The following is a 71,391-nucleotide window of genomic DNA, read 5'->3' as shown; positions in this document are numbered from 1 at the left end:
TTCAGAACTCTGTGTCGTGAACTTGTTTAATAATGTACAATAAGCCTGTAAGTTTTTTGAATGTGATAGATGTTTAAGAGTGAAAGAAAAGGTACTATCAGAAAATAATAACCATGTCAAATTTTTGACTTTGTATTTGTAGATGGAATGACTAATGGAAAAAAATGCATATCCATGCAAGGGATGATGTCTTAAATAGTTGATTTTACCTGTAAGTTATTCTTCAGGTTAAAATATTTTATTTTCAGAAGATACAAGTTTATATTTAACACTGATTAAAAGAAGGAAAGTCTAATTTGACTCAAGGTGTTGGTTCATCCTTTGTTCTGTCATCTTGGGCAGCATTTAACACACTTCATTGCCATTACCATGACATAACACACAGAGAAAAAATTTGAACTGCATGTCTCCTGTCATGCTTTGTGCAGTGCCCTGACTGCAGATTTCCTGCTTGTAGGATTGTGTCCCAAGGAGCGGAGTAAGCATTGTAGGACCAGTGCTGTTTGAAGGCACACCATGAGCCTGAAGCCTTATCATTCCCCATGGTAAAACCAGGTTTAGGCATTTGTTTTCTGTTAAGTTCTCCTGAATTGCCTCATCTGAAGTGGATTCAGTGTTACCTTCCTAACTACCTTCATTTTGAAAGTGCTCTGGAAAGGAAGCAATATCTAAATTCCCTTTAATGGTGTGTGTTTAAGGTCTTAAGCAACAATGTGCAAAGTACCTGGACTTTCGTGTAGCTAACAAAGATGTTACATATGTGTAACTGTTAAAGGTAGCAGAGCTTATCCAAGGAATGCCCATGGGCAAGATGTTCAAAGCTCTGGAATAACTGCAAGGAAAGATTAAAGAGTTAGGATTGCCTGAAGAGAAGGGACCATAAAGAGGCATTTTTGAAAGCCACAAGAGATGGTAAAAAAAGGAAGGGATGTATGTACTCCCTTTCCATGATTGGTAGGAAATAGAAGTAAATGGGAGGAATGCAGACTGAGGTTGCCTGTGTAGAATAACTGAGTAATTTACATGTGGAAATGTGTGAAGCCTCTGACTTTGGCTGTCTCTGAGAACACATCAGACAAATGTCAGCTAAGACTGACTGTAGTTAAGGATTGACTGTGGTTAATCTTGTCTTCCAGCTGGAGGGAGTTCCTATTTTCCATGACTCCATAGCAGTTTTCAGTAACTTTCTGCTTTTACAAAACGGAAACTGGAATTTTCATTTGTATGTGAGCTTAAGAAAGGTTATATTTCTAGAATCAGATAGTAAAGCTCATACTGGAAGTGATGGTGAATCGCCACCCCACTATGGAAATGATGGGAAGCCACAGCATCTTGAACACTTGAAAAATGTGATCCTTTACAACAAAAGTGCAATGCAGCTCTTCTGAAGGGTACATCCAAGCTGAACTGAGGCTGTAGAACAATCTTGTAATTCCCACACAGAACAGACAATGTGTGGCCATGGAAGACAGTGAGTGTCTGAGGGAGATGATGATGCTTTTGATATGTCTGGAAGGGATCTTCTGGTAGAAGGGCCTGTGTATCTTCTTTTAAAGTTGGAAATAGAAGGTAGACAAAACTGTAATGATACAGACAGGAGTCCTGAAAATATGGTCAAGTCTTTCTCTGCTGTCCAAATGAAAAAGTTGCAGCTGATTTTGTGATGCTCTTTGCCTTAAAACAGAGTCTTGAAGATGCCAGTTCCTGGTGTTAAAAACAGTTTCCCTCCTTGGCTACTTTAGAATTCTCTCCCCTCATCATAAGTCTTCAAGTCTGTCAACTCAAGAGAAAAACAGTTTTTGCATTGCTCTGTCATTTGGAATTGTTTGTTTTGCACAGATGAATGAGAAAGGAGTAACATCTGTGTAATAATACAGATACCTTCCTTCCTTCCAAGGATTGGCTTGTCAGGGTGCAATGACCTTCAGGAACTTAGTTCTGTCCTTTATTATTCATTGGCAGAATTATCTGAGTTCATACAGCAGTTCAAGAAATTCAGGGGCAGCTACCTCACTGTTTAGGCTTGTTTGCTTTCTCTTCGCGTAATTCTATGACACTATGTATTGCAGAAAAAAATGCGGGAACTTTGGAAACTGCATGCAAGCACACAAAAGACTATCTAGCATTTGTATTTAATGATCTACGTCCTCTGTTTCGGTAAATAGGCACCAGCAGCCAATTTACATCAGCTGATAATCTTGCTTAATAGTGTTAGATTGCCTGATGGTGAGTTCTCTACTGAGGCTAGTTTTATACATAAATGTCCAATTGATTCAGACTGCAGCAGAGCACAAGAGTTATGAGCTGAATGATTCTTGTCAAATCCAAGTCAGTGCTGTAATTAAGAGGTGTGGGTGAGAGCTTTCCCCTTGAAAAAAAGGAAGGGACAATGGAAGTTTTGTTTTTAAAAGAGGGAGTAACACTGTTGTGGTTGTGCCTGTTTTCCTGAAATAAATCTTTCCTGCAGCTCAGAAGACAGGTCACATATTTTATCCAGAATTTACTAGGTGGAATGTCATGCCTGGTGCTTTGCAGGTCATATTACTTGCTCATAACATTCCTCTCCTGGCCCTGAGACTTCTGAATACTTTCTTTTATCATCACAGTAATTAGCTTGAATGTTAGTGGGTGTGAACACCTGTATTTCAGACTGCAGGGGCACAGGACATCGGCAGCCGTCAGGGCAGTAACATTCTGACCCAGCACCATACTGTGCAAAGATACTCAGGTTAGTTCTGAAACAGAAAGCAATTTAGAGCTATGGTTGATAACAAGCTGAATACATAGTAACATAGGATGATGTTGTCACTAGAGGAAATCAAGTGAGATGTAGAAAGAATGAAATAAAACTTTATGTTCAGCATTTCACCTTCACTTGTTAAGGTGGTGGATCAGTTGGGGGATGTCGAGAGGCAAATAGTAGGCTGTAGGAAACCACCTTGTCTTGGTTTGAAAAGACAGGTGTCTGGGGAGGAAGGCAGGAGCCTCCCTTGAAATGGAGAGTGCAACCCTCTTCCCTCCAAACTATTATAATTTTGAAATTAACGGGCCTTCAGGCAAAGATATGGGGAATAGGAATAACAGTTCTTTACTAATATATATATATATATATATATAACACAAGGCAGGGAAAAACAAACAACCCACTGGTTTACACTGACAGAGTCAGGAATACAACCTGACACCCTGTTAGGGTGGCAGTAGCAGTCCGATAAGATGCTGGCTGCAGTCCTCCTGAAGCGATGGATGTAGTTCTGTGGAAGCAGCAATCAGGTAAAAGAGTCTGGTCTTCCTCCGAAGGTCCAGTGGTCGGCAGGTAGCTCTCGTCCTCTGGAACTCCAGTGGGGGGAAAAGCTCCTCTGGGAATCCAGTGGAAGAAAAGCGGCTAGGGTGTTCAAAATCTCCGTTTTTATTTGGCATGGACTGCTTGGCTCCTTCCCCCCCCCCCTCCCCGGGCGGAGCATCTCACAATGGGATGGGGAGTCGTGAGGCAGTTCCTTGATGGGCCATTAACAGGAGATAGCCCAGGAGCGAGTTATCGATGGGTCAGGCGATAAGGCATTGTTGTGCCCAGTAACAGGAGATAGTCCAGAGGGGGGGGAGGCAGGGAGCACCGCCTCACCTGGTCTCAACAGCTCCTGAAGATGGTAATAGAATATTTTTTTTTTCCTTTCGGCACATTTTACACTGTAACCCAGGATACACCTACAATGAAATGTTGAAATAACTGGGGTTGTTTAGGCTGAGAAGGATGTGGCAGGTACTCCATCCTGCTGAGTTGGTTGATAATACAAGAATGAAGAAGCTTGAATTTCATCAGGAAGATCAGACTGGACTGTAGAGAAAATTTTTGAATTTTAAGGAGAGGGTAATAGTTTGGTGAAGGGCATAGTATCTCTACCTCTGGAGGCCTTCAAGAATGCGGTTGGTCAGTAAGTGTCTGGAAGAAACGATGTGATTGCATGTCTTGTTGCCTTTACCTGGAAGAAGCCCTGACTGAGTTTAGGAAATTATTTTCTTATTTCTTTGTTTTCTTTTGAGTTGTTTATTTTTTATGGTGGCTTCTTGTTGTTGTTGTTTTGTTGGGGTTTTTTTGGTGGCATCTAAACAATACTTGACATGCACAATTCAGCCTCTGCTAAGAACCTGGTGGAAGATCTTTATCTCATGGGATATGGATAATGTTAGCAGGCCAGGGATGCTATTCTCAGAAGTTTAGTTTACTGTCCTAAGAGTGATTAATAGTGCCTATTTCAGGAAGGTAAGATTTGCCTGGTAGCACTGGGGCAAACAGTTACTGGTAGGTATGAATCTCTAACTTGAGATAAAATCCCGGAATCAGAGTGGTGTAGGTTGGATGGGACCTCTGGAGGCCGTCGGGTCCAACCCCCTTGCTCCAGCAGGGCCGCATACAGCTGGTAGTGCAGGACTGTGTCCAGATAGCTTTTAAGTATTTCCAGGGATGGAGACTCTACAGCATCTCTGGGAAACCTGTGCTAGTGTTTTGTCACCCTCACAATGAAAATGTGTTTTGTGATGTTCAGGAAGAACCTTCTGTGTTTCAGTTTTTGCCCATTGCCTCTTGTCCTGCCAATGGGCACAACTGAAAAGAACTTGGCTCCTTCCTCTTTGCACCCTCCCTTCAACATTGATGAGATCTCCCCTGAGCTATTGGTCAGAAAAGGAAGGTCAAAGAAAGTGTACCCTGCAATAAATCATAGAATCATAGAATGGTTTGGGTTGGAAGGGACCTTGAAGATCATCTAGTTCCACCCCCCCTGCCATGGGCAGGGACACCTTCCACTAGATCAGGATGCTCAAAGCCCTATCCAACCTGGCCTTGAACACTGCCAGGGAGGGGGCAGCCACATCTTCTGTGGGCAACCTGTTCCAGCGCCTCACCACCCTCACAGGAAAGAACTTCTTCCTTGTATCTAATCTCAATCTACCCTCTTTCACTTTGAAACCGTTACCCCTGGTCTTATCACTACCCTCCTTGATAAAAAGTCCCTCCCCACCCTTCATGTAGGCCCTCTTTAAGTACTGGAAGGTCGCTATAAGGTTTCCCTGGAGCCTCCTCCAGGCTGAACAACCCCAACTCTCTCAGCCTGTCCTCACAGGGGAGGTACTCCAGCCCCTGATCATTTTTGTGGCTCTTCTCTGGCAGGTCCATGTCTGTCTTGTGCTGGGGGTCCCAGAGCTGGACACAGTACTCCAGGTGGGGTCTCATGAGAGCAGAGTAGCGGGGCAGAACCACCTCTCTCGACCTGCTGCCCACGCTTCTCTTGATGCAGCCCAGAATGCGATTGGCTTTCTGGGCTGCGAGTGCACATTGCTGGCTCATATTCAGTTTTTCATTGACCAGCACCGGCAAGGCCTTCTCCACAGGGCTGCTCTTGATCCACTCATTGGTATCATATTGATACCAGGGGTTGCCCTGACCCAGATGCAGGACCTTGCCCTTGGCCTTGTTGAATTTCATGAAGTTGGCCTGGTGTTACAGTCTGAGTGGACATCCTACTTCTGACACCACTTAATGTAACAGTCTGGAAGAGGTGAACTCCTACCGGGGCTGCTGATTTGAAAACCCGTAGAGAGATTAAGGCGCAAACGAGGCCATATATTGTCAATACCACTATAAACTTTAATTTATTTATTTATTTATTGAGAGAGACAGAGAGAGAGAGAAGAAAAAGAGAGGAAGAAGAAGAGCACGCTGCAATAGTCACCATTGGGGATCTGTTGCATCCGGTTGTTCCACTCTGGGGGGTTTCTCCAATGATAGTCCAGTCCCGGCAGGCAGGCAGGTTCTCAGCTCTGCTCTGCTCCCCTTGGTCCTTCTTCCTGCTCGCCTCCGTCCTCCTTCGTGCTCCCCTCCCATGCTTCTTCTTGCTGTCCTCCATCGAGAGGCTGCCAAGGGTCCTTTTTGTACCATAGTCCCAGGCCAATCCAATGGTGATGTGTTGCGGTCAAGTGGTGAGATCCAATCCAGCAGCGGCATGTTGCTTCCACGCGCTGAACACAAGCTGGCAGTCCACGCAACCTCCATCACACAGCTTGCAAGCTGCAGCACATAAGCCGAACAAATTCATGCCTTTAGCTGTTACTGCGAAGCGACAAACAAAATGTTTCCAAGAAGCCGTGTTGTCTGGCCCAAAGTCCTAACCGCATCCGTACAAACAGGTGGTCTTCTAAGAAGTTGCTTCAGGCCTTCAGACAGTGCGCTGTCATTCTACTGAGTCTCTACTTCCTCTCAAAACCACAAGGTACAAAGTTTAAGACAAACATGTCCTAATTCTTACACCTGGGCCCACCTCTCCAGCCCATCCAGGTCTCTCTGGATGGCAACCCTTCCCTCCAGTGTGTCAACCACATCACACAACTTGGTGTTGTCAGCAAACTTGCTGAGGGTGCACTCAATCCCACCCTTCATGGCCCCAGCAAAGATGTTAAATAATGCTGGTCCCAATACAGACCCCTGAGGGACACCAGTCATCACTGGACTCTACCCAGACACTGAGCCATTGACCACAACTCTTTGAGTGTGACCATCCAACCAATTCCTTATCTACTGAGTGGTCCACCAATCAAATCCATGTCTCTAGTTTAGAGACAAGGATGTTTTGTGGGACAGTATCAAATGGTTTGCACAAATCCAGGTAGGTGACATCAGTCACTCTTTCCTCATCCAGCAACGCTGTAACCCCATCACAGAAGGCCACCAAACTTGTCAGGCATGATTTGCCCTTAGTGAAGTCATGTTGTCTGTCACCAATCACCTCTCTGTTTTCCATGTGCCCTAGAACAGTTTCCAGTAGGATCCACTCCATGATCATCCTGGGCACAGAGGTGAAACTGACTGGCTTATAGTACCCTAGGTGTTCCTTTTTTCCCTTTTTAAAAATGGGGGTGCTGTTTCCCCTTTTCCAGTCACTGGAAATTTCACCAGTCTTCCATGACTTTTCAAATATGATGGATAGTGACTTAGCAACTTCATCTGGCAGTTCCCTCAGGATGCATCTCATCAGGTCCCATGGACTTCTGCACCTTCAGGTTCCTTAGATGACCTCAAACCTATCTCATGCTGTAGGCAGTTCTCCATTTTGCCAGTCCCTGCCTTTGCCTTCTGCAGCTTGGGCAGTGTGGCTGGAGCACTTTCCAGTGAAGACTGAGGCAAAAAAGTTGTTGAGTACCTCAGTCTTTTCCATGTCAGTTGTAGCCAGGTCTCCCATTTCACTCATTGAGGTCGAGTATAGATTCTTTCATTTTCCTTTGTTGTCCTATGTACCTAAAGAAACCCTTCTTGTTACTTTTTACATCCCCAGCCAAGTTCTGCTCCAGCTGTGCTTTGGCTTTCCTGATCCCTTCTTTGCACTCCTAGCCACATGCCTATAATGTCCCCAGGTTGTGTATCCCTTCCTCCACTGCCTATGCATTTTGGTTTTGTGTTTTAGTTTGGCTAAGACGACTTGACTTAGCTGAGCTGGCCTCCTGCCTCCCCTGCCTGACTTCTTGCATGTTGGGATTGAGACCTCTTGCGTCCTAAGAAAAACGTCTTCAATCTCCCAGCTCTCATTCAATCCTTTATCTCTGAGGGCAGTGTCCCAAAGGATCCTAAACAGGTGAGTTTGCCTTTCTGAGGTTTCGAGTCCTGAACCTCCTTTTCACCCATCCTGTTCCCCTGAAGACTGAAGATTTTACCAGGGCATGATTGCTGCAGCCCAGGCTACCTCCAGTCTTCACCTCTCTGATAAGATCTTCCACACTGGTGAGCAACAGGTCTAGCAGTGTTTTTTGTCTGGTCAGGCTCTCCATCACTTATGCTAGAAAGTTGTCCTTAGCACACTCCAGTAGTTTCCTGGACTGCTTGTAGTTTGCTGTGTCACTTTTCCAGCCCATGTCTGGGTGGTCAAAGCCCCCTATCAGGATCAGAGCCTACAAGCATGATGCTTCCTGTAGTTGAGCAAAGAGCTCTTCATTGACCTCCTCTCCTTGATCACATGGCCTGTAGTGGACACCAACCACAAAGTTTCCTTTCAACTCAACCTGGACATTACTCTTCTCCAAAGATAGCTGTTTCAAATCAGTCCTGTTTTTGGCATAGAAGGCAACTCCCCCAGCTCTCCTTTGCCTATCCCTTCTTAGTAGTTTATAGCCATCAATCACAGCTCTCCAATCACGTGATTCATCCCACCAAGTTTCTGTGATAGTAATCTAGGACTGGCTATCAGCTCTTTCTGTTTGCTTCCCATGCTGTGTGCATTGGTATAGAGGCACCTCAGCTGGGCTATTGGCCACATCTTTTTAGAGGAGTTTGCCCTTGTTCTCTTGAGGCAATTCACAGGTGTTTCCCTGTTGCTTCCTAATACTTTAGTAGCCCCTGGCTCTTCTCTAGTGCATAGGGCTCCATCCCCTTCTCCTGCTCGGTCTAGTTTAAAGTTCTTTTTCGAAGTCCAGCCAGCCTGTTGCCCAGAACACTCTTGCCTCACCTGGTCAGCTGAGCCCCGTCAGCTGTCAACAGGCCTGGTTTCTCAAAGGTATGCCCAAGACTGTAGAAGCCGAGACCTTGAGCATGGCACCAGCTAAGCAGCCAGTCATTCATCTGTTCAATTTGTCTGCTTTTTCTTGAACGTCCTTCTACAAAGGGGTGGATAGAGAAGAACACCGCTTGTGCTCCAGATCCCTTGAACATTGTTCTGAGTAACATAAGGTCTCTTGATTTTGAATTGCTTTGTTGCAACATCATTTGACCCTACTTGGAATAGCAGGAATGGGTGATAGTCCACAGGCTTTACCAGACTTGGCAGCCACTCCATGACATCATGGGTGTGAGCTCCCAGCAGGCAGAATCTTCTCTAATGACAAATGCGTGCTTTGGTGCCTCTCAGCATGGAGTCTCCAATTACTAACACCCTAAATACTTCTCTGGTGGCACTGGTTCTAACGCGAGTGGGTGGTTGGACCAACTTTGCATGGTTGGCCTTTCCTGGGTCTTACATGCTACTCATGCTCTCCTCATTCTCCAGGCCCAGGGTGTGATTTCTGTTACGGAGGGGCAATTCAAGAGGAAGAGAAAGATTCCTCCTCCTGCCTCAAGCAGAGACAAAAGTCCAGTCTCCTTTGTCTTGTGAGTTATTTGAATCAGTCAGCTGAAGGTTGGAAGCAAGCTTACCTTTGCAAAGACTCAAGACAAAGCTGTTGCTCAGCTTGTGACAGTGCATAATACCATGCATCAATCTCCCGCTCAGTTTCCTCGATACCGTGCTGCCTGTTAATCTCCCCTTGTAACAAGGCTAATTGCCTGAAAAATTCATTGAGCTGGGCAGACTTGTAACAATGACATCCACCTCTGTCTTTGGACCCTAAGAGGACTTCCAGGTTCTGGAGCTGCATGGGCAGCTCTTTCATTTTTTGAGAGGTTGGTCTGAGTGTAGGTGTCCACATAAGGGAGGTTTTGTCACTTCCATCTGAGTTTCAGCCACAGCCACGTAGTCGTGGCTAGTGGACAACAGTTTGTTTCAGCAGGAGGCTGTCTCTCTTTGGCTGTCAGAATAATAAATAAAACAGGAGATGGTGATAATGGACATGGAGAAGGCTGAGGTACTCAACAATTTTTTTTTGCCTCAATTTTCAACAGTAATCTCTCTTCCCACATCACTTGAATCCCTGGAACTCAAGACAGGGGCTGGGCAAACAGTTCCTCCCATTGTAGGAAAATATCAGGTCTGAGACCATCTGAGGAACATGAACATATACAAGTCCATGGGACCTGATGAGATATATACCAGGGTCCTGACAGAACTGACAGATGTAAAAGTCAGAGTCCAGCAGCAGCCTCTAATTGCCATGCTTAGCCTACAGCTGCCTTTTCTTGCAATCCTCCCACCTTTTACAGGGAAGTTGGCTACCTCCTGTTGGTCACTGTCAGTGTGAGCTGCCAGGGAGCAACTGGAAAAAACAAAATTCTTCCTGAAGTTGCTGCCCCCTGTCTTGTGTAAATGAACCTACCCGTGACGTGTCTAGGGCACAGGCATTTGTTGAAAGACCTCTGAAGATGGACTAAGCAATTGGTCTGTTTGGAGCAAGACGAAAAGGCAGAGGTTTCAAGGAAAGCTGAAGCCTTGTTACGGTAAATCAGAAGCAATAGGTTTAAAGTGCAGTGAAGAAGAGCCGTGTTGCATTGGGGAAAACTTGAACAGGCTGTTTACAGCAGTAGCCTGCAAACTAATTTTCATGCCTTGGAAGAGCAGATCCTACCTAGCAGGCAGTAAGCTTCTCAGTAAGCATTGCAAAGGGGCAGACGATGTCTCCACGCTGCCTTTTAGGCAGCAGCCCTCTGTGCCCAGTAGCTGGGATGCCAGAACCGAAATGATGCCCTGCAAAGCTGCACTGAAAGGGCCTGAAGCATACATCAGCAACGCCATACTGCTGAACTCAGGTGAGAGGTATGAGCTCGTCACTGTGCACTATCACCTTGCACAAGCAGAGATGGTAGAGTGCAGCAAAGAGAGCCCAGGCTCCTGAGGCATGCAGCGCGCTGGGGAACATGCAAAAAAGTCACAGAACAGAAGCAGCGCAAATGCTAATCAAATTTAATCTCAAGCCTGAAGAAAAAAGATGATGAAGAGAAAAGGGTAAGAACTGAATGCATGTTAGCAAATCATAACAAGATGCCAAGGAAATCCTCATGCAAGCAAGTAGAAACCACCACCACCCTTAACATCTAACCCTTTAATATTGTTATTAAAGCTGAGGACTTTTCTCTGTAGTCTTCAATCCTTTCTTTTCTTGTACTGCCTGGGAAGTAGACCTACACTGCCTCCGAGAATGTACTAGTCTCCTTGCTGGCTGAGAACTGTATAGCTCTTCCCCTGCCAGGTCAGCCCAAGCCTCTCAGCAAGTCCTTTATGGGCTCCAGGCATTGGTTTTCAAAACCAAAGACAAAATAAACTGTAGATTTCTTCCCAGGAAAGCCCAGCCACACATCTGGAAAGACTCGGAGGAGATGAGAAGACAGAGCGGCCTGATGGCATCGCAATTTCTGTGGACTGACATGCACCAGGAAACCCTTACTCCGTCCCTGACCCACAATGCTCTCTGTGCCCTGCAGAGGGCACGCATGCCGGAGCTCCGCACAGACGTCCCCGAAGCACTTATTACACCCCCAGATCATACTGGGATGTCAGTGTTTCCAAAGAACAGCAGCTCCACTTAAGCCAGAGCACCCCTGAGGAAATGGCTGGTGCAAGGTATTGCCACCTTTAGGCAGGGGAATGGAAGCAAAGAGGCTTGTGCATCCACTCCTCCGTGGAGGACTCCTGAACACCAGACCCAGCTCCTGTCGCAGCCAGGGCAGCAGGAGCTGGAGCAGATCTGGATGCTGTTGGAAGAGCAACACCCAGATGTTGGGATGGAGGCTGCTCACAGGAGTCCTGGGCACCAGCCCCACAGCTGATGGCTGGGGTGCTGCAGGGTGGTGGACACTGTGGGTGGCTGGGTGTCCAGGAGCTTCTCCTGCCTGGTGGATGGCATGCTGCAGTGGCTGGGAGGAGCTGGGGATTTTGAATCGCTCCTTCTTTTTGCTGCTGCAGCAGCTGGTGTCACCCTAGAAAGGGAGAGGCCATGGTCATTGTCTGGCCTGGGGAGGGGTGGCAGAAATGCCCAGGCCTCTCAAGAAGGACACCCTCCCAGCTCCCCAGGGTGAGGTGTCCCTGCCCAGCTCACCTCTGCTGCTGCAAGCACACCTCCTGGGTGCCCCGGCTGCCTGAAGCTGGCAGGGCCAGGGATGATCCTCCGATGGCTCTAGCGTTGGGCACGGAGAGCTGCAAGGAGCAACTTCCCAAACACCAGCACTAAGGCTTCGCTCAGCACTCCAAACCTCATGAACTTGCTTGGCTGGAGCCTGGCCACGAGCCAGCTGGGTGAGAGTTGGCACTTCCCCTTGTTGAACTTCATTAGGTTCCTGTCAGCTCATTTCTCCAGTCTGCTGAGGTCCCTCTGGATGGCAGCATAAATCAACCAGTCTTCATAGTTTGGTGTCATGTGGAAACTTGAAATTCCAGCAGGGACTCCCACATGGCAGGGCATGTTCTGTGGGTTTTCATTCTGTTCCAAAATTAGCTCATGAAGTTTTACGATGACTTTATTGAGATGTGGTTCGGGCCTTCAGAGTGGACTCGTAACCCTTCGAACAGTAGTGCTGCTCCAGTCTCTTTGCTTTTTACCAGCTCAGCCATTTCTATTTCTACCACTTCACAAGCAGGATTAACCATGTGTCCCTCCTTGACATAAAGCAGCTAATTACAGCACCTTTTGCTGAGTCACCTTTTGTCAGAAAAGTCAAAACTCTTGAGTATAGTGGCTTCCACATAGAGCTACTGTTGAATTCCGTGGTCTTTCCTCTTGAGTTAACGCTGGCCCTTGTTTATCACTGCCGCTCTCTGAAGTAGTATCTCAGAAGCCTGTCAGGGCAGCAGGAGCATCTTCTGTTGAAAAATCTGTGTGTTTGCTCTTTGGGCACTTGTAATCATCTCACATTGTCAGCATTCAGGTTTGGTTGCCTGTTAGTAACAAACTTTCCAGCTGCACTGAGAGAGAGGGATTTCTGAACAAACACGGGAGGAGAGAGAAGATTAAATAGGTGACAGCTGGTAAAGACAGGATCCAGGACAGAGCAGGGTTTTTTTAACTAATTATTTTATTTTGGGAAGCCAAGGTATGTTTGTGACATGGTGGAGTGGGCCCTCCATGACTGACCAGACATACGGTGCTTTATCCCCTGTGGAAACTGTTTTTCTTTATCTATACACATGGATGCCTTGCAAACTTATTTTTACATGTACATTTCCAGCCATATTCATAGATGAAATGCTTAGAAATCCCAAGGTCTTGTCTCTGCATGAAAAGACATAAGCAATAGTATTCCCAAGCACACCCATTATGATGGTAGTTATACTGGCATGCAGGCATTTATTCCAGAGCAGATATGCTTTAGCAGGAGGGGGAGTAAACCAAGCACACACCTGCAATCTGAACTCACATTCTGGTCCACAAAGGAGGAATTATGCCAGTACAAATTATACTCCTGTATCCTTCCAGGTAAGGGGATGCAGTGGGTTCTGGAAGAAAAGGAGACATTTTTCTTGACGCAAGCCTTCTCAGCCCCAGCAGTTGACTTCTGCAGCAGCGTAATGTAGCCTCTACCCCTCTTCAGGCAAAGGACATGGTGCCCTTTTCCGCACTTGGAAAGATAAGGCGTATTTCTGTGAGTTGTGGTCCTAGCACAGACAGGGAAAAGGATGTCAGTAGGGCGTTTGGCTGGGAGTCGGAGGAGATTTTGCGGCCTTCTTGGGTGTTGGCATTTTGCTCTGTGAGCCTAATAAAGACATGCAACGTGCCTGGGAACACAAGAACCCCACCAGTGAAGGTGCTTGGGGCCCACCTCCAGCAGAGACCTTGGCATGTGCTGCCTATAGCCACCTGTGATGACTTTCTTGCATTGCTGATGCCTTTAGCACCCTGTGGCTGCTTGCTGTAGCAACTTCTCTGCATTAACAATGCCTCTGCAATGCATTCATTGTTTATTTAGAAAAAGTACCTTTTTTTCCTGCTGAGATAAAACTGTTGCTAACTGCTAGCCTCTTCATTACTGGTCTTTTACAGCCACTTCATTACAAGCAGCTAATGAAGTCAGCCAATCAATCTGCTGTTCCTCAGCCCTCCTCAGACAGCCTTTCCCTGTTGTTGTCTCTGTTTCAGACCTAGGTGTAATGGTCCACAATATCTTCTGTGAGCAAGCCAAGGAAGGACCCAGAAAATAGCATTACCTGTTTTTGTTTTGGCTGTCTTCTACTCCAAGCCCACCCCAGTGTCATTTCTGAGCCTCTTTGTATGTTAACCAGTCCTATTTTATTTGTCAAACTGACATGAAGCTGGTTGAAACCTAGAGCTGGATGATTTTGCTTTTGTTCAGAGTGGTGACTAGACTCCTATTTCGCTTCTTGAAATAAGGGGGTTCAGCAGACCTTGCGCTGGAGATGGAAGCTTTGTCACTGGGGACACACAAGCCCAAATCTCACTTGCATGCAGGCCTAAAATGGAGGAGCCTGTGTTTGAAATGGGGCTAATGCAACTTTTCTGCATGGCCACTGGTGCTCATGCAGAGGGCTGGAAGTCCTTAAACAAAAGGAGTGAGTAAAACAGAGTTGTCCCTACTCATAGTACTAATTGGTATGTTACTCCATGATGTTAGCAAGTACCAAGGGAGAAATGCTAAGCCCTACCAGAGTATTTTCTGTCTTGCTAAAGTCTTTCTGCCAACAAACCCTAATAAAATTGTGTGCAGCAATGGCAAATTACACAGGTTAAGTGGCTTTGTAACTGGGCTGGCTGTCAAAACATAGAAAATCTTGTGTTGTTAATAGTTTGTGTAGCTGCCTTTCCCCTGGAGTCATGATCCAGGGTGGATTGGAGAGGGACTTAATCTGAATTGCTGTGTGACACCTGAGTAATTCCCAGGGTCTGGGCAGAAATGGGCATCTACCTCTCAGAAAGGCAGCACTGTCCAAATAGAACAGTCCTATGTTTGGTATGTTCCCAGCTAATGCTGAAGGTATTGAGAAGAAAAGTGGAAAGGGGGAGCTCAGGGGACTGTTCTAATAGTTTTCCATTATTCAGTAAAGCTGGTTTACAGCAAAACACCTGACTAAGGCCAGTTTGTAGAGAGAAGAAAAAAGACTGGCAGGGGCTTAGTACTTTGCATGTTAGGGGCCATTTTTTTAATATGTGAGGAAAGGGGAAAACATGAAATAGAGGGAAACATATATAAACTCCTCCTTCCTGATCTGATCCTTAGCTGGTACAAAGAGGGAAGGGTGCTGATGCTAGCCCAGCTGCTCTGGTTTACACCAGAAGGGGCAAATCCAAACCACCCACCAGGTGGGCATTGCTGCCCTCCCACAGAGTGTGGATCAGGACCATGGCTCTAACAGCGACCAGTTGCAGCTAGGAGGTTTCAGGCTATTCTCCCCTGTCCTCCCCAGCCCTCCTCCACTGTTTCTCATACTTAGTTTGTGCTCCATCCCAGAGAGATGGGACACAAGCAGGGAGCTTCATTTATGGGGAAAAAAAAAAATGCCAGCAGGGCTGGGCAGAGGGATGTGAGTGAAAATGAGTTGTTCTGATAAGCCTTCTGACTGTATTTTATTTTACTGAGATTCTTAACAAATAATCTTTATGAAACGCAAACTTGGCTTATCAGGCTAATGCAGATTGTCTGAAATCCTTATCTCCATGGGCCAGTTAGCTGGAGTGATCCCCTTTTCACAATGAATGAGAATGAAGAGCTGCACACAAGCCTACCCCTCCCTCCTTCCAATCATTGCCATTTACTGGCAGTGAACCGAATGGCTCTGATTTCCAAACTCATAAATAACGCAGGGGCTTCAGAGCTGAGCTGTCCTGTGTTTTGAAACAGTTGTTCAGCTGTGCTGGGAGGGGCACGGGGGCAGGGCTGGAAAAAGAAAAAAAGGGAAATGTCCCTGGTTTGTGCACCTTTCTGAGAAGAACAGTCTATGTTTAAACCAGCTTCTAATCCTAGAGATTGAGCGATCTCTTCACATGCACAGATGCAATCCTTCCTCTAACTGTTGTCAGTTGACCCAGACCCTGACATTGAATATGTTTCCTTGGCATGCTTTTTGCTTGATAGCTTTGCCTGCTGTGTGCTGGGGAGAAGTTGCTGCTATTTGTAGGTTGAAGATTTATCATGAGAAAAGTGCCCTCTGCTCAGAAGTTTTTCTTCTTCATTCTATTAATGCTGTATATGTATTTTCCGCACCTCCTGTGGGTCAAGTTTGTGTACCTGGGGAACGGATGGCAGCTAAACGCTGCCTTTTCCGGGGACAGAAGTGTGGAAAAAAGTAAGGGCAGCTGTGAGGAAGTTTTATTGTTCTGGCTGCTAGGCTCTAGGGAATATATATATATATATAAGTCCATCTCTGGGAACGCACAAGATGCTGCTCTTGTCTCTGTGTGTCTGTGATCTGTGGCAAACTTCTCCCTTCCTGGGACACCATGAGATGCCAGATGATCTGCACCAGATCCTAGCCCTTTAATTCCAAAATACAGAACAGGCCTGCACTAAAATGACAAGACCTCATGAAGAAGAGGCCTGACTTTTATCCGCCAACACGTGCAAGTTCCTTCACCTCTATTTTGCCTCTTTCCCTTTTGAATATTTTTCTGCTCAGGAGGCAAGGGTCTAGATTCAGCATTCAGTGCAAGGGAACCTCACTAAGCTACACCTGTACGAAGAAATAAGGTTCTGTAGGAAACAAGTTTCCCACAGCAAGTGACACAGAAAATGCTAGTGGAATTGCTGTCAGTTTATTATTCCTCTTGGCGTCTGGGCAGATGCCAGTACGAAGGATTAGTTTAGCAGCAGAGATGGACTTCCTCAAAGCAGGACAGCTTTTGTACCCCAGGATGCAGTTTATCCCTTTGTATTGATACTAGTTAACTGCTAAATACAGGAACATGAATTATACCAAAGCATGGAAATATCTTGGAGCATGGAGATACGGGTACCATATGGTACATTTGGCACCTTGCACGACATGCTACATCCCACAGGTGCAATTGCTGTCCAGCTTTGCACATTATGCAAGCCAAATCACATCAGCCAGCAGCTGGGAGGAGTTATTGTTTCCAGGTGGCACTAAGGTTTGAGCCCTGGTCTCTGTGCAACATACAGCAAAAGGGCAGCTCTCTGTTTTGCAACTCCTAGAAAAAAAAGCTCAGCAGTGATGACTGTGCATGTGCTGTCAGCACACACAAAGTCTCATGTGGTGGCTGCTTCCCAGCTTTTGTTCTTGTGCTTTTTCCCCAAAAGTCAGAAGTCGTTCCCTCTTCTTGCTTCAGAAGAGGAGGAGAAATTGGAGAAACAAACGGGCAGGATGACTTCATGATACTCTGCACTTGGCCTATTTAACTAGACCGCTATGCAGCATTATTTATTCACACTGCTGTTGGTGGGAGTAAGAAAAACACATTGCACTGCAAATCTGTTTAGGTGGTATCTGAGAATGGCAGCCGTCATGCAGGTCTTCAGAGAGGCCCAGACAAGTACATCAGGCATTAGTGAGTATGTAAAGCAACACCAGAGTCTCCAGACCTAACTGTGAGGATGGAGTGTGCTCCTGGAAACAAAGACTCACAATTATATTGTGGGTGATTATATTGCAGCGTATCTACTTGAGGATTAAATTTAATCGTGTCTCTTTTCTTCTAGAAACTCCAGTCCTTGGAAGGCTCACAAAAACCTCTTATAGTTGCCTGGCCTTACAGATTTCCCTCTGTACAATGGAAAAACGTCCACATTCTTCCTCTTTCCCTGCGGGAGGGTCCAGCACATGTTACCTGTTATTTTTCCTAATCCGGAGGTCTGTGTCCCCAGCTCTTTCCATTCTACAGTTAACATGTTTCTCAGCTTGGAGTTTCACCCCTTCATCATGAGTGGACATTTGGGGTGCAGACCTGGTTCCATTGAAACCAGCAGCTGAACTCTTCTTGTCCTGCCATGACATGAAATGCATCCATCTCCCCCTCTTTCTGGAAGAGCTTGACTGAGCCTCAGTTGATGCCTGTATGTACTGCTGAGTTTTGTAGTATGTCCAAGGAGCTATAGGGTTCTCCTCTCCCTCTCCTCTCCCTCTCCTCTCCCTCTCCTCTCCCTCTCCTCTCCCTCTCCTCTCCCTCTCCTCTCCCTCTCCTCTCCCTCTCCTCTCCCTCTCCTCTCCCTCTCCTCTCCCTCTCCTCTCCCTCTCCTCTCCCTCTCCTCTCCCTCTCCTCTCCCTCTCCTCTCCCTCTCCTCTCCCTCTCCTCTCCCTCTCCTCTCCCTCTCCTCTCCCTCTCCTCTCCCTCTCCTCTCCCTCTCCTCTCCCTCTCCTCTCCCTCTCCTCTCCCTCTCCTCTCCCTCTCCTCTCCCTCTCCTCTCCCTCTCCTCTCCCTCTCCTCTCCCTCTCCTCTCCCTCTCCTCTCCTCTCCTCTCCTCTCCTCTCCTCTCCTCTCCTCTCCTCTCCTCTCCTCTCCTCTCCTCTCCTCTCCTCTCCTCTCCTCTCCTCTCCTCTCCTCTCCTCTCCTCTCCTCTCCTCTCCTTTTTTTTTTGCCTCCTTGCTGAGTTACTACAGGACAGATAGCTGCTCTCCTGTACAGGAGGTCTTGGACCATGCTTGTCAGAGACAGGTTTTGCAGGCTTATTCCTTCTCCCCTGAGTGTACAGCTGGGTTGCTCTGGTGGGTCCTGCTGGCCTTCCCACAGTTGCCACCTCAGCCAAGTCCCTGGATGACTGGACCATACGGCAGCTTGTGGGCAATGAAAAGACACCATGTTGGGTGTGAAGCTCCACAAGCCCTGAGCATAGCCATCCCCGTGTCACTACATTGTTCCTGCAGGGGAGAGGTGTGGGCTACAGCCTGAGAAGCTCTCTGGCAATTTTAGAGCAAGGGTCATGTCTGGTTTGCTCCCAGCTGAGCAGGGTACCGGCAGGCACAGGGGAAACTGTGCTTTTGGTTCTTGCATGTCCAGGATCCTTCTACCCAGCTCCTTTCTGCAGCGGGTCTGGATGGGCCCCACTGAACAACCCACAGTGAAACTGGGAGGAGCCACACAAGCTGGCCCTTTTCAAAGGTGATGGCTGTTCCTGATAATGCCAACTGGCTCAGCTTTCATTTCAGCTTCCTGAAGACTAGGGCAGACAGATCAATTAGGGACTGCACACAAGAAGCTGCAGCTCCTCAACCCTCCCCTGGATAATAATAAAAATATGCCCCTCCTTTTCTCCTTCCTTGAAGTCCCCAGGAGAGAATTAGCTGCTGCTGCAGGTGCAGCCGTCCTGCAGGGTGGTGAGAGCAATGAATAGTGAGGTTTTTAGCTCAAGCACACTAAGGCTGTTCAGCAGCCATTGGATAATCCTCTGTTAATCAGATTATGTAAATTACTACTTCAGCATCCCTATCCCATCTCTCGCCCCCCCCTGCTCTCCACGCTGGAAATAAAAGGCACTCTAAAAGCAAACATTTAAACTGTAGAAAGGCAGAGCTGCTGAAAGGGGTGGGCAGAGGGTGCCGAGACAAGGAGCAGCAGAGCAGGGCTTTGTTTCTGTGCAGACGGGCGTTCCTGCTTGGCAAAGCAGAGGGAGACACCAGCAAATCAGAGGTCAGGAGTGGGTGTTGCCTGTGTATTAACGGTTTCTCAGTATCGCGTTGAGGAGGGCAATGCCAGTGCTTTCCTGGAGGCCAGCACTTTGCCCCAGGATGTTACTTTTGGTGCACTGAAAGAGCATCCCTGACCTCTGCGGAGTGAAGTGACTTTCTGTCCTTTCTTTTGCTTTCATGGTGTGTTATGAGTTCATTCATTCATAGTGTAAAGCCCAGCACGCCAAAAAAGGTTTGGGTTGAGAGGTGCTGTCAGCAGCCTGGACTTAGTCACTGAACACAGTGACTGAATGAAGCGACAGATTATCAAAAATGGCCATTGAAGGCTGTGTCTGCAAAGCCTGACCTGCAGGCACTGCTTCACCTAAAACCTGCACTTGTGCTTTAGTGCATGCACAGTAATCTCATCCTCTGGCCCTGGGTTTTGTACAGGATTATGTCTTCCTGAAACACTTGTCGACCCTGGGCAATCACTACAGCATCTTACTTTAGTTTCACCAGTACTTAAAATGTGGCTTATGGCATTTACTTGTTTTTGAGGCTGTCACATTTTCATCCAGGTAGAAGTGCTGGTGATTTTTTTACAAGCTAGAGTAGAAGGGTGAGGAAGGCAAGAGAGGTCAGTTACAACTGAAACAGAGGGGCTGAGAGCTTATTTATTCTGGCGGCCACTGAAAACGACCCAGAAAGCCAAGCTGACCTACATTTGCTGTATAATACTCTTGGCTGAAAGCAATTCCTTTTGTTTGTGGCAAAGATGAGGGTGCTTCTCTCAGGGCAGATGTAACACACTGGAGACAAGGTTTTCCACCCGAGACAGGGTTTTCCACTGGGATTTTGGTACTCATGGGTGATCAAGAGAATTTGTTCCCCAGTCCTTCTCCACACCGTTGAACACACATCCTGATACTTAAAGCTTGTTCACAGTGGGTAGGCAAAGCTGTCTGAAGGGCTGTTAAAAAATTGCACGTACAGGGTTTGGACTCTGCTGGTTTGATGGGTCAAACTAATCACGGGGCTTGTCTTGGTTTCATGGGCTCAGGTGACACAGCTGTGGTGAAACATGCCAATGTGTACATGAAGGACTGTATTGGTGTAAATGGAGCTGCTTCCCTGTGCTGTGACGTGAGAGGCTGGGATGCCAGCTATGCAGGAGTGATACTCATGGTCAGGTGGGGAATGGACAGCCTGGTCTAAACTATTAGGAGCTTCTGGCGGACCTTGCAAAATAATTTTGAAAATAGAGGTGGTCAGATATGCAGATTGCACAATTCTCACCTTGACAAATTTTGCCAAAAATCTGTCTTCCTTCCTCTGGCTGCTGTTGGCTTTTCAGAGCCAGTGGAAAGTAAAGAGACATAGCCTGTATCAGAAATAGTGTGACCAGCAGGAGTAGGGAAGTGATTGTGCCCCTGTACTCGGCACTGGTGAGACCACACCTCTAATACTGTGTGCAGTTTTGGGCGCCACAGTATAAGAAAGACATTGAGGTGCTGGAGCCGAGAAGGGCAACGAAGCTGGTGAAGGATCTGGAAAACATGTCTTACAAGGAGTGCCTGAGGGAACTGGGATTGTTTAGCCCGGAGAAGAGGAGGCTGAGGGGAGACCTTATCGCTCTCTACAACTGCCTAAAAGGAAGATGTAGTGAGGCCGGTGTCGGTCTCTTCTCCCAAGTAACTAATGACAGGACAAGAGGTAATAGCCTCAAGCTGCTCCAGGGGAGATTTAGATTGGAAAAATTTCTTTACCGAAGGAGTGGCTGGGCATTGGAACAGGCTGCCCAGGGAGGTGGTGGAGTCACCATCCCTGGAGGTGTTCAAAAGATGTATAGATGTGGTGCTTAGGGACATGGTTTAGTGGTGGCTTGGTAGAGTTAGGTTAATGGTTGGACCTGATGATCTTAAAGGTCTTTTCCAACCAAAATGATTCTGTGATTCTATGATACAGCACAATCATATGATGGAATACAGGTGACTTGAAAGAGTAACGGTGTGATTTTTGTGTGCTGTGGATCAGCGCTGTTCTATAGTAACCAATGAAAGTACATCAGTTTGCGTCAGCTGAGCAATGGAAATACAAAGATGTATCTAAAAACAGTGGAAACAAAGCAATTGAAAATGAAATTTGAAATTAATTGCACCATCTTTCCATCATCAAGGCAGCAGTAAGGGCATATCTTCCTAACTAAGGAAAAATAGGGTGGCAAAACTATAAAAGCAAAGGAAGAAAGCTAACTTTCAGAGTCAGAATAGCAAGCAGGTCTGGTTTTTCTATGTGAAATCGACTGCGTAATCATAATGAACTCCTGACAGGCCAGGTTTCTTGGAGCTTCCCTTTGCACACACATACAGTGCTGGTCCTGCAAGAGGAGCAGTTTCAATCACCAAATATGGGGCCTCTCGTTCTAGGATTTAAACCTCAGCCATTCTCAAGCAGCAACCTGCACTTAGAAGAGAGGTTAGGGAGATTCACAGCAAATTCCCTTGTTCCTTGCAAGAGCTCAGCTCAAAGAGCAAGACACATAGTTTCAAAGACTTGCACATGAAGAAAGAGAACTTGCCAGACTGTGAAAATCTGGTGACTCCCAATGTACCAAACACACATGGCTGGAGGTTGAGTGTTTCTCTTGAAGTCATACTGAAAATTAAATCACTTCGTCCTTACTTTTCCTCATTAGTTAAAAGATTGTTGTAGAAGGCGCAAACACAGCTATGGCAAAGACCCTTCAGGGCTTATAATCAGGCCAGGAAAATTTTCTTATACTCAACTCCACATTTCCTTTAATCCCTGCTTTGAGTGATGCTTATGTGGTGACTTTATTGCTGCATGCAACCTTGCTGAACTCAGCATTGTGTACTAGTGAAAATGGCAGCTGGTGCTTCCCTGAGATGACTGCCTTGTTTTTCTCTATTTTAGGTCATTTCCAAAGAACTTTTAATGTCTAGGTACATCTGTGTCAAAGCGAAAATGAGCTGCTTGTCTCTTCTCTCTCACTCCCAATTGAAGGTTTAGGGAAACATTAGGTTCCCAGTCTCTTTCTTCTGTGGATAAACATTTTCTTCAAGGCTATCAGCAAGTTTCAGCATTAAAAAGGAGAAGATTTTTGGCTTCTGGAATTAAGCCAGAAAGTGTGGCCAGAATTTAAAGCACCCCCTAATGTGACTGTTTTGTTAACACTAATAAGAGATTCAAAACATTACAAAAAGCTTCAGATGATGGAAGTTTAATATTTCAGCAGTCTGCATGCAGCTGCTATTCTGAACCTCAAGCAGCCTCCTCCAGCTCCTATATTCAAAATCTATTGATCTAAACTCTGATTTTAAAGGGTAGGAGCCCAGATGTGTATAATTGCTTCTTATTGTTTCCATCTGTAGAGCGTGGCTCTAAACTTACAGCAATAATGTGGCTGTGTGTTTGCAGCCTCTTGCTGTCCTTTTTCTGTCCATCACTTTCTGTGTGCTGCTTTCATCAGCCTGAAAGGGTTCACCCCCCAAAGGGGGAAAAATAATTTGAACCTAGGCCCATCTTCTGAAATCTCTGCCCACATTTAGGCAGGATTCTCTTTGATTTCCTGCTCATCTGCAGTAAGAGTTCTGCTGGAGAAAGATGGTATGAGGTCTGGCCCAGAGTGAAACACAAACATTACTCTATCTTGGAGAGGCTTCTGTTGGCCCTGGAAACTGTGTAGGAGCAGGATACAGCCTTTTGCTCCTACTTGCGTGCTGCACAGGCACATATGCCAGCAACAGCTTTTCTTCCTTTCAGGAAGCAGAATAACTAGGGTTACTCCCCTAGGATGTTTCAGGGGCTGGAATTTAAATACTAGCATGCCAAATTTCAAAAAGGGACATGAGAAATCCAGTTTTGAGGGACTTTGCAACCACCCACATACTCGTGAATTCTTCGAAGTAGCCAACACCCACATTTTCTACTTTGCAGAGCCACACCTGTAGATGCTGTTGCATAAATGGCTGACAATGCAGGCAATCTGTGGTGTCATCCAGGTCTGTTAGCAGTATCTGCAGTGCCAAGGCAAGCTGATGAGCTGACTGAAGTGTGGCACTAAATGTGAGTTCAGCACTGCCTCTGCTGGGAGGAGGTGCTGGGCATGATAGCCAAAATGGAGAAAGACAGCATCCTCCAAAGGGGCTGTTCTCCTCTTCAGCCTGTTTTCATCCATGAGAGGACATTGCCTTTTCTCTCTTTGCTTTTGTTTCATCAGTCTTACTGAGGAAAGTTTCTCTACTAGGAAGAATATGTCTGCCTGGCAGAGCAGGTTTGGATTTCAGCAAGGGCCCACCAGCACTGCTGCAATAAAACAGAGGTTTCTGCCATCTGCAGACACAACAGTTGCATGTCCCTAGTTACCCCATTTTCACATGCAGTGTTCCCTACTCTCCTCTCCTTAGCAGTGCTGTAAGGGCACTGGGACCCTGCTCTCTGAGAAGTATCTGAGGAGTGAAAATGTGGCCATTACACCAGCGAAAATGCTAATATCAACTACAGTCAGCAGAATGCAAGTTACAAAACATAGTCTGTTTCCCCTTGGCTTTCCATGAACTGGTAATGGGTGGTTGCTAAAAACCAGACCTGTTCTAGGTTAGGAATTGCTCCAGACTCCAAGGAAACTGTCAGGATGTATTCCAGCAGAAATTTTTGTGAGGAAGAGCATGCCCAAGGTGCAATATTGCTTTCACTGCTTTTGTTCTCCTCTCCCTGCCCCTGGCTGAGCTAAACTACCCTGTCAACTATGGATTGCTCTAGGGAAAAATAATCCCAGGACTGCAGAGATGTATTGATAATGTATTACCCCCCTGCTGCCATGTTACTGCCAAGTATGGAGAGGAAGCTGAATGAGACTGGTATGGTTCACTGGTGCCAAGTAATCACAGTTCAATAGGAAGCTTAAGAGTGAAGAAGATCCTCATGTATGACATGGTGGAAAAGACCTGTGGCATCAAAGTCAGCATCCCTGTGCCATCTCATCAGCATTCCCAATGACTTGAGACCAATGCTGGCTTGGCACCTGGGACTTCCTGCCCAGGGCCTGACAGTGGCTCATGGCGTGTCCCAGCAGCACAGCAGAAAGTGCCACTGTGCTTGCAGCAGATGCAGAGCTTTGCTGCCATAGCCTCTCAGAGGAGCAAAGAAGTTGCGGCTGCAGGGTGCCAGGTGACAGGGGAAAGCAGGAGAGCAAGAGGAAGGTGAGGACCTCCCAGGCACTGCAGATTGCACAGCCTCAGCTGGGCTGCCACAGAGGTGTTCAGGAGGAGTAATTCCCTCATACAACATGAACGAGATGAGGAGACCTTGAGATGTGGCTGAAAAACTAAACAGATGCGGTGGTGGCTTTTCTGAAGTACACAGCAGGGAGCTAGGATGTCCCTTTTTCTCCTCAAATTTCCCCAGTGAGGCAGGTTTCTTGCCATGAGCCTGCCTCTGGAGAGGGCATGTATCTGACAGTAATAGGAGCAGGATTCAGCTCTCTTGCATAGATACACAACTGAGAATTAATAGCAGCCCATCCAGCCCCTCTCCCTGCAAGGGCAGACACTTTCTTGGCTGGGTATTTTATAGGGCTTCATCTGGCCAGGTTTTGAAAGCCCTAGTCAGCGAAGTATCCAAGCAGTTAGGGATAAAGAGCTTCAGCTCCCACCCCTTTCTGGACTGGCAAGACCCCTTCCCTATCATTGCATGCTGGCTGGAGCATCTCAAGGCAGCTTTTGGGTAAATAATGGGTTGGAGGAAGTAACAGAGAGGAGGGGCTCTCCACAACTTTCCAATGTAAATTACATGGAAATCAGGCTTCTGTGAGGCCAAAGACCCCTCTGGAATAGGGCCTTTAGTTAACATAACACTTGTGCTAAATGAAGCGGTTGACACAGCTTTCAGGCTGTAGTGCCGCTGTTAATTTACCGTGTGAAAGGGCTGGACCTGCAGTTTTGCTCTGTGGGGAATGACTTGCGCCGGCGGGGACCTGGGCTTTGTTCTCTCTGGAGAGCAACCACATCATTCCACTGCTGGGTTGTTAATATTTATGGAGGCAATCCCATTAACTGAAACATTCACAGTGCTTTTAAAAAGCCGATAGGTAAGCCCTACTTAGCCAGCTTGCTGTTTCGGGTAAGGTCTGCGTAAGAACTGAGTTTTCTTGGGGCTTGGTAGAGGAAAGCAGTGGAGTGTGCATAAAGCTGCCTTACTATGGATTGAGGCATTTTCCTGCCCCATGACTGTAGTGAGGTGATTAGCTGGGGCTTCTCCTTCCCCATCCCATGTGCACCTTTAGTATCCTGTTGTTACCAGTGCGTAAGTAGGTTTCTTGTTCTTGTTCTCCCTACTTGCTCTTATCTCTACCCAAAGCAAAATCATAGCACCTAATGGAGAAGCTGATGGAGGCGCAGATGAGGCCATTTGGGTCCCAAGGGCTTTGAATCTTTGTAACAAGGCTATGCCCTTGTTGGCTTGTGCCTGGGGCAATTTTGTAACCATTTTCATAGAATCAATGAATCATAGAACAGTTTGGGTTGGAAGGTACATTTAAAGGTCATCTAGTCCAACCCCCCTGCAGTGAGCAGGGACATTTTCAACTATATCAGGTTGCTCAGAGCCCTGTCCAACCTGCCCTTAAATGTTTCCAGGGATGGGTCATCCATAATGTCCTTGGGCCATCCATTCCAGTATTTCACCTAAGAGACTTGTTACCCAGGGGGAGGGTGAGGCTGCATGGACCAATCTCTGTCACGAATGTAGATGTGTGTGCTCCCATGATGGAGATGGTGTTAGCCTGCAATTTTTGTGTTTTGCAGTCAGATGTCAGCTTGCTTGCCTGTTGTCCCTGAGCTGAGAGGTAGTTTTGGGGCCACCCCAGGGGAGAAAGAAGTATCTGTTTCATCAACCCTGCATCCTAGCCACAAGGGTGTGAGGCTGGCTCATCTTTGCTGTAAAACCATGAATTAAATCTACCCTTAGGGCACCGCATAGACCCTGAAGTGAAGGGCAAGCTGCTAGATGTGTGAATTCACATCTGCAGCCTCCTTCCCTCACACAGACCTAGACAGAGGGCCAGCACAGGGCTTGGGTAGCACTGAGACTGCAGCATTCGTAGCTGTCCTCCAGGCTGCAGAAGGTGCCAGCTGTGACTCTAAGTGAAAGGGAGGTTTCACCAAAAAAGATATAGTGCAGGACCAATTTGGCTGCATGTGATCACTCCCACAACCTCACCGCAGTAACTGTCAGAGTAGAGAGGGAATGTCCTACTTAGGAATATAATAAATAGAGCAGCCTGTTCCTCAGTACCAAGTCACATTAGAGCTGGCTTTTGAATGAGCCCTGAGACTCTGTCTCTGAAAACATTTACAAGCTCAGAGCTGACTACATAAATCTAAAAAAACCCCCAAACCCTCCCAGAAAATAAGAAAAAAAAAAGAGAGAAAAATTAGACGCTTGCCACAAGCAGCTTCCATCCTTTCCTGAAAAGTGCACCTGACCTAGCTGGAGTCACTTTAAGGCTAGTAAGCACAGTCTCAGCTACTGCCCCATATCAGCCCTAGAAAAGGGCAGAGGGCATGTAGTGAAAAGAGAAAAGGCAGCATAGAGGGAATCTCCTGGGAGATGCAAAACAAGCTCCCTGGATTGCTTGGACTAGTGGTGACACGCGCCAGACAAAGGACCTGCAACTCTATAAATGAGGCAGCCAGGACCAGTGGCAGGCTGAGACTCCAGCGAGACCAAGCTCTGCGGCCAGGCACGGCAAAAACGGTCGGGAAAGAAAAATAAGAAGTGTCCAATTTTGCTGTCCATTACCTCGCTGACCAGGTTTCAGGAGCCACAAACACTTGTGACGAGAAAAGTAAGTGACAACGGCCTCTTCTCTTTACAGCATTGCCTCCTCTCTTTTGGGTTTATCTTGCGACTTTCTTAGGAATGCTAAAGTTTCCTCTCAGAGCAGGGAATATCCTTAAAGGAAGGAACTTTTGCAATAGCCTTTTACAATCCACTAGATTTTTATTTCTTATCGTGGCACCTCTGTGTCTAGTCATCAAAAAGTTAAGAGTAAAGCACCTGATCTGACAAACAGAATAGTTACAGAAACGGCTCCTTACAGATGGCTCCATTTAATCAGGGTAACTCTGCTGCCCTATTTTTGTTCCTGGACTTTTTTAAATTATTAGTATCTGCAGAGACTCAGTGAATCAGATGTCATGCCAGTAGAAATTATTAATTGGTTTTACTACATTTGAAAGAAATGTTGATGCTCAGATATGTAGCAAACTAATGTGATTTTAAAATCACTGTTCCTACTATTCCTAGATTTTCTTACATCATAACTGTGTTATTACACACTAGGCAAACTCTTTTATACCACTGCAAAGTGCTGTAAATCACAGTTATTGCACTGGTGCAAAAATATTACACAAAGCATCATAGACTCTCTGTGTTTAGAACTAAAACTTACAGAATTCTCCAATGGTGTTTGACACTTAAACCAAATTATCTGCAAAAGCACAGACAATCACGCACTTGTTAGATTTTACTGTATGCTTATGCACTAGACTATGTGGAAATCCTCTGACAGTGTCAACAAGTAAAGATGTAAAGAAATAGTTTTAAATTCCAGTCCTCACATACTTAAAAACATCCCCACTACTTTATTGGTTGTCTATCTTACAGCTGATGCCTATGTAAAACACACAGACATTTGACTTTTTCTTAGTTCAATAGTTCATTTAGGAGGAAAAACTTTGCAATTTTATTAATTGCATTTCTGCATGCAAATATTAATAACACAGGTTTGTAAAAAAGCCTTTGAAACTGCCAATCTAGAGCATCTTTATATTTCCAGGGTAGGCTTCTGCATAAAGCTGTATTTGCCTGAGAAAGTTAATCAACAATAAAACAAGCATTTTTCTGAAGGAGCCTTCTCTATCCTTCCTGATTTCCATATAACAGTATAGGACGATATTTGGTATTTAGAACCCTTTTCCACCATATGTTTCTATATAATTTCACAAAAAAACCCTAAAATAAATGCAGCTTGTTTTTACTGCCTGTTCATTAAATCATTAAAGTAGCTGTGATATGAGCAGCTGATCCAAGAAATTAAGTGCTCACAGAGTCAGTGTGTCAGGTAGGAAGCTTGGTGACTAAATGCAGGTACCCACAAGAGTGTGGCTGAGGCAAGGTGACCTTCATGCCCTTGTCTTACAGTGGTTTGTACGACACTTTTGGAAATTACAATTGGCCACGGTTGATACTTTTTTCTCTGTGCTTATGGTGACCTCTAGTCTTACGCACAGCAGACCAAATTAATTCCTGGAGTGATGCCATGATGGTCAGTAGACTGCTTTTAACTTGTGTTCGGTAAGAAGACAGAGCACTGCATGCCTCTGTCAGGATGCTGTCAAACTTTCAGTCTTGCTTTTGCTGAAGTCACAGAGAGATTTGCTATCACAGCCTCAGAGCAGACCTGGATAAAATGCAGAAGTAAATACTCTCTGGGGGTCATATCCAAACACAATACAAGATCTAACTTTCCCCTGATGCAAATGTCTCTTACATCACTGGATTTTCCCTTCTCTGCTCCCAACAACCCCTATAACAGCATGAGTTGCTGCAGACCGGTCTTCGCTGAGTTGTAAGACATGTAGCATCCCGTCTCCCCTCCTTCCTTAGGTAACAGACTTTCAGTAAGGAGGATGTGGACTTTCCTACGTATGCAGGCAAGGCAAGGACGTTAAAGCAAATGGACGTGTTTCTGCTCTTAACAGTTACCTTACTGCCTCACAGTGGCAGGTGCAGAGAGAGGCATTCAGGAATGAGTGTTATAACTAGGTGGGAGAAAATAATCTGTGTGGAACAGGGTTTTCCATACCGGGTCTGGAAAAAATGAAACCCTGAAGAACTCCCGGAAGACCACCAAGCTGTTTTTCTTCTCTGCATTAACCTTGAAGCACAGGGATAGAGTCTGTATGTAGTATTTGGGAACTTAATTTGGCAGAGGCTTTTTTTAAAGGAAACCCGCTGGAACTGTACTTCAGACTTTGACACAAGAGGGCCTTACTGGAGAAGGGACCAGGAGGACAGAGGAGCACTTTTCCAAGAAAGACTCTCAGACCTTCTCGAACAGAAAATAACACAAGGGCAAATTTAACAAATAAAGACTAAACCTCCTGGCAGAGTGTTTCTTTCTCAGCTTTGCAAGCTGTCATGTCTGTGCCAGTACAGTAGACCTGCATTTAGCAAAAGCTGTTGCAGCCCATGCATGGGTTCTTTGTTTTGTTCAGAGCTGTGGTATAATTCAACTTTACTGCAAAGGAACATAAAAAGCATTGACAAGAGGGGAGCCACAGGAAAATAAAACAAACCAAACCGAAATTACTCCCATGTTCAGAGTAAACCTCTCCTTGAGTAAATCTCTTCATCACTATTGGCAAGTTCTCAACCACATATTCTGCGTTCTCCCAAGTGCTTGCTGGGTGGCAGACTACTGCTTTACAGACCTACCTTTCCCGAGGCAGCCTTAGGGGACATGACGCCAGGGTTATGAATTCTGCAGGCTAGGCTGATTTCTCAGAAAGCAGCGAGCTCTCTCCCCTGCTGAAGATCTGCACTCCCTAGGAGGGCAACTGGATTACAAAGCTAAGCAAGCCGGGTCGGGCAAAAACCTTGCCTTTCAAACTGTGATCACATATAGGTTAATATCCCCAAACATGAAGGCTGACTTAAGCTTGAGACCTTTACACGGTTGCTTTTGAAGACTCCAGCAATTTCATTTTTTCTAAAGGTTCAACGGGAGCACAGTGTAGCTGTGAGAGTTTCTGTAAATGCTGCCCTTAAGTCTAAGGGGGCTCCCAGAAGCAGAGATTCCACTATGTGCGTTTTGTCCCAGATTTAAAGAGCCTAAAAAAAGGTAAATCACTCTGTCAAGGCTGATTGGTTTTTATAGCGCTTTAGCTACTCTGCTGTACTTTGTACTGTGGTATGATTGTCAGGTAACGCTCCCAACAAAGCCATGAGGCAGTGAAAGAGCCCTTGTTTACTCCTGAAGTAGCTTCTCTTCCCACATCTTACATAAAATAAAATGAAATTCACTGCTGGTGTTAGGAATCACCCTGCAAGATCTGGGAGAGGGTCTTCTCTTTCGTTGCACAAACACAGCAGCTACCAATGCCTAGGAAGGCTGGGCCACCATGTGCTGGTGTCTACTCTCACACAGTCACCAAACGCTTTCCTTTCCACAAACCTTGCAGCTGAGACAAACTAATTACAAGTAGGAGGGACACGGAGGTGCAGCAAAAAAACAATCAACCAAACAAATAAAAAAATTGCCTGAGGGAAAGAAACAGCAGAAACGAGGACAAAAGTTCAATTCCCTGATTGCCAGCCCACTGTTTGTCTCACTGCATTGTGCTCGCTCTCTGTGTCCTTGTCCATCAGCGCACCTGTGGGAGTTCAGGTGGGGGGCACTTGAGGAGAAGTATAGTGCCGAGATACAGGGAGGCGGTGATGGAGAGAGGGGGCTGCGGAAAGTTGGGAGGGAAGAGCCTCTACCTAGAGGTGCACTGCTCCTTTTGCAAGTTGAGCTAGGATGCTTTGTCTCCTCTCCTCTTCCTTCCCCTCCCAACCCAAAGGAAGTCCTTGCAATCCAAGCAGCTGTGTAGCAAACAGAGCATGGTTCAGCTGCAAAGAGTTTGCTTTTACTCCTCCTAGGGGGTGGGGAAAAAAGAAGTCACACATAATGGATAGGCAGTACAATGTCTTGTGACACCCATGCTCAATCTTTGCCTCTGCGCGGAGCTGAGTCCCATGTTCTGAGGCTCGCATGAAACTGAAGAGGGAAACAATAAGATCCCTCTTTCTCCTCCAGATCACACTGATGTAAAGTGAACAAAGCACATCAGTGAGGAGCGATAGCTAGGGAATCTTTGCTCCCTGTAGTAGATCAGGCTTACAAGCACCTGCCCGATATCAGAAACAGGCACCATCTGCTCTTCTGTTGCCATTTACTTAAGGGCTGAGGGGACTTCACAAAATCCAATGCAATGTGTTAAATAACCAATTTAGCAGGCCATGGGTTTCCCCTGTGGAGTAACGGTGTGGCACTGCAGGTTTACTAGAAGCACTCCTACCCTACTGGCAGAAGGCATCTGCTGTCTGATTAAGATTTGTTGGAGTAGGTCTCCAGTGGCCAGTTTCAATATGGATTTAACTTTACCAAGGTCAAAGATATAACTTGAGGGAGGAACTTTCTCATCCAAGATCTTTATTTAATAGCAGCCTGCTAATTATGACTGAGTGCTAGGCTCCCGGTGAGTCTCCTACTAGCCCTCAGACATTAACCACTGGCTCGGGGTCCATTTACTGGGGAATGTCCTGGCAGAGATGGTGCTTTGTACCTATGCTGCTCTGCTGCTTCTGCCTGAATGGCTTTTGTGTAGAGAGGCTGTGAGAACTGCAGCTACCGAGAGAGAGATCTTCATCTTTTCTATTGTTTAGTCTTCTGTCTGCTGACACTTGTGACTATACTAACCACAGCCACTACTGTTTTCTCCCTTACTTTTATATTTTTCAAAGGGGTAGGCAGGGGGGTGGAAAAAGCTTCAGTTGTCTGTTTGGTGGGTGGTAGTGTTTTGGTTTTTTCTCTTTCTGGCTGTTGGAGCAGATTCACTGCTGGGCTGGGGTGATTTCTTTGCACAATTCTATTTACACACTGCAGATGTGGATCTTAGCTCATTAAACTGCACCGACCTACTACTTCCGGATGTATCTTCTTGATCTGAGTTAATTCCTGTCCTCAATGGCAACATTTTGAGCTTCAGAGTAATTCCTCCAGTGAAAATGGTTTAACCTTCCAGATTTACATTCCTAAGAGCAGAATTAATCCTCTTGAACTTAAGCTGCTGTCTTCCTGGGTTTCTTTATTGTCAGCTAAATGTGGGGCTGTTAACCTGTCGTTGGGGAAGGTGACCAGAAAGCACAGATTTCATGCCATTTATCTGCCCATGATATGTACAAATGGGTGAATTCTGCACAGATTTAAAATGAACCAGATACAAGCTGCACACAGCCACTAGACAATTCATATTTTATATAGTACACCAGAGAAAGCTAAAGAATATATTCCTCAGACGTTGGCAAAGACCTGAAGCTGCAAGTAATATCATACTGAAAGCCAAGATTGGCGGGGAGGGTTGGAGAGAAGGAGGGAAGAGAAGGAAGGGAATGAGACAAAAGGAATGGAAATCAGATCCCTTGTCAGTCAACCAGCTGCATTTTAACTGGAAGGTGCTGTGGTTACAGAGAATGCAAGGGATGTGTAGTTGACAAGAAAAGAAGCTGTGCTGAAACATTACAATTACCATAAATTGGACCATATTAATTTTTGTCTTATGTTCCTAGTCAAAACATAAGCAACAGCACAACAGAAAACCCACACCAGCAAACGGAAAAAGGAATTTAAACTTTTCTAAATGGAAAAAGGAATTTAAGGTGGAGAAATGTACAGAGGTGGATTACACCTGAAATGAAGCTCCCCATAGAGCTATCAGTGCAATAGGAGGCACTGAGAGAGTGAAGGAGCTGTTGTTTGCTGATCTTGAATAAATGTCAGAAATACAAACACACGTTTTTGAAGTGTAAAGCAGGAGCTGGTCTCACAAAGGCATCTGTTTGCTGACAAGACTTGTGACCACAAACATAGTATTGTCCTTCCCAAAGGCAAGAGAAGAGAGACAAAGAAAGCATGGCGTGAAGGAGTAGGCTAGGGTTATTTTTCTGCCAATAATACCGCTAATAGGACAAGATGACATGTTCACAGCGCCAGGGCTGGGTGCTAACCTGCTTTCCTGGAGTGCTGCTCTCAGGAATGTGTGCAGCAGGAGAAAGAGAAAGAGCAGACCCTCTGTTGGTATTTGTAGCCAAGATGTAAACAGGCATCCAGCAAACCCAGACCCACATACCAGAATTGCAGTGCAGAGACTGAAAGGCCTGGCAAAACACAATCTGTCCAACTCATTAGAAGAAAGAAGAAAGCCCAAATAACTTTCCTCATGTTATAAAAAATAACTGCCTTTGTACACGGGTAAATTTGTTTTTTAAAACACCCCCCACACCCCCCCCCCACCCCTCAAAAACCAGAAGAGAGAGAGAGAGACAGATAAGCAGGTGGCACTCTGAATTTCACACGGATCCAAACAGCTCCTTGGAACAATAAAACTGTAAAGGCAAAAGTTCTGCCTTGCAGAGTGAAAGTGCGGCAGTAGAGAAGAGCACTGGAAGACAACGTTTAAAATCTGTACCACTGATGCGGCAGTGTTCTTGTCAAAAAGGTACATGCTAGCTGCTGCAGGAAGGTGCAAAGTACCAAGTAGATTTGTTCCTGTTGCACAAACCAAAAGTAATACACGGAGTAGCAGAATAATAAAAAAAAAGAGATACAATCCTCATTTGGATCAAGCAATGGGCCTCAATCTAAGTCTACAAAAAATATGAAAAACTCTCAGCAATCTGAAATATGAGGGTTTGTTTTTTAAATGAGCTTTTCATGAAGCAAGGACATTTTGATGAGACAATGTTCTCATGCCCTAAAGGCAGAGCAGACAACTAGGCCTGACCGTAATTCAGACTTCTACCAAAATAGAAATGTGTTAGCTCTGTAAAGGCGATGGCTGAGAGGAGCCTGCAAGGTATGGGTGGCATGAGCGTAGCCATATATAGTATACATGGGTGTATCTGTATTAGCTGCATCTCTGACCGAGGTTTCCAAACACAGCTCTGACATAATTTATGACGCTGTAACTGTGTTTCCCTGGTGATTTGTAATCAGTGCTGGACTGGGACTTGAAAGAGCTGGGAGGGAACTTCCCTGTCTGCCATGCATGTCTTGTATCCCTGCCAGGGCACCCCAATTAACCTTTGAGTCACAATGGGATTTCTTTATTCACCCAGACTATTACCACACACTTTGGTGAACCCTGAATGTCTTGCATAGTATGAGGCTGCTTCACATGGACATAGGATCACAGCTGGGCTGTCACCCCAAAGTTTCTTCTTTCTGGGGGTGAAGGGTGCCATCCTCCCTGTTCCCTAGTCCCCTGTGGTACTGCTGTAAGGATGGGTTTGCCAGTGAGTATAAAAAGCTGACGTTCTCACATGCATAAGGGGGTAAGTGGAAACATTTGTCCTTTGGTCTCTTGGCTAATAGTTCTTCCCTGCTCCAACTGTCTGTGTGTCATTGTCATAAAAAGCAAGTTCAGAAATGGAGAAGTGAGTCTCTCCTGTAGGCAGTGGGAGAGAAGGGAAGACTTTCCAATGGCAGTGGGAGCAGGATTAGGGCAACCCCAAGCTTTTGACAACCTTCCTTGTAAAAGACATTTTAAATTTCTGTGCACCCTTCTGTTGCCAGGTCTGCTCTGGGCACTGGATTCCCTTTGCTGATCAGCTCTGTGAGGCAGAGTGGACACATAACACCTGCGTAGACATTCCGGCTGGGAAAACTGCATGTTTTGCAGGAATTGCACTTTCTCTCTGCAGCCTGCAGTCATGGCACTTAGAGCTTAGTCTTGGCAGCTCTCGGATGCTAAAGCAGAAGCCTGAATGGATCAGACTGAAGAATCCCTGCCACCAGCAGGGAGCAGCCAGTGTGCCTGGGCAGGGAACCAGACTGTTGCTTCCCTGGCAAAGACTCCTGAAATAACCATGATCACGTGTGTTTGTAGTGCTGGTTCTCTGCTCACTGAAGGCTCATGATGAAGGTACACCTGGCTTAGCTCCAACCATGAGTCATCAAGCTTGGACTAGCTGGGAGCAGCTGCCAAGAAGGTGTGAGCTGGAGCTAGGAAAGCATGGATGTGTTCTGCCCTGGGCCTGCTTCCTTCCACCATATAAAGTGCCCGTGTGTCCCTCACACAGTCTGGTGGGACAACTAATGTATTGGCTGTTGGGAATTCTGCTGCAGGGGAATTCTCAGGATCCTGGAGAAGCTAGGCTCATAGCAGCACCAAATGGTTCTATAAGGAAATTAAACTCTGTTTACTCCTTTGTGAAGTCCTTAATGCATTGTGGCATCTAGTTGCAGCTGCAATGCTTATGATCATGGCTGTGAATGGGGACACGACTTTAGGGATTAGGGTAAATCTGTGCAGGACATGCAGGACAAGAGCATCAGCCACAGAGGGCAAAAATTAGAAATGCCTAGCATCACCACTGTGTGCCACTGGCACAGAGGATACAGTGCCCTCAAAGCAGCAGCCTGCATGAAAAACAGGAGTATCTAGCACTCACTCACCATCTCCTTTGCTTTGCAGTACTTTGAGAATGACAAGGAAGATCTTCACCAACACCAGGGAGCGATGGAGGCAGCAAAATGTCAACAGTGCCTTTGCCAAGCTGAGGAAACTCATTCCCACTCACCCACCAGACAAAAAACTGAGCAAGAATGAGACACTTCGGTTAGCTATGAGGTACATCAACTTCCTCGTCAAGGTCCTGGGAGAGCCAGGCCTGCAGCAGACGGCCGCAGCAGCACGGGGCAGCATCCTGGGGTTCTTTCAGCAAACCCCACACTTACAAGGCATGGAGGAGCTGACATTGATTGAAAACTGTGGTGTCTCCTCTCCCAGCACGAGCAGCAATATAGTAGAGTGCTGGTCAGAGATATCATCTACTTAGCAGCCAATAAGACATGCAGTCTTGGTGTTAGTCTGATAGTCCCCCTTTTTTTACAGAATCTGTGGGTTGCTCCTCTATGTATTGTGATTATTTATTTATATTTATTACTGTTTCATTCGGTATACATTTTTATTTAATAGGAAAGGAAATCCTTGGTCAGCCAACAACCTGGATGATCAAACAGAGAACTTGTAGCCCCTGGGAATTGGGAAGGAATCACTACTGTCATAGCAGAGTCTGAGCCAGAAGGGCCTCCTGCCCTAATCTCCATCATAAATAAGGCCACAGAAATTAATCCACTGTTTCTGGCAAGGAAAGAGATTAGTCTCCTATGGTATTTCAAGGAAGCACTACCGAGCTCAAGAATAATGATTGCACCACAAAATTTGTCCAAGACAGACATCTGGCCTTGGTAGTGAAAGGTTTTGAGAGATGTGATATTTGCTACAGTCTTCCAACAGTGTTTCCAGGGGCTAATTGCACTCACTTCAGCCTGTGAATCTTATTTCCAGCTTGATTCTTTTTTTCGAAAATACAAGTCCTAGCCCTTGAACCTGGATACATCTTTCTCCATCAGACTGGAGGGATACCTAGTGTCAGAGCAAAATTCTATTAAACAAAATTAAACATTACGTTAAAGCAAAAATGACAATTTGAAATAAAAGAAGACATAGTCATAGATGAGTTTCAGTGGGTTCAATAGGTAGAGCAAACTTCCTCTGTAACAGTGACAGTGTGCGTGTGACGGAAGCTGGCCAGCTATGCTGCAGCTTAAAAGCCCATCCATCAAACACGTTGGTGGCTAAACACCTTTGCTCTTCAACAGCTGTGTCAATGGGGGATTTACTCTTTCAGGAAGGAGGTCCCAGGAGAAAGGGCTCAATGATGCACTGTGAAAACCTTCATGGAAATGCCATTAAGCAGTGCCCCTTCCCATGACTGGGTACAAAAGCAGCTGGAGCATATCTGGGCCTGGCAGAAGGTGCTGGGCATGCACCACCGGTGCACTGCAGTGCCTCTTTGGCACAGGGCTGTGCCACAGGTCTTGGGCATCGAGTTCCCAAACCAGTCCTGCTTTTGCTGCTGTGGGAGGCAGAACCTAGCTGTACACATCCTTGCTGTCATCTGTAAGACCCTAGCGCTGTGATGCTGGGCTGTGTGAGTTGGACTGATGTCTGCCTCAGGTGGGGCACTAAGATCCTGGAGAAGACTAGAGGCATGCTGCTTGTGTAGCCTGCTGGCTGCCTTTAAACTAACTCACTGCTTTTGCCTGCTGTAGTTGAGGTTCCTCCATCTGGACACTATCCCAAATGGGCTGATGGAGCAAGGACAAAGAAAATCGTGTAAATGGCTTCCACTTGATTCAGTGGGTCAGTTCCCTGTAGAGAACACCAGCCACCATGATGCAGATGTTTAGATGATAAGCAGGATGAAAAGAGGTTTCACAAAGGTGACCATTGTGTGCTGTTGCTCACAAATCAATTTAATTTCTTGATTGAATTATAACTTGTGCCAGCAATGGTCTGGACTGCTCATGCAAGTTATAAAGCTGCCCAGAACAACAGAAAAAAATGGCACTAGGTCTAAGCAGAACTCGTTCCTGGTCAGATCCTGCTCCCACTGACACAGGTCCTTTTGATTTCCATGTGGACCAAGCTACATGTCAATGCTTAGAAAAGACAACTATTCACCACTGGTGAAGAAATGGAAGTCCCATGTGCCAATGCATGTCCCTGGGCTGCTTCTGTTTATTCGTGAGACAATGAGCTGCCATCAGGAAGCAGAGATAGGTTTGTGCATGTAAAACATTGTGCCTTTCTGCATGAGGAGATTTGGCACCCAAAGCCAAGCTGCCTTTCAAAGCCTCACCAGCCACCAGGTGCACCAAAAAATGCAGGGCTGGCTCCTGCTACATGTGTATTGGGCTGTCCTGTGCATTGACAAAGACCACGGTCTGACAGGAACACAGCTCACCCCATCCAGGGCTGGTGCCATAAGGTACAGGCGTGCCAGTGGACAGATGACCAAAAGAACAAAAAGAAAATTTGCAAGGGTTCAGGGTGATTTCATTTTGTTTCTGAACACTGCTAATCTTCAGTTTGCTTATCCCTGTATTTCTGAGCTGTCAGGGCTGGGGACTGCACTGGGGAGCGGCTGAGTGGAAACACACTAAGCCTTTCGCACGGTTTGTGAAATCAGTACTGCTTTCTCCCTGCCTCTGCCCACTTCAATGTTACTGAATGGAGTCACAGCCTCTTCTGCACGGCACCTCAAAGGTAATGAGCCAAGTCCTCCTCCTAGCTTTCTGTTGACTTGCTGGGAGTTACCGCAGGATAAATTAGTCCAAGTAAATCAGAGCACTTATTGGTGAGGTGATGGTGCTATTTGGTTCATTACCACTTGCTATCCTAGGAAACAGAAGTCACCAAGGCAAGCCAAAACATCTTGTGAGCAGAGTTATTGTCCAGAGAAAGGGAAAGAAAACTTAGCAATTCTGTACTGTAACATGCTTGTTACATTTTCTGTCCTGAAAAGCTGCCCGTCCTGTTATTGCTTTGGTTCATATCAGTACTTTCTTTGTTCTCCTTTTCATTTTGGAGCTCACCACTCTCACGTTCAGCATGTTTTTTGCTAGATCTATCTACCAAAGATTTTTTTTTTCTTCTTCATGTTTTGTGGATTTCTTATCTGTATGATCATGAACAAAGACAGTGTAACTGAGCACATTTTGTGCTATATGATGTTATTTAACATCTAATATATTAAAAATAAATTATCTAAGAAATTAATCTTTGTCTTTTTAAACTTTCTAAAATTTCATTTTACATTTATATACCACTTCGTAGAGGATACCAGAACAATTACAGTTATTTCCAGTAGAGGATCATTCTTCTGTTCAGCACCTTTGCAAGAGTCTTGATGTTAGAAACGATACTATCAACTGATGAAGAATGACAGGAATTCTTTGTTTATTATGTTTTCTTACTGGTTTTGATTGAATTTCTATTTCAACCTACATGCTAAGAAGATTTTGACTAGCTCTTGAAAAAGACAGATAAATGAAATTTAATTGTACAACACTGTCGTGTTTGTCTTCCAAATATTCACAATTCAAGAGATTTTAACCAACTCCATTTTAAAAAGCAGACGTCACCCTAAAGAATTAATTTGAGTCTGTCATTATGTGGAGGTCTTCAGATAGGCACAACCTACAGATTCGGACTGGAGTCCAGGTTCAGTATAAAAACTCATCCAAAGTTGAGGGGAGCTTAGGATGTAAAGCTGCTCTTTCTGGCTAACACCTGGCGGGAACAACCTAATCCTCAATTGAGTATGAGGATGGAAGAGGGAGAGGAAGTAGAGTGGATGACAGACACCGAGTTGTGAGGAAAAGCTATGGGAAATCACTGGGACATGGGGCCAGTTTCAGTTTCATGCTTAACTGGGTGTCTCACAGCCCTGACACTGCCCTGTGATACAGCAGGAAAGGGATTTCTGCACGGTATGTGCCTGAGCAAGGTGCCATCTCAAGAGATTATACATAAAAGTCATAAAATCAGCAAACGTAGATTCAAAATATGTATTTATACTGATCAAGGCAATGCCACCTTAGAAAGGATTACAGCAGGTAATGACAAATTAGTTAGTATGTTCAGGATCATGTGGCAATGCATCCTCGGAAGTGGGCATAGTATAGCCAAGTTAACATGGTGGTGTGTTGTGAGATAACGGGACCCATGGCATGGGGATGTATCAAGTCATTTGGAGCTGGCTGAAAAATGTCTCACATATGTTGCAGCAGTAGCAAAACCTTAGCATAAATGACAAAAATGTCCCTAGTCTTAAGGCCACTATGGAGTCTCCTAGTTGTAACTAGCAGTGTTAAATAGAGTTGTGTGAATAGCACTTCTTTTCCTGTTATAAATTTTTTGCTGAGGATATGGCTGTCAATATTGCAAGGAAGATCAGCTAAGGTGGTATCTTCTAGAGGTATCTTTGGTATCTCCTGAACCAGAAAGGCATGATGTAAAGTTAAAAGAGTCATGGCTTCCTCCAACCCATGGTACTCCTAGCCTGTACAGAGGGTGTGAAATGTCCTCCCATGCCTTTGTGATGCAGAAATCTCAGTAAGAAATTCCTTTATTTGGAATTTCCAACAGGATCAATGGAAGAATATAGCTCCACATTTTAGGTCAATTGAGGATTACTTTCTTCAGAGGCTCGGTGCTAGGAGACAATTGCCACTCTTCAGCTATCACAGAACCTAAAAGCACTGATGCCAGGAGAGGTGCAATGTACACTGTCCATAAAAGGAACCCACGCATCACCAGGAACAAGCCTGCTGTGCAGACTGCTGTTTGTCATGTCCACTTTCTCACTATCTACTTTGTGGCTATGGAGTGTAGCTGAAGTTGGATATTTGGACTGGGTAAAGAAAGAAGGAAATATGTTGCAACTGTGTCTTGCAAGGACACTGTAGTCTTGTTCATGAACCCTAGTGATGGTCAGCCTCTGGTTAGAGGAAGGGCATGTCTGCAATCAGGGTTTTGGCCTGAGAGTCAGTGGATTAAAATCCTGCCTGTAGAGAACACATTGCTCCTGGCTCTGGACATGGCACAACGAAATCCTGGATCTGCATGGTGTGTTGTTTTTTCTGGGGTGTTTCCCATGCCGAGGAAGACTTTGTGGTGAGGCATGTACTCAGCAGCCCTGTGAGTTGTACTGAGTTTAAATCAGAGAGGAAGAGGGTATAATGACCATAGCATTTGAGGGAGGGAGACTCACAGGATTCCTGAGCCAGCCAAACTAAATGGCAAAACAGAATTGTTTGAGGACACTAAGATCCATCCTAGCATCTAGGTCTGAGCAAGAAGTGGAAGCTGCAGGACCGATGTGTTTCAGAGTAATTTATCTTTCAGTATCTAACTGGCTTCCACAAATTTCTTTGCTGTTAGGCAATGATATGCAGTGACCATGGCTAAAGTAGTGTGAGCAAGGCAGATCTGACTTTTGTTCTTTGAAGGCTGTGTGATGAAAGAAGGTGGAGAGAATGGGCGACTTAACTACTGACCTGTAGGGCAGGGGTCACTCGGGAGCCAGTCTTAAATCTAAAGATCATTGACAAAGTGACAGAGCTTAAATCTGTCACTTCTCAGGGGTGTAATTGCATTTTTAATACAGCAGGTGCTGAGAGAATCAGAGGGGAGAAGATAGGTGGATGAAGCAGCTCAAACAAGTATTTGGGTTACAGAAGTTAGAGATTGCCCTGTATCTGGCCGATTACATGTATCCAGTTGAATTTATTCATTATTCTGTCCATAAGCCACGGGTAGCATTTTCACTGCACTCTGAGTTGGTCCAGTTCTTCTCTATAAGGAAAAGACTTAGTTTCATCCCATTGTATTCTCCCTGCCCCACCCCCCCTCCATATGTGCAAACAAATGCACTACCCATCTCCCCATGGTTTGTTTCACTGCCACAGATTGCAAATCCTACAGTGCACAACTGAGGACCCTGTGATAAGCCTCCTTTGGGAGTATCTTTTGGAAAAGGGTTCCCCCCCAGGCATTGAGAGCCAAAAAGAGAGGCAAAATGCAACCAGCATTTCTGTGGGTACATCTCCTCTGCTGAGCTTCAATGCCACAAAATAGCACAGAAGTGGCTCAGGATGAAGGGCACAAAGAAGTCAGTGAGACTCCTGTATAGACTGCATTGGGCCTCAGACGAAGTCTCCAACATTTATGCTGGCCAGTCGTGCAAACCGATATTCACAAGCATAGGGAAGGAGAGGTTTCCCATGCACCCACCTTTCTGTCCTGCTGCAGCTGGCCAGGGGCACAGTGAACAACACTGAATATCTCAGACCTGGGGAAGATCCCTCACTTTCCTTGAAATTACCTACTCTGCACCTTGAAAGACAGACTCTTTCTTAGGTAGCCTAAAACCTTAATGGAAAACTAAAGGATGATGGCCCACCATCAGCAAGCTTCCAGGGATGTGTTCTGCCTCCAACCCTGGGTGTAGAAACCGTTTAGCAGTGATTTTGTCTTGGTGACTGTATTTGGCAAACCCTGGTAGACAGCAGTCCTCAGACCTGAAGTTGAGAAAGGCTAAGAGCAGCCAGTATTAAATCTCCCTTCAAATCACAGCAGAATTACTGTGCTCTGATACATATATGTACAACCAACAAAAACATAACCTATAGATTCCCCCAACTCAAGACTATACAGTTTTAAATTCAAGCTTTAAAAAGCTTTACACTTACTGGAAAGACCCGAAGACTCTCAAGAGGAAACTACAATGCCTAAAAGCACCTTGAGTGGAGGCTATTAGACCTAGATAACCACAGAAGCTCAGGTCAGTTGTCTGTTACCTAAGTGTTTTACTGCCTGTAGATTAAAAAGTGTTTCAGAAGGAAGTATCTGGCTCTGCTAAGAGGCTCTGGAGTGATCTCTACGGGACTGAATGGCAAAAAGTTGGTTGCATGTTGAGAGTTCCTGACAGAGCGAGTGAGCCTGACATGTTGGACTTGCCGAAAGCGCTCAGTGCTTGCATAGCCTGCTTGGATGGAAAACGTTCCCACCACCTGAATGGGAACTGAAATAACTCAATGCTGAAGGGAACTGCCCACTCTGGCTCTTCCTCCTGAGCTATGCTGCAAACGCTTTCTGTAAATTTTCAGGCACAGAAGAGTGGCCAGCTGCTGTCTAGTGAACATGTCCAGCCACCGTGAATGGCACAGGACAGACAAGTTCACATTTCTGCATAGACTTGTGGAATGCAAACAGGTTTTCCCCAGCTTTCAGATTTGGAAGTGAGGAAAGAAATTCATGGCAGCTAGCTTCAGCAGCATAATTTTACCTGTTGATTTTGAACTGAGCAGATTAGAGAAAGTGTATATATCTATCTATATCTACATCTATCTATCTATCTCTGTCTGTCTTTCTATCTATCTATCTATCTATCTGTCTTACCCTTATCATCTCCCTGAAGTCCGTGAAGTTCACTTAAGGTCACATGCAAAGGTAAAACCACAGATTTTGCCTTTAAAATTGAAATCATTATTCTTTCAGACTAAGGAAAAAGAAAAATTACAAGAACGAAAACAAACAAATAGTCAGTGAAAGTGGGAGAAAGCTGTAGGATGGTTCTTCCATGTCTGACATACCTGGATGGACACTAATCTTGTTGTAGAGGGGTAGACTACTTCTGTATTATTTCTCTATATATCATCTACAGAAAACAGAACATGACCATGTTGTTTCTTGACTTACTTGTTTCAAGTAAGTCAAACTGCCAGTTAAGCAATTTGGAAAGCCTGATAGAGGGGCTCCTATTAATTTAAAACATTCCCCAAGAGTACAGGCTGCTGAACCTATACAGACAAATATTGGTTATATGTTTTTGATTATCTAAATGTTTTGTATTTCCCTTAACTATACAGTTTTCTAAACTCAAAGAAATGAAAATGTTGTTAAAATAATAGTAAAACCAAGTTTCTTTGGTTTTTATTACAACTTCATTGCTAAATAATTCCAGCAGTTTTCTGCCATGTGCTCTTAAGGTAAATACCAAAGTTCTTCTTGAAAACCGCAGGTTCAAGTTAGCCAGGGCCTTGTCATAAATAGTGTCTCAAAGCTCGACTTATCCTGACATTTATGTTTGCTTTTATCCTGACTCTGTGAAGTACTGAAAAAGTCTAGGGCTAAGGCTGTCAGTAAGACTCTTGATCTTGAGGGCTCAACTCAAAATATTTTAGGGCTGTCATGACTGCTTTCTGGGGTACTTTTCTCGTAACATCTATCCATGCATGCTTTTAAGATACATCAGAAAGATGAGAGTGACTGGTCAGGGAATTCAGCTGGAAGAGCAGGCAGTGTGGAAGCAGCCTTGGAAGGTATTTGAAGATTTTTTTAAAAACCAGGCACCTTCAAGTCATTTCATCTCGCATTCCTGAATACACAAGCATATAAAGCCACTAGCTGCTTTTAAAACCTGTGACTATGGATTTGAGTCTTGAGTCTTCTGGGAGGGTCCTTCACCCAGCAAGGGCAGAAAGGAGAAAATTAGGGCAGGAACAAAGGCAATCAAGCAGATTGTTTACTACTGTTAACAATGGAAGACCACCACAGAAAATGCCCAGGAAAAAAAAAAACAAACCAAACCCAAAACACCCCACACCCCTGCCCATAGCCAGTTTGGTTTTTTTCCTACCATGTTTCTTATCAGTCTCCTGCAGAGACTCTAAAACTCTTATCTTGATAGGCCAGCTTACCAAGATGATCTCCTCTCCATGATGAAGAGGAATCAAAGAATGTTTTCCACTGTCAGCAAACCATACATTCCCAGTCCAGATAATTCAATTAATAGAATATCTCCTCTCCTCTCCTCTCCTCTCCTCTCCTCTCCTCTCCTCTCCTCTCCTCTCCTCTCCTCTCCTCTCCTCTCCTCTCCTCTCCTCTCCTCTCCTCTCCTCTCCTCTCCTCTCCTCTCCTCTCCTCTCCTCTCCTCTCCTCTCCTCTCCTCTCCTCTCCTCTCCTCTCCTCTCCTCTCCTCTCCTCTCCTCTCCTCTCCTCTCCTCTCCTCTCCTCTCCTCCCCATTCCAGCTCTTCTGTCATCCTTTCTCTGCCTCCTTACCGTCCCCTCAATTAATTCCTGTGCTTTAATACCATCTAAGAGTCCTTAGTAAGAAGAGGATCTGCCTGCTATGCAGGTGCAAGTTTTCAGCACCACAGCACAACAGCAATACCACCCCCTTCTGCCCTCCTCAGGGCTTCTCTTTGTGAACCATTTTTTCTTTTTCTTCCTTTTCAGCTCTATGCTGAACAACCCCATGCAGCTAATCAGATTATGCTAATTTGTACTTCATGAACCCAAAGACTGTAAGGGGATCTGCAGAGGGTGAGCTGGGCTGGGGATGAGGGTGGTGAGGACAGGAGACAGGGTATGGGAGGGGGGGCACAGACAATGGTTTCAAGTCAGTTAACAAAAAAAGCTGTCTGTATTGTCAAACAAAGCACACTCTGGGTAACCCCTTGCTGCTCTTGACAATTTAGAGTGTCCCAAACTGGCCTGTGCTACTGAGCAGAAAAGGGAGCACAGAGAATATACAATGAAGGGGCACAATAAGAAGTCTGTTTCCTGTTGAATGTTGCTTTTCTTTCTCCTTAACTAATCCTTCCCAGAATCTAGTAGTTGAAGTACGGTCCACAAATTGTTCACTGGATTGTAGCTATGGCACTAGACGGCTTCTGAGCACATACAACCTCATCTGTCCAACTAGACTGATGCTGCACTTGGAATTTATTGAATAAAGGGCAGTGACTTTGCAGACACACACTCACAACTCTAAATATGGACCTTGCCTCTGCAGGAGCAAACAGTGTCCCCAACCTTGTTTTAGCAACATTACATCTGATACAGCTGGAATTGGTCAGGAAACAGTCCTGAGAGGAAACATATAAACGGTATGGAAAAAATTGTTTTCAAGATTAAAGCAACCTTATAGTAAACTTTTGGCAATCACAGAATTGTTTGCACTGGGATCTCCCAGGGATCTCCTGGGATCATCTGATACAACCCACTTGCTCAAGCCATGTCACCTACAGCTGGCTGCCCAGGACTGTGCCCAGTCAAATTTTGAATATCTCCACAGATGTAAAGTCCACAACCTTTCCGGGAAACCCATTCCCGTGTTTGACCCCCCTCATACTAAACATTTTTTTGTGTTCATAAGGATTTTCATGTTTTCAAACTTGTGTCCATTGCCTCTTGCCTGTCAGTGGGCATCACTGAAAGAAGTCTGGCTCCCTATACATCATTGTCTCCCAACACATATTGATACACTTCGAGAAGGTTCCCTTCAACAACCTCTTCTCCAGGCTAAACAGTCCCACCTCTTAGCCTCTCCTCCTATGAAAGCTGTTCCAGTCCCTTAATCATTCTTGTGGCCCTCCACTGGCTTGGTCCAGTAAGCCCATGTCTCTTTTGTACTGGGAAGCCCAGAACTGGACATAGCATTTGAGATGTGGACTCACCAATATTGAAGAGAGGGGATGGAGTGAGGACCTCCCTCGATCTGCTTGCAGGACCCTGATTGTTTCTCAGGATACTGGTATCCACGCAGGATCAAGACTGAGTGTGGGTCTGAGCCAGTTCCAAGGATGGTGTGAGTGAGCAGAACTCTACCACTGCCTCTGCTGAGTACATTTGTCACAAACCAGAAGTATATTTTGATTTTCAAACTGGAAATCATTGGAGGGAGGCACCTTGTTTCCACACATAATAAAAGCACTGTCTATACATACATGCCTGCAGAGTTGACAAGAGAGAGAAGGTGGCATCACAACAATTCCAGAGAGATTCGCCTGAACTTCCTGTCCCCAAAACACTGGTGAACATTGTTTACTAGCCAAAGGCATATGGGGGAATACTGACTATTTTCTTAATGTCCGTTTTTTGTTTTGTGCTCCTTTCAGGGAGAAATTTAGAAGGTTAGTTTCTGAGAGACAATTCCTGTCTCTGGTGAAGATAAATCATTTGTTATTGAGAAGGAAAAGAGGAGGTGGACGGAAGACGTTTGCTCTGTGCTCCACCTTAAATAGGATAGCTCTCCTTTCTCATTCAGAGCAGACTATTTGTTCAGTCCTTCAGCCCTAAGCAGGATGTTTCAGGACACCATTTTACAAAAGCAAATGGAGGAGGAAAAATGACTGTCTTAAAGCTGTCATCTCATGTCTAGTCTTAGGTTCAGCTACATCTGCATTGTGTGTCAGAGAGCGGACTACATGTAATTTATTTGATAGGGTCGAAAATATGCAGCACCTTGCCAGCATTGCTCTTCTATACCGAAGAGCTCATTTGCTGAATGTGTATTGCATTACATTGTGTATATCAGTAGGAGATATGAGGAGATACACGAGGAGAGGAGCTATGCTGGATGTTGTCCCCAACAACAAGGAGGGGTTGGTGGAGAACGTGAGGCGGAAAGGCAGCCTTGGATTCAGCGACCACGAGATAGTGGAGTTTGAGATCCTTCGGGCTGCCAGGAGGGTGCGCAGCAAGCATGCTAGCCTGCTCTTCAGGAGAGCAAACTTTGGTCTCTTCAGAGAACTGCTTAGTAGGGTGCCGTGAGAAGCAGGCCTGCAGGGAAGACGGGCCCAGGATAGCTAGTTGATATTCAAGGATCTCCACCTCCAAGCTCAGAAGTGATGCATCTCAATGAAGAAGAAGTCAGGCAAAAATGCCAGGAGGCCTGAGTGGATGAACAGGGAGCTCCTAGACATACTCAAAGGAAAGAAGGAAGCACACACAGGGTGGAAGCAAGGACAGGTAGCCTGGGAGGAATGCAGAGAAACTGCCCAAGCAGCCAGGGAACAGGTCAGTAAGACCAAGGACCCGATAGAATTAAGGTTAATAAGAAAAGCTTCTATAGGTATGTTGGTGATAAAAGGAAGACTAGGAATAATGTGGGCCCTCTCAGAAAGGCAATGAGAGACCTAGCTACCCAGGATATGGAGAAGGCTGAGGTACTCAATGACTTTTTTGCCTCAGTCTTCACCGGGAAGTGCTCCAGCCACACCGCCCAAGTTGAAGAGGGAACAGGCAGGGCCTGGCAGAATGAAGAACTGCCCACTGTAGGAGAAGATCAGATTTGAGACCATCTAGGGAACCTGAAGGTGCACAAGTCTGTGGGACCTGATGTATCCATGGGTCCTGAGGGAACTGGTGGATGTAATTGCTAAGCCACTATCCACCATATTTGAGAAATCGTGGCAGTCTGGTGAAGTTCCTGCTGATTAGAAAAGGGGAAACATAACCCCCATATTTAAAAAGGGAAAAAAGGAAGACCCTGGGAATTATAGGCCATTCAGTCTCACCTCTGTGCCCAGCAAGATCATGGAGCGGGTCCTCCCAGAAAATATGTTAGGGCACATGGAAAATAAGGAGGTGATTGGTGACAGCCAACATGGCTTCACCAAGGGCAAATCCTGCCTGACAAATCTGGTGACTTTCTACAATGGGGTTACAGTGATGGTGGATAAGGGAAAAGCAACCAACACCATCTGCCTGGACTTGTGCAAGGCTTTTGACATTGTCCTACATGACATCCTTGTCTCTAAACTGGAGAGACATGGATTTGATGGATGGATCATTCGGTGGATCAGGAATTGGCTAGATGGTCGCACACAAAGAGTCATGGTCAAAGGCTTGATATCTGAGTGGAGACTAGTGATGAGTGGTGTTCCACAAGGATCGGTACTGGGACCAGTCCTGTTTAACATCTTTGTTGGTGACATGGACAGTGGGATTGAGTGCACCCTCAGCAAGTTTGCCAATGACACCAAGCTGTGTGATGTGGTTGACACGCTGGAGAGAAGGGAGGCCATCCAGAGGGACCTGGACAGGCTGGAGAGGTGGGCCCGTGCAAACCTCATGAAGCGCAACAAGGCCAAGGGCAAGGTCCTGCACCTGGGTCAGGGCAATCCCAAGCACAGGTACAGGCTGGGCGATGAGTGGATAGAGAGCAGTCCTGCAGAAAAGGACTTTGGGGTGTTGGTAGATGAAAAGCTGAACATGAGCCAGCACTGTACACTTGCAGCCCAGGGAGCCAACTGCATCCTGGGCTGCATCAAAAGAAGTGTGGCCAGCAGGTCAAGGGAGGTGATTCTCCCTCTCTGCTCTGGGTGAGACCCCACCTGCAGTACTGCATTCAGCTCTGGGGCCCCCAACACAAGAAAGACATGGACCTGCTTGAGTGGGTCCAGAAGAGGGCCACAAAAATGATCAGGGGGCTGGAGCACCTCCCCTATGAGGACAGGCTGAGAGAGCTGGGGTTGTTCAGCCTGCAGAAGAAAAGGCTGAAGGAAGACCTTATACCAGCCTTCCAGTACTTAAAGGGAGCCTGCAGGAAAAGTGAGGAGGGACATTTTATCAGGGAGTGTCATGACAGTAAGAGGAGTAACAGTTTAAAACTGAAAGAGGGAAGATGACCTTGTGCAGACCCTGCTTTTCCTAACTTTTTGTTTACAGAGATAGTGGGTTATACTAAGCAAGGATGTTTCTCTTGCTGCGTATATATAGGGCTTTGTCCTCATTTGAAACTCCTAAGTAATACCGTGATATACAATACTAATACAATAACAGTTATAGTAACAGGAACACATAAGGAACACATTGTCAACCATTATTGGCAATAACCTTGAAACTAGCTAGCAGTGATTATTAACAACATTGATTTTTTCCAGAAAAAAACCTGAGAAGTTGGTTGAAGTAGGCCCACAACTTTCAGACTCAGAACAGACTCTAATGTGCATAGAATTGGACTGGTCAATGAACTACAATGACAGTCCTGCAGAGATGAAAAGTACAGGAAGTGTATTGAGCACACACTCTCAGGAATCATGTATGTAATGGTAACACATGGTAATAACTGTGAGGAGCGACACTGAAAGAAATAGGCAAGGTTGATGAATATATGGTACTAGAGAGGAAAGAGAAGAAAATGTACTAGAATATCAAAGTAAGCAGTTTGAGGGGGATATGAGACTGTTGGAAAATGGTGAAATATAAATGAGGCAGAAAACTACAGAGCAGAGCGGGAACTGGATTGGAAGAAGATAGACAGCAGTGTGGCAGATGACTACAACTCACAAACATGGAAGAATGAGAGCAGACAATGGGAATGTCCTATTTTCATACATGGCAAAGATTAGTATTTTCACCTGATGCAACTCTGATGCATAGACTTGAGTCTGAGAGATCTTTTAAGAAAGGCAAATAAATTTAATCTAATAATCAATAAAATAGGATTTTTTTTTTTACTTCCTAATTTTGGGGAGTACAGATGTATGAGTTTTGAAGCATACTGATGATTAAAGTTGTCCTTTTTTTTTTCTCTAAGGCACCGTTTTTGAATTCCAGGTCAATGTCTGTAGGATCCCAGACATTACAAAACAAAACACTAAATAAACATGTCCCACATCCAGCAGCAACTTCACCAGCCATGCTTCCATACTAGGTACACAGACCTTCTTTTCAAACACTAAATTAGCATAATGGTCATATGAAATGGACAATACAAATGAATCAGGTATGACAGCTCTAGTTCATGTTTTCCACAGCTTCTGTAAGATCTAGGGAGTAACGCGTTACTGATGTCATGCTCCATGGAGATTAAAGATGTGGACATATATTCACCTTGAAACCAATTCTCTTTGTTACTTCTCTCTTTGTTACTGTCAGGTATTATGTGGTGGTTTCAGCTTTGCCTAGAATGGACCAAGAGCAACTATCTATCCAGGATCAGTTATGACATGCAGCAAGGCAGCTGTCAGGAATAACTGACAAGCATGTAACATCTTTCACATCTGTTTCAGAAGTAAAAATGTGGTGACTTCATGAACAGCTGGAAGGTTTTCTGAAGCAAATTCAGAAAATATTTGTATTAATTTATCAGTGTCATCTTGGAAAGGACAACTAATCCTGCTGAAAAGTACTCTGGCACGTGTGAAAGCTGGGTAGCCAATCAGTAGGTGTCTACAACATTTTTTTTTAAGGTTCATGCTAATATTCCTTGGGAAAGAGAGTCAGTTCAGGCTTGTGCTTTGTTTTCATGTTGAGCTTTGCGCTCACACAACAGAGCAGAATATTAGTCAGTCCATACTAAATTTCTTATATGTATAGTGTGCTCAGCTCTTTTTATTAGCCTACCCACAAGAAATGAAGAAAGGAATATCTGTTCTTCATTCAGAATCAACAAAAAGTTGTGTAACACACACACACGAAAGTGTACCTAGCTTACACACTAATACCATCTTACACTGTCACAGTTCTCTCAGCATCAGCATATTTGGTCCAAGGATGAACAGGATTATTTCAGAGGTGCTTATCCTCTGTTATCTTTAAATTATTCCTGAAATATCTGGGACAGCTGGAAAATCAGTGACCAAATTTAAGTTTTCTTATTTGTTACTCTACTGTTATTACACAGACTGTGTTCCTTGATCTGATTTCTCTTTCATGGGTTCCTCTGTCCTATGCTCTGCTAAGACGCTACCCTGAACACACAGAAATCTCAGGAATCTCTCTTTGGTTATCAGCAAAGTTAGAGAAATTGCTATTCTTATTTTCTGCAGGCACTGGAGGTAGAAAACCCACCAGAATTTCCTTCTAGTTTAGCTGGGTGAGTTATCACACATTTCCCATCTAACTGCTGTGAAGGTGGCTTGTGGAGATTCACCTTCAAAATAGCTCTCTCTTCTTTGGAAAACAATCCTTTAGGTGCAGTGAAGACCCCCTGAAAGAGGATGCAGTTTGTATTTGAGGATCTGACTAAACATTCAGGTAGCTATTGCCAACCTGCTACCTGATAGCACTGGTAGCAGTATCATTGCTGGCATTTTAGAGAACTTTGGTATATCTACATGAGTTGTAGACATAGCAGTAGCTGCAGTGCAGACATCGCTATCAGGCACAACATGTTGCTGGCCCAAATTACGATCTTCTTTCGTCTCTAGATTCGTTGTGGTCATTGCCATTTTTAGTCTCTCCCTCTCCTATGATCACACACAAGCTAGTCTGAATAGTTTTCACTTTCTAGCAATGAACCTGATGCCGCTCAGTGGGAATAAAGCAGTACTGCAAGGAGCAGAAACGATCTAGCGTTTCTACAGGTAGATAGAGATCTCTACACAGAACCTCTATGGGTAGAGGATCGCTACGTTGTACAAAAATCTGTCAGTAACTCTTCTGCTGCTGCAACTCCATAGACACATACCACTGTTCAGTGGGAAACAAAATGATGCTATGCTAATTTCTGCCAGAGAATGCAGTTTATTAATTTGTTATGTTTTACCATCTATCAACGGTGGCAAAGCAATATTCTGCTCTAGAAAACAAACTGCGGCTTCCATGTCTGCACATAAGCACCACAGAAAATAAGAATTAGGAATGTTAGTAATAAGACTATTATGAGATCACTTGGCTAAATCTTGAGCTCTTCACGTAGATGAAGTGCATGATGGAAATGTCCAGAAAACAGACACCAGGTGCAAGCATATGGCACAAGCATCAGGGAGAAAATGAGTCACTGGACAAACAGAAAGGAAGAGGCATGGAGAATAAGGAGAACTTAATCTGTGAATATGAGGATAAGAGGAAGATCAATGAAAAGAATGGCTTACTATTCATGGCGAGGTAAAATTATTGTGGGAAAAGTTCAGGTGTTTGCTATTTTTCCCTGTGTAAACCTTTTTCAAAAAATGATCCTACTGTTACTCCAGTTATTTGATGAAAATAGTTCTTGGTAGGCAAACAATAAGTTCAATAGCACCTGCAGAAGTTGTATGTTTTCAGACTGCTTAGCTAGATTAACTTCACCATGTAGTGTGCAAATCTTAGAGACATTAACAGTTCTTTTCACCAGCTTGTGGAAATGGAATGGAAAAGGCAAAAATGGTGCCTCTCTTTAGAAGAAAAACCAGCCAAAGACTCACAAAAAAGTAAACCTAACTTCCCCAGGAAATAAAAAAAAGTTAATATGCTGAAAAAATGAGACCAACAACCCCTAAAATGGATTCATCAAGAACAACGTCATGTCCTTCTATCACAGGTTAGCCAGTCTGGTGGAAAAAGTAAAGGCAGATGCTGTGTATCTTGGAGTTAGTAGATCTTTGATAATGTTTCACTTGGGAAGCTCATTGTGGAGAAGTGCTGAGCTTATAAGGTTTGACTTAAGCAAAGTAAAGCAACATGTTTATCACATCCTGGACAGAGCAAGGACAAGAGCTGAGCAACTTGTTCATCTGGCAAAAGCCAGCAAAAGGTTAAGAATGCTGGTATCTTCTTCTCCCTTCTACAAACCTTGTGAGGGGAGGTAACAGCTGAAAGAGGGAGACTTGTGGTGGCAAGGCAGCTCTGTTTTGGCTAAAGTGCAGAAAAACTATTTAAGCACAAAACTGTGAAGGCTACAATGCCCTGGAGTAAAACTTTTGCTTAATTATCTAGAAAATTGATATTACATTTAACATCTCTGCTTAATTCTATATATACATGACTATGTCACTCAACTCCTCATCTAAATCATACTATATGTAACCTGTGGAAGGTGAAACAAAGAATTAGAGAATAAAAAGAGAAGAATAAGGGGTAAAAATGGGGAGAAAGGGACTGAAGACCTAGAAGAGACGGTCAATGGGCTGTGCTCCTCTTCTTCCACCCAAGATAGGGATGCCTTCTTGGTAAGAATTGTGCCTTTCCCTCTGGTGAAGAACACCTGGGAAAACTTGGCCAGCATTATTTAGGATATCAGGACTATTGCAGTAAGCAATTCTGTACTCGTTGTATCTGTCACCCTGATGAATTACCTGTATTTGCAACTTTGCGAAACTGTTTCAGTGAAAGTCACTGAGAGGGCTCTGACAGGCAAACGTCTCATCCTTACTCTTAACACAAGAGTCATGAACAAACTAGTTTTGTCAAAAGTACTGTAGGATTGATGCAAAACTGGTTAGAGATTTACTTTTAGAAGACAAAACAGTTAACAATAGCCCCCACTATCAAAATGGATGTAAAGAGGTGTTAAAAAGGTTTCTGCTGAGGTCTGACCAGGATCCGGTATACATTAGTAACCTCAGTAATTATTAGGCAGCTGATAAACAGATAACATCAGCCTGGGATAGACCACAAGCTTGGAACACCCATGTTGGTAATCCTAAATACTCTTGATGAACAGAAGAAATAGTCTCAGAGGAAAAAAAAAGAGAAAAAAAAAAGAAAAAAAAAGAGAAAAGGGATAACGGTAAGGTATCACACTCACACCTGCTAAGTATAGTGATCTGTGCTTAAGAACAGCCACCTTCAGTGACATATGACAGGGAAGAAGCACAGGGGTGTGCTATTTTTATTATTGGAACACAAGAAGCATGTGTCAAAAGACAAGCCAGTGACGAAGAATACCAGCCTGGCTGAACAGAGAGCTTTGGCTGGAACTCAGGAAAAAAAGGAGCATCTATGACCTTCGGAGGAAGGGGCAGGCCACTCAGGAGGACTACAGGGATGTTGTAAGGTTATGTAGGGAGAAAATTAGAAGGGCCAAAGCCCAATTAGAACTTATTAGTCTGGCTACTGCCATAAAAGACAATAAAAAATGTTTCTATAAATACATTAGCAACACAAGGAGGGCTAAGGAGAATCTCCACCCTTCACTGGATGCAGGGGGAAACATAGTGACCAAGGCTGAGGAAAAGGCCGAGATACTTAATGCTGCCTTTCCCTCAGTCCGTAATAGTAAGACCAGCTGTTCTCTGGGTACCCAGCCCCCTGAACTGGAACAGAGGTGGGGAGCAGAATGAAGCCCCCATAATCCAAGGGGAAATGATTAGCAGCCTGCTGCACCACTTGGACACACACAATTCTATGGGGCCAGATGGGATCCACCCAAGGGTATGGAGGGAGCCAGCGGAACTGCACACCAAGTCACTTTCCGTCATTTACCAGCAGTCCTGGCTAACTGGAGGAGTCCCAGTTAACCAGAGGTTAGCAAATGTGATGCCCATCTACAAGAAGGGCCGGAAGGAGGATCTGGGGAACTGCAGGCCTACCAGTCTGACCTCGGTGCTGGGGAAGGTGGTGGAGCAGATCTCCTTCTGTGACAAGGTGATCCACGCAGTGGATGAGGGAAAGGCTGTGGATGTTTTCTACCTGGACTTTAGTAAAGCCTTTGACACGGTGTCCCACAGCATTCTCCTGGAGAAACTGGCTGTTCATGGCTTGGATGGGCGTATGCTTCACATGTAACAAACTGGCTGGAGTAAAATCCAGTTGGTGGCCAATCACAACTGGTGTTCCCCGGGTCTCAGTATTGGGGCCAGTCCTGCTTACTATCTTTACCAACAATCTGGATGAGGGTATGTGCAAATGACCCCAAGTTGGGTAGAAGTGCTGATCTGCTTGAGGGTAGAAAGGCTCTGCAGAGGAATCTGGACAGGTTGGATTGATGGTCCAAGGCCAATTGTACGACGTTTAACAAGGTCAAGTGCCGGGTCCTGTGCTTGGGTCACAACAACCCCATGCAGCCCTACAGGCTTGGGGATGAGTGGCTGGAAAGCTGACCAGTGGAAAAGGACCTGGGTGTGCTGGTCGACAGCCAGCTGAATGTGAGCCAGCAGTGTGCCCAGGTGGCCTGTATCAGAAATGGTGTGGTCAGCAGGACCAGGGAAGTGATCGTGCCCCTGTACTCAGCACTGGTGAGGCCACAGCTCGAATACTGCGTGTAGTTTTGGGCCCCTCACTACAAGCAGGACACTGAGGTCTGGAGTGTGTCCAGAGAAGGGCAACGAAGCTGGGGAAGGGTCTGGATGACCAGTCTTGTGAGGAGCATCTGAGGGAACTGGGGTTTAGTCTGGAGGAGGCTGAGGGGAGACCTTATTGCTCTTTACAACTACCTGAAAGGAGGCTGTAGTGAGGTGGGGGTTGGTCTCTTCTCCCAAGTAACAAGTGATAGGATGAGAGGAAATGGCCTCAAGTTGTTCCAGAGGAGGTTTAGATTGGACATTAGGAAAAATTCCTTCACTGAAAGGGTTGTTAAGCATTGGAACAGGCTGCCCAGGGGAGTGGTGGAGTCACTATCCCTGGAGGTATTTAAAAGCGGTGTAGATGTGGTGTTTAGGGACATGGTTTAGTGATGGACTTGTCAGTGTTATGCTAGTGGTTGGACTCAATGATCTTAAAGGTCTTTTCCACCCTAAATGATTCTATGATTCTATGTGTAGAAAAGGCTCTGGGAGCCACAACCAATCTCAAGCTGATATGAACCACAACTATCACCATTTTGTAAAAAAAGCCAAACAAAAGGCCCGGTAGGGACGCTACGTGTTCAGATAGGCAAAACACGGCTATAAAGACGAAGGGAATCAGCCGCCTACCGTGTCCAGGGCCGCCAGAACGAGCCGCAGGGACTTCCGTTCGGGGGACACCTCGCAGCAGCCGGCGCCAAGCCGGGCCCTCTGGGCAGCCGCCGACCCATCCTCCTGCCGTCCGGCCAGTACAGCCTGCTCCTGCCCACCTCGAACGGCATGGCTGCGGCCCAAAGCGATTTGCACAAACAGCTAAAGGCGATGCTTTCATAAGCGCGCCTCCCACCCCCACCCCCACCCCCACCCCCACCCCCCCCGCCGCGGCTTTTTCAGGGGTTACCCAAAAGTGCCCCAAAGTAGGTAGGGTGGCGGCAACACCCCTCAGGACCTGGGAGGGCCTGGCCGGGCTCAGCCGGACAGACGCCGCGCCCAAGGACAAGCACACCAAGCCGTGCCAGCTACAGACGCCGCGCCCAAGGACAAGCACACCAAGCCGTGCCAGCTACAGCCGCCGGAAAAAGCAGATGCTCGTCCCCGCCATGTCCTGAAGGGAGCCCGCCCCGCCGCCGCTTTTCCCAGCCCCCAGCTGCCTCAGCACACCGCCCGCCCCGCCCCGCCCCGCCCCTGACGGCGGCCGGCAGGCGCCAAGCTTCCTCTGGAGCGCCGGCCACCGCCGCCACGCTGGGCAGTCGTTCCCCGGTCCTCCGTACCACCGCCACCCGGCCATGGAGCTGCGGCAAGTGCCGCTGCTATTCTCGCGCCTGCCCATGTTCCCCTTGTTCGACCTGGCTCACTATGTGGCCTCCATCATGGCGCTGAAGGAGCAGCGGGGTGAGCGGGGGCAGCTGGCGGGGCGGGACGCAGCCACCCCACCGCGTCCCCCTGTCGTCCCCCCGTGTTTCCCCGTCCTTCCCCCGTTGTCTCCGGCCGTTTTCCCCCGTGTGTCCCCCTCGTGTCCCCAGACCCCGAGGCGGGGGCCGGGAAGTCCGCTACCGCCGTCCGCCCCAGCCTCGGCTCAGGAAGGGTGGCCGGCGCGCAAGATGGCTGGGGGTGCCTAAGGGGAGCGGGGGTGCCTAAGGGGAGCGGGGGTGCCGGGAGCGGGGTGGCCCGCGGGAGTGGGGCTGGGCCGGGAGGTGCTGGGCTGTGCCCGGGATTACCTGCGTTTGCCCGGGCTTTGCCGCTGAGTCTGTGCAGGAGCCGCAGGTGTCTCGCCCGGACTGGGGTGTTAGAGCACGTCCGGGGTCGTTTGCCTCGGGGCCTGTCCAGCCTGCAAAATGCTGGAGAGCGTTGCGAGTTTTTTCACTACTTTTGGGTTTTATTTGTTTTTAATGAGGGCAAGTGGCCAAACCCCAGTTCCTGTGCGTACTCCCACAAAGTCTCAGGTGGCTGGTGTTTGATTTGGTGTGCCGAGGGGTTTCTCAGCGCTCCCCGTGGCGTCGTAAGCAAGAGCCCCCTAAGCAGGAGTTTCAGCTTCGACTCCCCCGCGCTGCAGAGAGGTGCGGCCGGGGGCTGCCGGAGGCTTGGCTGGCAGCGGCGTCCCTCTCCGCCCCTGCTGGGTGCTGTTCTGCATCAAACCCCAGATGTTCTCTGTTAGTCTGTAAGCGTGAAAACAAGGTTGTCTGCAGTCTTCATTAGTCCGTTTGTCAATAGGTAATGTCTAATTGACTGCAGAAACCACATAGGAAGTGCCCTGCCGAACTTTTCTTGCTTTCTCAGAACTAGAAGCATTGGTGAAGTCAGCCAGGAGTTTTATTGAAAACCTTCTTGCAGTGTAAGGTTTTAAAAGTTCCATGAATAAAAGGGCTAAACCCCCTGAAGTTAGGCTTTTCGCATGCAGAGAAGCAAAGCGAAAAATACTTGCTGTCAGGTATTACATCTGAGAGGTGAGAGGAGGGAGAGCTGCTCAACTCATGGGTTCATATCCTTCACACACCCTGGATATGCAGTAAGCTGTTAAGGCAGTTCTGTCTTCTGGGAAACACAGCTTGGGGCTGTATTGGGCAGGTTGTGTGCTACTGACTTTTCGGTTGTACGCATAAATTACAAAATTAGGAAAGATTTTCACTCCTAGTAACAGAATTCTGGATCCTGTATCAGTGCACATAGTGACATTTCAATCTGTATATGCTCTTTTCTAGAAAATATTTTTTTGCACTATGGCTGTTAACTCCAAGCATAGTTTTTAGTTGTCGCAAATGCAGAGACTAGCCTTGTTTTAATGTTTAGAGTAACTACTTCTGGTGTGGCTTTGGACAGTTACAGTAACAGTGCATCCCAGCTGATAACAGTGTAGAAAACTAAGATGGCTACCCGGATTATAGTGCAGATTTGGGAGCTTCTGCTTGTTTCAAGTTTTTAAGGCTCTGCGCTGTTTGTTTAGTGAGAGCTTGTTCTTCGGTCCCTTCCTAAATGTGTCAAGGTGAATTTTTACTTCCTGCTGAGTAAGTGCGCTTAGCAGGCTGCGAAGACTGATATGAAATGGTTACATATACTAGCGTCTTCCCCAAATTTTGTTACTACACCTTAAATTGTTTCCGGGTGCCAGCTTGTGGCATGATGTAATAACAACTGTTCCATTCAGAAAGGGACTTTCTGTCTAAAGGTATTTGACATTATCATGCACTACCTTTAAACTTTTCTCTGGAATGGACACACTTAAAGACCAGCATGAGAGGAGTCTGTGCTTTGCTAGCATCAGCAGAGCTTTAGTGAGACAGCACTTTGGGACAGTAAAAGTGCTGTCAGAAGCCTGGTCAGAGCCGTGCCAATAATTTTGTTTTCTTCTTGGCTTAATAGCTGGGAAGTTCAGAACTGTCCTCTAATACATGTAGAATTAATAACTGTAATTCAGGTTACTGCATTGGTCTGTTGCTCACTTGCAAGACGGTTGCACTGGGTATTAAATCATAACTGAAGTTGCAGTCATTATGAAATAGGATGGATATATTAGCATTGATTAATATACTCTAGACATTACTATATATTCTTTTTGGAAACTTAAAACAGTACCTATATTTCACAGGAGAATATCAGTGTAACCTTAAGTAACTGGTCATGTAAGAAGCAGTGGTCAAGTCAGAGCCACATTTGTTTTATCCCAGATTACTCTCATTAAAATACCAAGCCCCCACTGCTTAAAATCAGATTCAGTGTGGGTATTTGTATTGTGGATGGGCGCACACTAACTAGGACTTTTCCAGTCCTACCTAGGTTTTCTTGCTCACTTGTGAGATCTGGCGAACTACAGCAGTGGCAACCAACCTGTTGCTTTCCACGTACTTTAAACTAAGATTTCTTGGTCAGTGTGTTTGGGATTGCTTAGGAGTTGCTCATTTGTAACTCCAGTCAGTTGTAGAACAAGCAATTTTCTCTTTTGGGGATGGAGGGACAGCAAAGGTGTTGAGGGTGTGTCATATTTGGAAGGTATGTGCTGATTTTGTTCTTGCAAGTTTTCTATGTCATGATTTGGGTCATTAATATTATTACATATACTTGAATAGGGGTGCTAGAAAAACTGCAAGTCCTTCTGGTTTGCTGTTTAGATGTGTAGGTGGTAAGTATTCCTGATTGCCTATTTGGAACATGTTGGAAAGGTTAAAGCGGATCTTATCCTACTGACATAAATAGTTTGCTGGCAAACGTCTTTTTTTGTTACTATTGTCTAGAAATAACATTTAAAAGTGTGTTCCACAATAGTCCTTGTGTTTTGAAACCTTACCTTTGCTTTCTAAAGTATACCGTTTGCAAGACTAGTGGCCTTTGGCAGATCATATTTTGCATGGTTGTGTGATGCCTAATTAGTTTTACAGGATGCATCAGAGGACAAATATAAACGACCACTTGTTTAAAAACATGTGACCCACTTAAAATTGAGTTTTTGGAAGGGTTACATCCCAGTCATAATTTAGGTAACAATGCCAAGATGAGCTTTAAATTAGTATCAGCATTTTTTGCCTTATTGCCTCATCTGTTGGGTATATTCCTGGTTAGAAAAGCAGGTATGAATTGTTAAATATTGATGTTTGAGCCAAGAAAATTCTAATGTTGACGAACAGAAAAATCTTGAGGACCAGTAGAGTTTCCAGTTTCTTGTCCTTTTACACCTAATAGCTTAATGAAGAAATTTACTTGCTTTGTTGTGGAGCTTGCTTACAGGGGGCAGCCTGGTAATAATAGTAATTCCTGTATGTGTTCTCAAAACTTACCCTTTTCAAATATGTTGGTGAAAATAGGTCCACCTTCAGTTATATGGGATCTGGTTGTAATGGCCCACTTTATATTTTTACTTTTGCTGTTAAGTAGCTCTAGCAGGCTTTAGAATTTTCTCCTTTTAATTTTATGCACGTAAACATAGTTGATAGGAGAAGTGGTAATACTCAATGACAAAGATGAGCATAACTGACTCAGAGCACCAGGTATTGCAGTATGGAAAATAAATTATGTGATAGTTAAAAAACCCCCGAGATGTTATTTTATATTCAGATATTCTGTAATACTTAGCAGTGTTCATTTTTATAAATTGTCTGTTACTTAGGAATTTAGATAGTGCTGCGGTAGGTGATAGCTGTGCCAGCACTAAAACTAGAACAATCTTGTTAATACCCCTGAATGAAGTGAATTGTATTGAGAATGCTGTATTCTTTTTGGCATGTTTGAGCTTCTTGTCTTGGGTAACAAGCTTCTTTTCCCACAGAAATGCCTGAAAAACCAAAAGCTTCTCTGAATTGGGAACATATGTCAAATTTCATTTTGGGGCAGAACTAGGTTTCATCTCTGCTTTTGTGAACTTCAACCTTTTGGACCATGGAAAATTAAACTAGTTCAGGCAAACAGTGCTCTGCAGCTATGTAAAGGGGTAGCTTTGGCTACACTGGACTTCTGAAGTGGAAGGCAATGGTCAAAACAGCTACCTGAGGATATTTCTGGCTTTGATAGTGTCATTTCTCCCTGAAACTTGTTAAGGCCTCCAGCATAATCTTTTAATATTGAATGCTTTTTTGGCATAGTTCAATTGCAATTTGAAAGGGATAATTAATTTTAAAGTTAAAAAAATAAGTTAACTTTAATAACAAAAAGTTGACTGTGGACCTTTTCATAACAAGAGAAACTTAACATTTATTATTAGGGCTTCAGGTAACCTTTTTTCTCAGTTTGGGATTGCAGGTGAAACGAATAATTGTTTTGGATACTGATTTCATTTTCGTCAGCAAATACAGTTAGCAAGGCGTTATGAGGAAAACAGAAAACAAAAAGTGACCTTGAATTCATGAACACTCAGAAGCAGAAATTGAATTTGTAGAATAACCCCTCAAAGGTTAGCAATACTAGTCCTGTCTAGGTCAGCAAAGTCACTCGTGTATTTTTAATACAAATTTGAAAGCACCTGTGTATCTGTGCCAGATTATTAACAATAAGACCTCTCAGCCATGCTCTGAAAACTTTTTCTTCTTGATAGCCAAATAGTTATAATAGACCAACCCACAAAAGATGTTCAGAGAACACAATGTCAGTCTTTCACTTTTATTTAGATAGCATATGCTAAAGTCAGGGTGCTCTGAAGTTTGTATCTCTGAAGACTTTTCCTGTGAAAGTCTACAGATTTCTGCAGGAATTTTTCATTACCTAAAGGAACAACGTTGGTCTGAGTGATTTGAAAAACACTGACTTCTAACACATGATGTCATTCTCAAACGTTTATTTCTAGTTATGCATCCTTTCACTTTGTTTCAGGAGCTGTGGAAGTGTCAGTCCGAAGTCCAGTTGCCTGCTGGTTTAGTGCTATGCTTTATTGCTTTGGTGGTTCAGTTTTGTCTTCGTTGATGCTTGCAGAACCTCCAGTAGCATTTCTGGCAAAGGGCACAAGTGTTCTACTGGCATCTTCAGTCTGGTAAGCAGCCACAGTTGAGTTAGATGAGTAGTATTGATTCTGTGGAAGCTATACTTTGTGAACTCATACCATCAAGCTTCCATGTAAACCAGAAACTTAACTTTAAAATGTTATGGATTTGGATGCTGTCTCTTTATCCAGAAATTCACTGCAGTGAAATAGCTGTTATGATTCTGTTCTATAGGAATAAAATGCTCGTAAGAGAGCAACTCGTATGGGTTGTTGTATAATTAAATGCTCAGTGACTAGACTAAAGTTGCCTTAGGTTTTTGTAGTATTCCTGGTCAAAGAGCTGAAAACATTATTTTGGAATAATATGGACTTTGTTACTGCTTTTCTGGTGTCTTGCTAACCCGTGACATCTGGATATAGGTAAGTCATAAACGCAGTCTAGTTTTTCAGCAGTAGCTCTTGAAGACCGGTACCCAGCTGATGTAAAAATGTTGAACTTCTCTGTAATTGGTGGTTTAAGACACAGATCTTTCCTCTCCTCTAGTTTCTGCTATTTTTGTCTATATTTTGCCCTTTTCCAAATGGGTGGACGTTGTAGTGGAAGACAGTAGAAAGCTGAATGTGAATGAGGCAGCAATTTGGCTTCTTTTGAAACTCAAAAAAAAAAGCGCTGGAGTTATTTTCATATAAATGTGGCCTTCCAGTGGAGTTTGTTTGTTCCAGGAAGTGATCTTTGAAGAAATCGTCAAACTTAACAGAATTTGTGAGCAGCAGTAGGTTTTTGAATTTAGAAATCTCAATTCCTGACTTAGAAGAGTGTTAATCTGAAACGAAATTCGCTAAGCCTTACGTAAAACTGTAGGGTGGAACCGTTCTGGTACACTTGAGAAATGCCCCTGAATAGTCTGGAGGACAGCGACATCTACTGTTGGCAAGTGTTGCTAGCAGAAATTGCCGGCAAAAATGCCATGGTGGGACTGCAATGCTGGTTCAGTCAAGTTACCTGTGCTTCAGGGTCCTAAACTCGCGTTCTGAAATTTAAAATTAATTCTGGTTAGTGTTATCTGTTGAATACGTGGCTCATATGGCTATTTGTAGTGGCCATTAAAATACTCTATATGTTCTCTATGTGTCTTTGACTTTGTATCAATTGAAGCTTTGTTGCATACAAAGGCAATTGACTTTACAATAGGATAAAAAGGAAGAATATAAGTAGTTCAAAAATAAAGCTGAAACTGAGTACCAGAGCAGTTAACTATTAAATTCTGATAACTTTATTGTATGTGAGAAATAGGCTATTGCGTGCTCCACTCTGGGAGGTCTTGAAGAGAAGAAGCTGTAGAATTTTGCGGTGGCAAGGTACTATATCCACTGCAGAAAAAAGAAAATATATAACTAGAACAAGACTTCAACTGCACTTGCATTTCTGGAGAAGAAGCTTCTTGGCATTCTTTTGTAATGATTACACCATTTTTTTCCAAAAAAAAACCCAAACCAAAACCCCAAGTGCCATCCTGATTTCTAATCTCTACCCGTGAAACATGGCTCTTTCTAGGTGTAGTGTCTGCTGGAAGTTCTAATGAAGAGGTACATCTCTGCATTGCAGCCTGAGTAAACAGGAGAAGGATACAGCCTTAGAAATTCTGGGTAGACAGGATTGAGCTCAGAAGCCTAAACCAACAGGCAAGCATTTTTTTTTTTTTTTTTTTTTTAGAAAATAAAAAGTATCCTTCCCATCTTTTAAAGGCTTTCTCTGCTTTTACTTAATTGTTGTTCTCTTATTCCTGTGCTGAAATAATTTGGATACTTGATTATTTTTTGAGACCTTGTTTGTCTTTGTGAGAACTGAGGTTTTTTTATGATTGAAGAGATACAGTAAAACACCACATAATCTAGTATTTTAAAATTTACTGTCAGGATTTCATTGTTAGCAATCTTTAACTTTACTTTGTTTTAAAAGCAAGTTGGTAAAAGATATTATTGAGTACTGTGCTTTCAATACTTTGAAAAAAGAAATAATGCTTGTAATTGGCAAGCTGGAAAAGCTAGAATTGATGCTTACTAAGATGTGAAATGTGTTTGAAAATAGCTATGCATTTCATCTGGCACGACACTAATTAGTGAAGTCATTCTTGATGAAGTTGTATAATTCCAGGTAGCTGTCAGTATGAAAGCATGGTGTCAGAATGTAATTTACCGCCCTGTTGTAATCCTGTAAAAAACAAAACAAAAAAGCCCCAACCAACAAAAATAACCCACAAAAACCCAAACCACATGAAGTTCATCAGACACTAATTTAATAATTTGAATTATAAAAACATGATATGTAAGCTATAGAACATTTGGTAAGACTTAAAGCTGTTTCTCATGTACTTTAATGAATTCTTCTCTGGGACAATGAGGCAGTAAGAACAATTTCAAATAATGTTTGATGATTTTGGTGCAAGAGCTCAAGCATGCCTAGAAGCATTTCAAATTTGTTCCAATTTGTCTACCACGAAAGACAGCAACTTAACGGTAGTATACCATGCATTGCTAGTTGTATTCCAAAAATATCCCTAAAGGTTATTAGAAAGTGAATTCCTTAGCAAAAACTTTTGAATGCTGCTAATTGGTTTTCTCATGATTTTCAGGTATCTTGTGTTTTACTGCCCACAAGACATATTCTACCGATGCTTTGCCTTTCTGCCTCTTCGGCTTCTGGTTGCAGGAATGAAAGAAGTGACTAGGACTTGGAAGATAACAGCTGGCATTGCACATGCAGACGGTCACTTCAAAGATGCCTGGCTTGTCATGGTAGCTGTGGGCTGGGCCAGAGGTAACATGCATAACATCTTGTTCTGATGGATTGTGATGTTTTGAAGTGGTATTTAAATGGCTATCCCTTCAGCTAACTGTAGCATCATTCCTTGCTGTGCTGGATATGATGGTCCTGATACAGTCTGTTATACCCTCAAGGGAAAAGCCTGTGCAGCAGTTTTTCTGCCTGGATTAAGGGTGACATTGGATTACTCTGAGGGAAGTTCATTTTATCCCTTCATAAGGTCTTGTGAGGACTTGTAGGATGGGAAGTTGATAGCAATAAAGAAATGGATCTGCCATGTAGCTTCAGTGCTATTACTAAATTTTCGAACATTTCCTCAGAGCTTTTTTTGCTTGCAAAGAAGAGAACTTGTTTTCTTAGCTTTTTTGGTTGTAACTGTTAGCTGATTTTAAACACAGGAATGAACCTTCTTGCCTGCCTGTTTGGAGAACAACTCTGGAAGCTACCTTCCTAGCAGCTGTATTTGTAGTCACAACGTTAGAACCACTGCAGGAAGTAGTAGTGCAGCTTTCGTTTCTATTTGCTTGATTCTGTTCTACTTTGGGAAACAACATGTGTTAATGTGATGATCTAACATACTATTTTCCCAGATTATAATAGAGATCAGTCTCATTGGCCAGAGTGTCTAACACCTCCTTATGTCTCATATTCTTTTAATGTAAAAATATCCACTTTTCTTGCAGAGGGTCCTTGTAGTTTATAGAAACTCTCTCTGTACTTACATAATGACACGAAGAATGGAAGGATATAAGCTTCTTGAGAGATTTACTTTGGCAGTTCAGGCATTTGTTTGTAGTGATGAGTGCATTGGTTTAGATGCTGTCACATAAAGCTAAACCTAAGGTCCTCACTAAGTAGCTAAACCTGATGTGAGGTTTCATGTTGGTGCTCAAGTCGTGCACATATAAAAGATTGGATTAGTCACTTTAAGTCTGAGCTTTGGGTGCCACATTTGGCACCGGGTGTAACGAGTTTTGCTGGGGCAATAATAGGTTGTGCCATAGTGGTAGCAGTCAGTGGAAGCTTATTGTAAATCTCTGCAATTTCAGGAGCTGGTGGTGGCCTAATTTCCAACTTTGAGCAGCTGGTGAGAGGAGTGTGGAAACCAGAAACCAACGAACTACTGGAGATGTCCTAGTAAGTTTTTAAAAAATGTTGCAACATGTTGTTTTGCTAACTCCTTGTGTTGACATTCACTTTTAGTGGTTCAGATTGAAAACTCCCCCCCCCCCCTCCCCTAAAAGCGCAGTAGGACATGTTTGTACTCAATGTTTTGGTATGTATCTTGTTAAAGACTAATGATCTTTGGCAATTTTAGCAGATGTTTTAGTCATTTTAGGTTCACAACGCAAGAACACCCAATGGGAAAACGAGTCAACAAAAATTATTTGGCAGAAAGCAGTATTGAGTCAGTAGGAAGTTGCTGGAAAGCAGTACTGACTCAATTTTTCTTACAGAGACATAGTCTTCTATCCAAATGAAAGGACAGTGGTACCAGAAGTATACAAGTGACGTCTGCATTTTTCGTGCATGTTCTGAGCATCACTAAGAGGGCTTCCTTTGAGCATTGCCACTCTTGCTTTCTCTGCCAGTACAGTTTTCCTCCATAGATACAAATTATTTAAGAAGGTGCAAATTGGTTATCCAATATAGCAAAAATGTACTGCAAGATACGAAATGTTACTTCTCTTGCAGAAGCAGAGAATGGGAATATTACATGGCTTCCGGTTTAGTCTATACCGTAAAATGAGAATTGAGACAGACTAGAAAGCCGCAAGCTGTTACTGTAAGTCAGGATGAGGTCACTGTGGCAATTTCCTAAAATTTGTTTGATCTTTTCCATGTTACTCTCAGGTCTTTAGAAATAATATTTTATTTTAAAAAAAGTTATCTTGCTTTTCTGCAGCCACTCTTAGCAACACAATAACTGAAGAGAAATTTGTAGCCTTTCCTTTGCCAATATTTCAGTTTTTTATCGTTTATGTTAGTTGTTGGCTTTTTCTGATATTCCACGTGTTTAAAATTTCTCTCCCTCTGTTGCTGCCTAAGTGACAGCCTTGAAAGCAAACTTCCAGCAGGAAGAGGTCACTGTCAGTAATAACACTGTAAACCCAAATAACACTGTAATTACAGCTGCAACACTAGAGCAATGCTTACTGACTGTGGCAGCACTTGCATTTATTCTCCTTCTCCATGGTGGATGTGGTTCAAAGTAACTAAAAAAGGATTTTTAAAATTTTGTTTGATCTATAAAGCTTAAGAATATTAAATAGAAGTAATTTAGAAAGTTAAATGGATGAAACAGTCTGCAAATGGATGAAATGCCTTTATACACAGAGTTATTTTTTGGACTTCCTAGGCAATATGCAGTACATGTCTGAGTTACTGAGAAGACAGTGAAGACAGTAGATGCTCTGTGATAACAGGAGTGTTACCTGTACATGTCACACGTAGATGCAGATTAAGAAATGCACAGAATTTTTCTGCCAGTATGTTAGTGCTCTCTCTTCAGATGACTTTAGATAACTGACTAAAGTTCTCTTGTTTTCTGACTGTGTACCTAGCAAGGGATTTACCACCACAATGAAGATAGCTATAACATATAAATCTTTGTGTGTCTCAGATCAACACAGACTATGTTGGCAAAACCTGGTAGTGTAGGCCTGGCTGAAGTCAAGTAAAAGCTGTCTACAACCCTAGAACTATTGGAGTGTCACAGTGGACCGAGACTTGGACTATGTTGTTCTTCAGCACCTTAAGAACTCCTTGGAGTAACTAATACCTGAGTACGGGAGAGGAACCTATTTTGAAGTTTAGTCTGAGTAGTGCAAGCTTTCTGATTTTACTCTTCAGTAAGATATATTGGGAGAGGAAGAAGGGGAGTGAACGGACATAGAGAGTCTGAATAGAGGCATTGATTTGAAGAGGATTTGTCAAATGTGAGTTTGCTGGGTGTGTAAAGTAGTGCTGAACTTGATGCTTGCCCATATTATGGACAGAAAGCATACTAATAGTATATGAAGTGAAAGTCTTAGTTTAATTATAGCTAGGTTTTGGACCTTGTCAGATACCACAAGTTTTAATTCAGAAATAATTATTTGGCACAATAAGAACATTTATGGCTTTCCAGGCCATGGCAGCTTTCACTGTAGAACAGGGAAGATAAATTAACATTGTTTGTTTGATTTCCAGCCCTGTGAAGGTAACTTTGATAGGAGCAGTTCTTTTCACCCTGCAACACATCCAGTACTTGCCAATAGCAAGACACAACCTCGTGTTTTTATACACCGTCTTTCTTGTTGTCTCCAAGGTAAGAATGTGAAAGTGTTGCAAGTAATTGAATAAGAGAAAATACTTTATTTCATTATTTCAGAGCAAAAGTATGTCCTCAAGCGTTCTACCGGAAATTAGAATGCATGCTTCTGGATAGGAACACCAGCTGCTACTGAAGTCTTAAACCTAGGTTTGGTCTTCTATACGTAAGCAGAACAACAGGCCTATTTTGTACTGATACTATTCAATATATGGAGGGGAAAAAAAAAAAAAAGAAAAAACCAGGAATTTTGGCACTCAACAGTTGATATGCCAGGCTAGTATGTCCATAACCTCAAACAAAGCTTATGCTTGTAGAAGGAAACTCCTCTGTTCTCTGCCTTTTGCTTAGTACCTTGCTTGTACCTGTGCTGTCATCTGTGGGTTTGCAAAACAAGCCAGCTAGGTTCTTATCTAGCTTAAAGCATTCACCACAGAATGTTTAGGTGGGAAGAGAAAGTATATCAAAACCACTTTGAAGTAGCTGTAGCTACTTTTATAATAAACCAGATACTACTTCTTTACTGAATCCATTAATGCCCCCAGTGTAGTCTCTGTGTTAGCAGAAGTGTGGCGATTTTAAGAGCTGTGGAGCTGCTGTTGAACAGAGTAGAAACTGTCTTAAAGTGGTGGTTGCTAGTCTCCTTTTTGTGAAGTAGCTGAGAAGTTTAGTTCTAGAGAAGTTGCTTTAGGGAGTCAAGACTTCAAGCTGAGCTAACGATTCTCCACCTACACCAGTAAAGGCATTGTTGAACTGGGGATGCTGGGAATGGAGAAGAAAAGGAATGTTTTTCTGAAAGTGAGAAATTACAGCTGTCTTCAGAAGCTAGCTGTCTTCAGATGATGGGTGTCAGGCTGCACTGAAGTGATTAAGTTCTTAAACTGATGGTTGTACCAACAATCAGGAGCTTGAGCGTCCACTTAACTAATGAAAGAACAGTTGTGGATCTGGCGTAGTCCTGTAGTAGTGTCTTGTTTTAGAAACCATTCATGCCTCTGAAAACTGTAGGAACTACTGCAATATAAACTTGTCCACTACCTGGATCTACGAAACATTTTTTTTCTATCCTGATTCCAAGTTATGTATTCTAAGGAATTTCCACCTAAATCTCTCAGCTTTATGGAATAAGTATGGCTGTCTGGAATTCTAACTCGAGTCATTGTGCATATATATTTAGGTGCTTACACATTGCATTCTTTCAAGTTAAATGGAAGCAGCCATTCTGTTTACAGTTTTTCAGTTTGAACAAGGTACAAAACTTACACATAAAAGGTGCTCTTCACCTTAGTTATATGTCATTAAATGTGGTTTACTCTTAGGATGATTTTAGTAACAAAAATGCATAGAAAGTTTTTTGTGCACATTGTGTATAGCTGTGTGGAGAGTCAGAAAGAAAAGCATTCTTTGATCAATTCAAGCTAAAATGAACATATTACTGTTCTTGGTTTCATGGTCTCATGCTTGTGTAGAAAGTTAGAAATGCCATACATCCATTCAGCTTTGAACTTGCTTTCAATCTCTGTGAAGTCATTAAAACTTTTATTGTAACTTGATCCTTGTTCTTCATAGGTAACAATGATGTTGACAAGATCTGCAACTTCTCCATTTGCTCCATTTGAGGCTGCATTAGGCCATATGTTCTTTGGCTTGCAAATGACACCCTGCAAAGTGAAGGGTGAAGGTGCCATATCTTCCAATGACTGTTCAGTCTGTGACTGGTTTTCTTCTGAGCACAGTGATGGTGTTAAGAAAAAACGGGCAAAGAAAACAGAATAAGTGGCTTAAAATCCTTGATGGTCATAACCTTTGAAGATGTTTGTATTTCAGATTACTCTAGCTGAGGAATTTGTTTAAAGAATGTGAGGAGAGAACAGGGCTGTATACTACTGTGTTGTTATTTCAGAATGTGTTTTGTAAGCTACTGTTCAGGTGTCTAAATGCACACGTTGGATTTGTAAGTTAAAAAATACACATTTTTATAGTGTTTATAAGTTTACTAAATTTTGTATTTATGATAACTTTAAATTCTTACATGCTAAAAAGATAGTTTCAAACTGTAACCATCAGTTTTGTTATTTTTTTCTGATAGATTACTTCCTTCACCTCTTTCCCTGCCCCCCACTCCAGTTCTTAGTTTCATTTGGATAGCATGCATTTATGCTGCCAAGTGTTCACGGTAGCATGTCCCAAATAAGAGTCTTAATCATATTGCACTGTAAAATCATAAAAATGTACTGAACTAATGCCTTTAACTAGAAAAATAACTGAATTGCTGTTATAATTTATATTGCACTGGTCTAGATTTTCTTCATTTACTTTAAATATTTTTGTATTTTTTTAAAATATGAGTGAATTATTTGGCACTTTTAAAAATCTTTACAGTTTGCAAGTAGAAACCTTTCAATATTTTCATTGTTGGCTTGCTTTGACACGTTTTGTTTGCAAGTGTTTCATATATAGCTGTTTTTCATGTTACATAGCTGATTTACATGAGGTTTGTAGTTATCTTTCAGTTTGACTGGGACTAGGCATCTCTGCTTGCACTTTTATCTAAACATATGCATTTTTTTCTTTTCAAAGCCAAACTTTTGATAAAGAGTACTGGACAGTACATTTACCTTGTTTCTCATTAATTCAATCCTATTATCCTGACCCATTACACTGCTATTTATAAATAACAGCACTAGTTTGTAGTAATTACCTCTGGTGCTACTGGGGAAGAAGCCTGGTGTCACCAGCAGAATTTGGGGTTTTTTGATCATGAGTGGGTTTACATGACACCAAGCCTACTGGTGACAGATGAGGTACACCTGTCTTGAAGGAAGAAAAGGATCTTTGCATAGGAGTTAGCAGGGCTTAATGAAAGAGCATTAAAGTGGATTTGAAGGGGGAAAGGAATAAAACCAGGCTTGCTAGAGATAAGCCTGGGGGTGGCCAATGTTTGAGGGATTGTGTGCTAGTGAGGTCCTTTGGTCTGCCCTCTCTGTGAGGTAGGGGATGGAGAGCCATGCGACAGCAAAGACACAAGGGTTAAGGGTTATTGATGTGTTAGAAACCACATAAGTGCCTGAGAATGGTCATGTAGGAATTAGGGCTTCTCTCTGCAAAAAGGTGGTGGTATCAATGCATGCAGCATGGGCAACACACAGGAGGAGCTGGAAGCCATTGTGCAGTGGGAAAACTGATTTAGTTGCCAGCATGGAAATGTGGTGGGATGACTCACACAACTGGAGTGCTGCGATGGATGGCTATACAGTCTTCAGAAGGGATAGGCAAGGAAGGAGAGGCAGTGGGGTACCCTGTGTTTTAGGGAGTGTTTGGATTATCTAGAGCTTGATGATATTGATGATAGAGTCGAGTATTTGTGGTTAAGAATCAGGGTGAAGGCCAACAAGGCAGATTCATGGTGGGAGTCTGTTACAGACCACCCAACCAGAAGGAAGAGGCAGACGAAATAGTCTATGAGCAGCTGGGAGGAGTCTCACAACCGCTAGCCCTTGTTCTTGTGGGGGACTTCAATTTACCGTATGTCTGCTGGAAATCCAATATGGCGGAGAAGAAATAGCCCAGAAGGACTTGCGGGTGATGTGACAGTTGGAGGCCGTCTTGGGCACAGTGATAACAAGATGATAAGAGTTTTTGATTCTCTGAGAAATAAGGAGAGGGGTTAGCCCAAC

At 44.4% G+C, this 71,391-nt stretch overlaps 2 protein-coding genes across 2 annotated transcripts; both read left to right on the top strand.

Moving 5' to 3' along the window:
* Window positions 1-35,528: 35,528 nt before the first annotated feature.
* On the top strand, window positions 35,529-35,882 carry TAL2 (TAL bHLH transcription factor 2). Its single transcript, XM_009952346.2, has one exon. It carries the CDS (start codon window positions 35,529-35,531, stop codon window positions 35,880-35,882), a length of 354 nt encoding a protein of 117 aa, XP_009950648.1.
* Window positions 35,883-56,463: 20,581 nt separating this feature from the next.
* On the top strand, window positions 56,464-69,648 carry TMEM38B (transmembrane protein 38B). The gene is made up of 6 exons (XM_086479684.1): window positions 56,464-56,569; window positions 61,469-61,625; window positions 64,211-64,395; window positions 65,451-65,538; window positions 67,594-67,711; window positions 69,284-69,648. The coding sequence occupies exons 1-6, from the start codon at window positions 56,464-56,466 to the stop codon at window positions 69,488-69,490; spliced, it is 861 nt and encodes a 286-aa protein (XP_086335810.1). The 3' UTR covers window positions 69,491-69,648.
* The last annotated feature ends 1,743 nt before the right edge of the window (window positions 69,649-71,391 follow it).

Source organism: Leptosomus discolor, chromosome Z (genome assembly GCF_034619465.1).
Source record: "Leptosomus discolor isolate bLepDis1 chromosome Z, bLepDis1.hap2, whole genome shotgun sequence".
Lineage (NCBI taxonomy): Eukaryota > Metazoa > Chordata > Aves > Leptosomiformes > Leptosomidae > Leptosomus > Leptosomus discolor.
Note: the sequence above shows the minus strand (reverse complement) of the source record. Positions and strands in the feature narration are given on the sequence as shown.

Excerpts from the sequence above, each read along its gene's own strand:
- TMEM38B (XM_086479684.1), top strand. The coding sequence starts at position 56,464 with ATGGAGCTGCGGCAAGTGCCGCTGCTATTCTCGCGCCTGCCCATGTTC. Across the intron at positions 56,570-61,468 it reads GGCGCTGAAGGAGCAGCGGG|GAGCTGTGGAAGTGTCAGTC; the intron begins GTGAGCGGGGGC and ends ACTTTGTTTCAG. Across the intron at positions 61,626-64,210 it reads CTACTGGCATCTTCAGTCTG|GTATCTTGTGTTTTACTGCC; the intron begins GTAAGCAGCCAC and ends CATGATTTTCAG.
- TAL2 (XM_009952346.2), top strand. The coding sequence starts at position 35,529 with ATGACAAGGAAGATCTTCACCAACACCAGGGAGCGATGGAGGCAGCAA.